We start from the raw sequence: 54,386 nt of genomic DNA, 5'->3' as shown, positions 1-54,386 counted from the left end.
AATCTCAGCCTCCATAGTGGATCTTGTGATCACAGTTTGTTTGGATGATCTCCAAGCAACAGCTGCACCACCCAACATGAATATGTATCCACTAGTTCCTTTTCGATTCACTGAATCAGTGATCCAACTAGCATCACTGTATCCTTCAAGTACAGTGGGAAATCTTGAGTAATGTAAACCATAATATATTGTACCTCTCAAGTATCTAAGTACTCTATCCAGTGCTTCCCAGTGACTAAGACTAGGGCAACTATTAAACCTACTGAGCTTTCCTATAGCATAAGAAATGTCAGGTCTACTTGTATTTGCAACATACATCAGTGTCCCAATAATTTGAGCATATTTCTCTTGGGCCACTGGATCACCTTTATTGCACTTCAAGTTCAAACCATGCTCATAAGGTGTACTCACCGGTTTACAGTTGTACTTATCAAATTTCTTCAATATTTTCTCAATATATTGTGATTGATCAAAAATTATACCATCAGGTATTCTGGTAATCCTGTTACCAAGAATTACCTCTGCCTGACCTAAATCTTTCATATCAAAATTATTAGACGAAAGTTTTGATATCAGTCACCATATTCATATCAGTACCAAAAATTAAAATATCATCAACATATAAACACAAGATAATACATGAATCATTTTCTAACTTTGAATATAAGCACTTATCTGATTCATTTGCTTTAAAGCCATAAGAAACAATTATTTTATCAAATTTCCTATGCCATTGTTTAGGAGCTTGTTTTAAACCATAGAGGGATTTGACTAACCTACAAACTTTTCTTTCCTGTCCTTGAGCCACATATCCCTCTGGCTGATCCATATAGATCTCTTCCTCTAAATCACCATGAAGGAAGGCAGTCTTGACATCCATTTGATGAATTATCAAATTATGGATTGAAGCCAGTGCAATTAAAGTACAAATTGTGGTTATCCTAGTCACAGGAGAATATGTATTAAAGTAGTCAATACCCTCTTTCTGAGAAAAGCCCTTAGCAACTAATCTTGCTTTATATTTTTCAATAGAACCATCAGGTCTTAATTTCTTCTTAAATATCCATTTACAACCTATAGCCTTACTACCAGGTGGTAAGTCAGTTAAAAACCATGTTTTATTAGTCATAAGTGAATTCATTTCACTATTAATAGCTTCCTTCCAAAACATAGAATCTAATGAGTTCATAGCATCTTTATAAGTTTTAGGATCATCTTCAACCATAAAAGTATAGAAATCAGATCCAAAATCTTTCTTTTTCCTAATTCTTTTCCCTTTACCAAGTTCATTAATATCATTAAGTTCATTTTCATTTTCATTATTAGGAATAATTAGAGAATTAGATGGCGAACTACAAGATGCATCATTAGATCTATTTATTACATGCTTTTCTATTTTATCCTTAAATGGAAAAATGTCTTCAAAGAAAGAAGCATCTTTAGATTCAATTATAGTATTCTTTTCTATGCCATTAATATCAGAACTAATGACTAAGAACCTATAAGTAACACTATTAAGAGAATAACCAAGAAACACAGCATCAAAAGTATTAGGTCCTAATTTTCTTTTCTTGATTAAAGGAATATTAACCTTAGCCAAACAACCCCAAACTTTTACAAAGTTTAGGTTAGGTTTTCTTCCTTTCCAAAGTTCATAAGGAGATTTATTAGAACCTTTAAATAGAACCCTATTAAGCAGGAAACATGCAGTAAGCATTGCTTCCCCCCACCAAACCTCAGGTAAACCTGAGTTGGCAAGCAAAGATCTTACCATATCTTGCAGAGTCCTATTTTTCCTTTCAGCCACTCCATTAGACTGAGGTGAATAGGGAGGTGTAACTTCATGTAGAATTTCATTAACTCTACAGAATTCATTTAAGTCATTAGAGGTGTATTCTCCTCCTCTGTCTGACCTGAGAATCTTTATTCTCTTGTCAAGTTGATTTTCTACTAAAGATTTATAAGTCTTAAACATCTCAAATGCTTCATCTTTAGATTTCATTAAATAAACTTGACAATACTTAGAATAATCATCTATGAAGGTAATGAAATACCTTCTACCCCCTTTAGTCAAAGTTTCATTTAGATCACATACATCTGAATGTATTAATTCTAATAAAGTTGAATTTCTATTTATTATTTTAAATGATTTTCTAGGTTGTTTAGATTGAACACAAATTTGGCACCTTTCCTTTTCATTTAATGAAACATTAGGTAATAAACCAGAGCTAATCATTTTTTTAATAGTATTATTATTCACATGTCCTAATCTAGCATGCCAAAGAGATGAAGAACATATTGAAAGCATAATTTTATTATTGTTATCAGAAGAAAAATCCAAAGATACATTATTTATTACATACAAGCCATCACACTCATAGCCTTTGCCTACAAATGTTCCATTCTTTGTTATAATCACTTTCTTAGATTGAAATAACAAAGAATAACCACTTCTATTTAGAAGAGATCCACTGATCAGATTCCTCCTTCCATCGGGCACATGGTACACATTAAATAGTGTAAGCACATTCCCAGACGTAAGCCTTAGAAGTACTTTTCCAGTTCCAAGCACTCGTGCCGAGGTGGAGTTCCCCATAGTTACTGTTAGGCCGCTCCGGACCTGATAAGTAGTAAAAAGGGTATGATCAGTACACATATGAACATTCGCACCTGTATCCACTAACCAATCGGTAGAGCAAATTGCCAAATTTAATTCTGGACTTAAAGTTACATACCGATCATCAGTACTAGTAGGACCAGTACTGGATAGCACCATGTTGGTTTGTGGATTTGCAGGTTGAGAAGGCGCATGTTCATAGTTCTGATACTTCTTCTTCTTCATCCGGCATACTCGAGCCATATGACCGAGTTTCCCACAATTGTAGCAAATCGGTTTCCGATCATTCTTATTGATATGGTGTTTTGGCTTCATAGGTTTTCTTTTGTTTCTAGGTCCACCCTTTTCAAATTTGGAGTTCTTGAACTTATGGGTCTTATTTTGGCTTTCTACAAAGTTCACCTTGGTTAGAAGCTCAGGATTCATGAGTTGCTCATTATCTTTCTCAAGGTGTTGTTCTTGGATCCTAATGGCAGACAATAGAGTTTTCATTGTCATATCCTCGGTTTTATGTTTCAGGGATAACCCAAAGTCTTTCCAAGAAGGTGGGAGCTTGTCAATGGTACAAGCAACTTGAAGGCTCTCAGTTATTCCCATTCCCCTTAAGCCTAATTCATGATAAATCACTGTTAACTCATGGGCTTGGTCAACTACGGGCTTGGTGTCAACCATCTTATAAGACAGGAATTGACTAGCAGCATACTTGTCCATTCCGGCATCTTGGATACCATATTTCTTATTAAGATCATCCCAAATCTCCTTGGAGGTTTTAAAAGTGCAGTAGACATCAAAAAGGGGATCAGTAAGATAGGACAGAATCCTTCCCCTACACAGGTAGTCTTTCTTCTTAAATTCCTCCAAGTTACAAGTTCTAGCTGGTTCATTCTCTTCCTCATTTGGAGGAGAGTCAAAGATTATGGAAAATAACCCAAGTGTGGTTAAGAAGATTTCCATCTTCTGTCTCCAACGCTTAAAGTTATTTCCATTAAATTTTTCAGGAGGAACCGGGTCACTTGCATTGGCCATTGGGGTAACTCTAAGTACTAGCCTATTATATGTAGGAAGAAAATCTACTTCAAGAATGTTGGGAATGTACTGTCCCAGAAAATTTTAAATCTATAATACTCTACTTCAATAAATAATAGGCAGAAATAGGCTTAGAGAAAATAAATAGAGAAAGTGGAAAAATGGAACCCGAGATGCTGAGGCGTGGTATGTTGGTCACTTTCCTTGAAGTAGATTTCGCCGCCTTACAGTGCACTAGGCTTGGATGGCGTTCTACTCCTGAGATACAACAGCCTCTCGCACTGTTCCTTCTGCCTCAATGATTTGTACGGATCAAAGAAGCTTTCGAACCCAGAATCAGTATGCAGCAAGCCCGTTGATTGAAAGAAAAATAGCAAACAGGGAGAATAGTAGTTTTCTGCTTTCAAATTATATATTTCTCCTGTCTAATCCGAAGAGGTCTATTTATAGACTTCTTCGGGACAGACGCGACCCAAAACCGATCCAACGGTCAAAATCGGTAAGAAGTTTGAAAAAACACTGGGAGTATGGCCAGCGGATGCGAGGTCGGTTGCGAAGAGGTGCTATCGAGGAAGCGACGTGGCTCCTCGTGCTAAGGGTGCGAAGCACGACTCATGCGCCTCTTGGCTCATCGCACCTGTTGTCCGACCTCGGCTCCTCTGGGCTCATTGCACCTGTGGTCCGACCTCAGCCTCGGCACCTCGGACGAGCACAGGCACAAGGTACCTCGGACGAGCAGGGCCTCAGTCTCTTGGACGACCTCAGCTCTGGGTCGCACAGGTGCAAGGAACCTCGGACGAGCAGGGCCGACGAGCAGAGGCACGAGCGCAAGGAAACTCGGACGAGCAGGGCACATGCGCAAAGAACCTCTGGTCGCGCAGGCACAAGGAACCTTGGACGAGCAGGGCCTGTGAGGCGCAAGTAACCTCGGACGAGCAGGGCCGAGCGAGCACAGGCTCGAGCGCAAAGACCGTCGGGTCGGACGAGCACAGGCACAGAACCGAGCCTTCACGTAAATAAATCCTCCATATGAGAGATTTAAAAAAGGAGGGAACAAAGATTCGAACCACCTACCTCAAGCACCTCAAGCGGGCACACCAACCATCCACACCACACTCCCTTCTTAACATATATACATAATATATATGTTTTAAGTATGAAAACTTTTAATTATTATTTAATAAAAATCTAACACATCTTATATTTGATTTAAGTTGAATAGGTTGTTTGCTTGTCGACATTTTTGCTTGTATGTTTTCATGTACTTGTATTTGCACATACACCTCTGTGAAATTGTCCTCTGTGCAGCCGTGCAGGTGATCTGTCATTTGAGCGTATTAACTTTACCTCAGCAATGCAATCCAAAGGTACGGGCTCCTTACTACAATACTACTACACATTTGTCGAAGCATGTGTATCCACGCCTCCACACATTATTTATGCTTGTGCTGAGATATACAATGTCTACACTTTCTTGAACCAGAGCACAATAATCATTTTTCTGCTATATAAGAATAGTCTCTAATGCTCTCTCTATTTGGAAGTAATCCCTTTCCTTCTTCTTTTATCAAAATATCTGTCACTTTTAGAGTATGATCATCAGATACCAGCTTTTGAAACATGACGCCAACCTGTAATTCGAATGGAGAAAGCATGTAAGACAAGCATAAATAATATATGGAACTGATAAAATTAGCATGTGAATTGCAGCAATCGAGCTGGCCCAAACGGGCTGGCCGGGCTCGGGATCGGGCCGGGCTCGGGATCGGGCTGGCCCAAACGAGCTGGCCCAAACGGGCCGGCCCAGGTTAGGGCCCAACTGGGCCGGCCCAAATGGGCTCGGGCCGGGCTCGGGCCTTGTTCCTTAAAAATTTTTCGGGCCCCGGCCCGGCCCGAAGCCCGGAAAAAAAAATTCGGGCCGGGCTTGGGTAGGGGTTTGGCCCGACCCGGCCCGGCCCACTTCCAGCCCTAGTCATATGGTTAGTTATCGTGTTGAGAGGGTAACCAATTTGGTTTGCAAGGTTATTTGAGCTAAAAAGGCATATGAAAGTGGCATTTTATAATGATCATCGAAGAAATGATGATAATTTGGAGTGGGTTTAATAAGTCAATTTTTGTGGGATCTAGTAAGGGGACTGCCATGTTCTCATGTTGAGGTAGTTTACATATGGTTTGGGAGAAATATTAAACATGGTTTACATTTTATCTATTTGCACAAACACCCTAACTATCTGTCTAACTTGTCTAAATTGCCTAACTTGGACTTAACATGCAAGATATTTTGTTAAAAGGTCACTCTTTCTAGGTGTCGCCCATTTACTTCAGTTTGAGATACACTTTTAGATGAATTACCTACATTTTCAAGATCTGTGCACTATTCTACATGCAAACCAAAAACTTACGTGATTTGCCATTTGCATGGCTCATAGGAATACTTGACCCTCCATATTGTGAATTTCATCTAGTTCTTACATACATTTGCTTGTTTATGGTATGACATACAAGTCCATGATTGATATCCCTAGGATAATAAAGATATAAGTTTGCCTTATTTTTGTACATAGTATTATAACGTAAATAACTTTTGAGCGTTTGTGTTGTTTCCTCCATTGCGAGATCCACGGTCTAACCTCCATATATTTTGTATACATAACCGTGTTTAGTAAAATAAATGTAAAATACGTTTAGTTAGTCAAAATGTACATTATTTTAAAACCGGAGTGCATTTATTGAATAGACAAAAAATTGCCAATGCTTCCTCTTACATAAATATAACTATTCGTGTTTCTCCTAATGTACACTTGCACACGTCTAACACGGTTAAAATTTACTCATTTTTGAAATGGTTTGGGCATGGTCTAAGTCTTGGCTTAAAAGAATAGCTTAAATCAAAAATAAAACAATGCATCTACCATGAATTATTCTAAAAGTTAAAAATCTGAGGTTAGATTGCAAACACAGGAGGGATCCGGGGTTAGGTTAATCATGTGAGTCAAAACATCACTGGCATGCTACAATCATACTGTCAAATTACATCTTCCACCACATGCACTACGTAACGGTGCACCACACCAATCACATGCACTAGTTTCTACGGATCTCATTCATTGTATTCTAATGTCAATGATCGGCCATGTGTGATTGGCGTGGTACACCAAGATGTAGGATATATTTTTTTCGTCCCATGATCTTTTTAAAATTTTGATAAACTGGATCCTCTCCGTCTTAATCCCGTCCCTTCCCTCCTCGTCAATGATGCTCTTCAATTATCATTGCTTATTAGGTATATGGAAAGTGTAATAGGTCCCCATTGAGTTCCTGCAAGACACTATACCCCATGATTTGGGTCGGAGGCTTGCCTTTGGCACGAAACGAGGATTTACTTTCCTCCATGCCAATCCACCATTAGATCATCCACTGATTGATTTGAGATTTGTGCTGGTTGATGAATGATGGGTTCGAAGCGCCTCTAGGATAGTCTTCTTTCGCGAGCCACTCAGGAAGTATCCTATGGTCTGGGGAGAGAGAGCTGCCCAGAGCACTTTGGGATATTTTGTTTTCTGATTCTATTAGGTGTATTCATATTCGTGGTGTATTGGGTATATTCGTATTCGTATTCTATTGGGTGCATTCATATTCGTGAGCCACTCAGGAGGTATCCCCACGATCTTTCCATTCAGTCTAAGTAGGCGGCGTGCGTGGTGACGAAATTTTCGCGTGTAGACTTGTTTCAACACCAGGAGTCCCGTGGCCCACTAAATCACATCCCTTCGTTTCTCATCTGACGGTTCAAGAGTTTCTTTTGATGTCAACTTCCACGGGAGCGTTGAATTTTGAGGGTTAACACGGTCGTCAGATAGCCCAAACCAATAGCCTCATCGAACGAACGATCGTGATTGAGGCTACCACTGAACATCCGCTACCCAATGCATAAAATATTCTACGCGAACCGCTTCATCTGCCGTCCATCCCTAAGCCAGTGACATCATCTAGCCGTCCGTAGTGCATCGACCGTTTTGTGCGGTCGTTTTATTTATGAATTCTTTTGAGGTGGAGACTGGAGAAACAGACTATCTGAAAATCTAGTTTGACCAGAAATACTGATGTCGTTAGATTCTAAATGGACGGAGAGGATTCGGTTGATGACAACTGGATCACCCGGCCTCGCGATCCTATTGGTCACTTCATCAAAAAAAAAATTCCTATTGGTCACCCAGGAGGAACCGGAACCTCCCGGTGTCCACCCGGTCACCGGAGGGCGGAACGGCGAATCCGCTGGGGGTTGAGTGGATCGCGAAACCGGCCGATCCCGGTAAACGGGATAGCTCGCGACTTTCACCAGCCTAAACTTGCCCAGTTGCCCTAAACGAGGTCGAAGGTGGACACGTAATTTCCCAAACTCGCCGCCGTATTTCTCCAATCGAAGCCCCCCGTTCTCTCTCCCACTTGCTTCTCCTCTCATTCATTCGTTTTTGTTTGCTGGGGGTTTTCTTGGATTTTCGGCGATCAGATCGGGATCGGAAGGGCCACCGATTGCCGGAGATCTTATCCGGCCGAATTTGTTGGCATTTTGAGTGATCCGTTTCGCGTCGGTGGTAAATTTTCGCCGGCAACGATGTTCCTTATAGACTGGTTCTACGGCGTCCTCGCCTCTTTGGGACTGTGGCAGAAAGAGGCCAAGATCTTGTTCCTGGGCCTTGATAATGCCGGAAAGACGACGCTTCTCCACATGCTCAAGGACGAGGTCCTCTGAAATTTTCTATATGTTATGTTATTTTTCTGATTTTTATTTCCTTTTTTGCATCCCGTGGTTTTTTTTTTAGCTCTTGCATATAATCAATTTTTAGATTATTTTCTTACTTTCTATTTTGAATTTCTTTTTCTTTTGAAATTTTCTTGAATGTTGGTATGATCAGAGACTGGTCCAGCATCAGCCGACCCAGTATCCGACATCAGAGGAACTGAGCATCGGGAAGATCAAGTTCAAGGCCTTCGATCTTGGGGGCCATCAGATCGCTCGCCGTGTCTGGAAGGATTACTATGCCAAGGTTTGATTTCTTCTTAAATTGATCTGCAGTATGTTTCTTTCTGGCTTATTCATGTTTTTTTGTGCTGCGATCCATGTTTTGATTTGTGTGAAGTTAGGGTTGTTATGTTTTGATTTCTGTGTTACTTGCTAAGATGATTCCTGTAGATTTGGTTTCTTTAATATTGGCTAAAAATAATCTTTCTCAGCACGAGTTCTTTGAGAATAATCAACGTCATTTTTTATTACTGTGAGTTTTGCCGATATAAATGACCTAATAAAAGGGGGACCTCTTTTCCTTTACTACTTTGACTGGTTGCTATAGGAAATTGTATATGAAGGATAGCAACTTGAAGCGTTTGAGGTTCTTTAGATTATCTTATTCTTCGCATAATTGATATATAAACGGGAAAATGTGCTGTTCTTTTTCTTTAGATTATGAATGCTTCACCTCTAGCGGATCTTTACTTTAGAGAGGTGGTTCGGCTGCCTAGAGTTTCCAAAACTATTATTGAGATCATGACATGGAATTTATGAGTCACTTCTGGAAGACATTATGGAAAATTGGGGATAATAATGCAGTTTAGCAGCATCTACCACTCCCAAATGGATGGCCAAACCAAATTGGTCAATAGAAGCCTTGGGATTTACTTAGATACCTTGTGCGAGACATGCTGACAATTTGGGAGTTGGCTTCTCGTGAAGTCGAGTTCGCCTATAATAGCTCGCATAACCATTCCATTGGTCGTAGTCCATTTGAGATCATGTATCGGAGGACACTAGATTGTGTGCTTGATCTGGTGGTACTTCTTAGTACCTGCCAGTTAATTGTGATGCAGAAAATTTGGTAGATCATACCAGAAACATCTATGTCCAAGTTTGGAAGCTGCTGGAGGAGCACCAAATATAAATAAGTTATTGATGCACATGGTCCAATCAAGTTTTCAAAGAAGGTGACCTTGTGATGGTCTAACTTTGAATGAGAGATTCCTGTCGGAATCTACAAGAAGCTAAAACAATGGAAGATTGGAGCTTGCAAAATTTATGTAAGGTCAACAACAATCCCTATCATATGGAACTTCCTGAGGGGTATGATGTCTCTGCTATTTTTAATGTTGCAAATCTTATTATGTATATGTGTGTGTGTATATATATTTAAATATATATTCGTGGAATGATCCATCAGCACTCAGATCATATCTTATATTCAATACTTGGTTAGATGGAAGAACAAGCCAGCGATCAAAGATTCTTGGATGTCAGAAGAGAGATGATGAAGCTCTCCCTTGCTTTGTTGGAAAAATACAAGGCTTTTCCAACTCGAGGGTGAGTTCTCTCCAACTTAGGGAGAATCATGCACACATCACGGACTTAGCTGACATGTACTTGAATCAATTTATGTCAAATGCTGATCACAGAAGCAAAGGGGTTCAATATTAGGTTTGGCCGTAAGTTAGTTCTAAAAGGCTGCTACAGATAAGAAAATAATCCTGAGTATCCAATTAAATAAGACCGGTATCAATAAAATATAGGGAAATTAGGAATGACTAACATCAAGTTGAGTCAGAGATTTTATCCAATCAACCAATGTCAAGATGAGTTAGAGATCTTATTGAATCAACCGACATCAAGATGAGTTAGAGATCTTATCAAGACGCATATTATAGAAAATATATTTATTTTAAGAGGCATATTATAGGAAATATTCTTATTTTTGCCTTATTTGCAAGAAACAAATGTAGGCAAGTTTTTTGTTGCTTCTTCCTCCTATTTTGCTACCCCACTGTTGGATAGATCTTCTTTCTCAAGGAGAAAGATCATTGTGTGTACTACATTCCTGTGTAACATCTGGTTTATGGTAAAAAGTTTGCAATTCTTGATTTCATACTTTGATTGGTAAAGCTGGCCAATATATATGGAGAAACACATCATCTAGCATTATCATCCATTTCGCACCTTTGGGGTGTCTAGTAAATGTTCTTTGGTGCTGTCTCTAACTTTGCCCTTCATAATCTCTCATGAGTATTTATTTCTGGCTACTTTTGATGCATTTATTTTATGCTTATGGACCTTGATGCCCAAATTGTTTTCCTTATTGCATAGTTGGTATTGGAAATTTTAAAGAATCATTGTTACAAGATCTACGAAATTTGATTGTAGCATGGGACTATGATGTGCAGTTCCATTTTATGCATTCATTGGAGAAATTTTTACTCATCTCCAGCTATTCTTATGGTGGATCCAAGGAAGTGTTTATTTGGAGGTTCTCTTGTTCCCTAGTGTTATGTGCCCCTTTATTAACTTCATATAGTTGCTAGATTTTGTACTTGATAGACTTTGAATTCCTTTGAGAAAATGACTTGGGGATTTTTTTTGTTCTCCATTATGCTAATATAGTGTTATCATTGGCATGTCTATCACATAGACAAATCTTGATGGAACTTGAACCAAAGAGAATCCTTTTGGATGTCATCCGTTGGTTTTAAATTTTAATATGCCCAAGCCTGATAGTCAATCTCTAGCTTCTTTAGTGCGTCTTTAAGAGATCTGGCAATAACCTGAAGTCCCTTGAGGCTTTTACACATGCAGGGGGAGGGGAGAGGGGAGGGAGGGGGGAGAAAGAGAGAGATAGAGAGATAGAGAGAGCTACTTTCGTCTGCTCTATTTCCATGGTTTAGTTGAAAAAAAAATATTTTAATTAAAATATTTTATTTTCAACTAAATTTTTATCTTTGATGAATATAAATAGTAATAATGACTAAAGTGATGTCTAATATATATTAATTAATAATTATTTAGTCACATTTAAAGCTTAATTGAGCCGAGCTCAAGCAAGGCAAGTCTAGTCCTAGCTCGCCTTGTTTACTAATTAAGTGAAGCAAATTTTGATCTGATCAAGAGGAGTGTTCATCAACAACTCACTCATTTGATAGCCTTGATTGCATCACATGGGTACTCCCTGGTTTGTCTACAAGCCTAAAGTTGACCCTGCGAAGATGAAGGCCTATTGCCACAATGAATCCCCTAATATCTCCAAAAGTAAAAAAAAATGTAAATTATGTGATCTCTGTCATTTGAAGATAAACGTCCATTTTGTCTTGTTACGTTGTCGCCTCCACTATTGAGTATTTTCATTCACTATATTAGAAAATATAATATGTACTTACACTGCTCACCTAAGGATATCTGCAGAAATGATATATCTGATTGTAGCAACTTTTATTTGAGATTCTACTGTATCTCTGGTTGTTGTAATTTATGAAAAACTGCTACCACCGAGCCAAATTTGAGGTTTGTTTGCAATGACATTGCAAGACTTGAGCACAATAACAAGCGACTTCAGTAGTAGGAAACATCTCTCGGGCATTGTACTCGCTTTGGACCAGCATGCAAGACATTGCAAGACTTGAGCACGGTTTTTATGTTGATGGTGGTTATTCCATCGGCTGTTGCATTTTACTTGTATTTTTGGCTTGGTGTTGATTCTCAAGTGCTGCAGGTTGAGTTCTTTCATTTGCATGTCTAAAAGGGGTTGCCGGTGCTTTATGTTGTTGGCAGGTGGATGCGGTGGTTTACCTAGTGGATGCCTTTGACAAGGAAAGATTTGCGGAGTCGAAGAAGGAGCTGGATGCCCTCCTCTCGGATGATTCCCTGGCGAATGTGCCATTCCTTGTATTGGGTAACAAAATTGATATTCCCTATGCAGCATCTGAGGAGGAGCTTCGCTACCACCTGGGACTCAGTAATTTCACTACCGGTAAGGGCAAGGTGAATCTTGTAGACTCTAATGTCCGCCCCCTTGAGGTCTTTATGTGCAGCATCGTCCGTAAGATGGGCTATGGCGAGGGCTTCAAGTGGCTCTCCCAGTACATCAAGTAGGCACAGAGAACGAAATCTGACGACATTCTGCTGTGATTTTAATTAGGTTTTTCTTGAATCTATGTCCCTCTTTAGCCTTTCTACCTTCCATTGGGTTGTTGAAGGAACGAACCAGCAGTCATGACGGTATATTTACATGGATTATGATAACAGTGTAAAGTGGAATATAATGTTGTCTGCCAATGATTCTTTTTTTTTATTCTTAAAAGAATTACAGTTTGGGCTCCTTGGACTTGTTTCATGCTGACCCCCTCGAGTTCAGACGTTTGTAATTGGATTCTTCAAGTTAGTCAATTGATTCCATGCCACCTTTCCATCCATCTCGTTAACTAACTACACTACGATAGTAGGAGGCTCGCATGATGGGCAAATCATTTTGCTAGTCTCTAATGTACGCCTATCTGTCTCCATGACTTTGCGCTAGGGGTTCTACTTGCTGCTGCATCATCGACTCCTACGCAGCCGACATTCCCATGACCATGGTGGACGTGGCTGAGTTGTGAATGGATGCTAAATAATCATGGACGGGGTATTAATTTTTTTTCCTATCAAGAAAGAGGGGCCAACGAATTGCATCGGCAAAAACAGCCGTGCTATTAAGCACTACAGATTTTGAGCGCTGCCAGGGAAAGGAAGAAAGATTCGGTGTGCCAAGTTGATTACAAAATCTCGATTCCTTGCAGAATCCAGTGACCTTCAACGTCCAACGATGTGACATTGTTTTCCTCCCTAAAAGAATCCCATTGACTGATAATAAATTGTACTTAGGTGCAAGTATCTATGTGTGGTGTGCACTCGCTTGCTAGTGATGAAATTTCATCAACTAAATAAAAGAGCAAGGATGAGCGAAACCCAACGCTAAAAATTTACATCGAGGTGCGGTTGTTACAAAACTATATCATCCTGGGGAAGCTCTACCCGATCTGTTCATGTCAATAATCCCAACTAATTGGGAGGAAAAAGAATGAATCCAATTTATGCTATCGACCTAAAAACTACGAGTACTGAGGAATAATATGCATGCCAAGTTTGAAGTAGGCGCATCAGATCAAAATTATTCCTGTTTTTTTATTTCAAAAGAAAGATCTTCCTAATTGCCTGCATGCAAACCCTCCTGACTATACTATCCTGGGCAAGCTCTTCCTGATCTGTATATCCATACCTCTTTTTGTGCCAACAAAACAGAATTATGTAAACAAGCCCAACTAATTGGGAGGAAAAAGAATGAATCCAATTTATGCTATCTGCCTAAAAATTACAAGAAGAATAATTTACATGCCAAGTTTGAAGTAGGTGCATGAGATCAAAATTATTCCTGTTTTTTCCTTTCAAAAAAAATATCTTCCTAATTGCCTGCATGTATACCCTCCTGATCTCAGCGACACACTGCCTGATCTATCCACTCATCCTTTCAAAGCATAAAAACAAGCTAATGCAACTTTTCGGACCTTTCATTTAGCGACACCCCTGAACTGATCATTTATAAATTGCTATATATTCTTTCCACTAAAACCGCCCGCTTCTGCCATCTCATGAACCCCAACAAAATTAACAGTACAACATGCAAGACCAAGAGTCTCCACTGATTATGTAAAAAGAGTCACAACATCTCTTCTATATCCCCTAACTATTAACATCCTTGGCACATTTTCAACCAGCAGATCCATATACTCCATGTAGAAGTATGCTGGATGGTCCAAAGGTGGAGGCGGGAGGCTTACAAGCACCACAGCAGCCATCCGTGAGTATCTTAGTATGGTTGAATTTAACTTGAGAGTCGTGTAAAGAAACTTATCCACCTGTTGCTCGTTCACCACTACGGGCTTCCCATCTGCCATCAGGGGATTCCCTTCTCTCCTCGCTGTTTCCTTCATCTCTGCAAGATATGCAGCAATCCGCCGCTGTGCACTTGTGAATGCCTCCAGAGAGTCATCCTGCTGGGGCCCACTCTCAACATGTGCCTCCCATGACTTCATTGTTACAACAATTACCTCAGCCTGCATCCGGAGATCATACAGGAACTTCTTCACATCAGCCTTCAGTTCTTCAGCTTCCACGTCTTCTTCAGCAATGCAGAAAACTTGTATCTTACAACTCTCAAAACTCTCTTTTGTCAGCAGCAGTTGGGACAGAAGAAGCATCAGGCCTCCATCCCTCACAATCCAATACAGGTCAATAGTTCCATACTGTTTTTGGTACTCACCTGGCCATTCATCAAGTCCCTTGACAATTACAACTGCCTTGTTGGCAATGATGCAGTCATTGATAATGCTGACAAATGTGGATGGAATCTGGGTGAGGTTCTCACGACGCCAGATCTCTGGATATCGCATGACAACAATATTAGGCTTGAGGTTCCCCAGACCCATAGTCTGGACAATACCACGAAAACCATCAGACATATCGGGCGCCACAATGATCTCAGCAACACCCTCACAATGCTTGTAGTCAATGTAAGCGCTAAGCTGACGGCAGGCTGTCTTGGCATCCTCAGCCAATTCATGATAGTCACCATCAATGGTTGAGACAAATATTGACATACCACGGCCTTTCTTCTTCATGCAATTGGCAAAGTCAGCAAGCTTTGGATGACACGGTACATTCTCTGGCAGCTTTCCCCATGGCCGGCACAAGATGAGGGGAATAGGATACCAATTTTTAGGATGTACTTGGTTTGCTGCAAGAGGAAAGAGAAGACAATGCAAAAAGTAGATGATGAACTTGAAGAGTACAGAGAATAACATGATTTGTTTGTATTATGCATCACTGCTACAATCACAGACAGGTATCAATAGCAGTTTGATGCTGGTCATCTAAATGAATTAGCATCATAATAACTGGGGGCTATTGAGACATTCAGTAGTGACACATCCACTTAGTCACATGATACAGTTCCCGAATCCCGACGGGGCCTTAGACCGGAATAGGAGATGAGCTTTAATGGATAAGCCTGCCCACGGAGCTCTATCTCCCCACCATAGGACCAAAAAAAGAAAACTAGTGCCTTGCGGTGGCCTCTCACTTCATGGCTCAAAGTGAGACTAAAAGGATGAAAAGGGTTGGGGCACAAAATCCAGGATGGCTGAGAAGAAGGCGGCATATCTGCAGTTATACAGAACCATGGATCAGCTAATTAAAGCAAAGACACCATATTTTGCTGCACTGCCTCCTATCCATGGTTTTAGTTTCTATGGATTTTCTGTTCGGCTGATTTGGGTATCTTAAACTAGTGCTTGGAATGTCCAAACTGCTACAGATAAGACAAAGATGGATGAATTGTTGGTGCATGTGGGGAAGGATGGCAGTGATCATCATTCTCAGATGCACTCTTTCTCTGTGTCAAAAAGGGGAGAGACCAAATCTTCCAGAAGACCAGCATATTTATGATAATTTATTTAGCTAAGATTTTTTATTACTAGTTTTATTTTTTCATGACTTTTTATAATTATATTGGCTGATAAACATGGTACCACTTTGGGTAATCAACTTCTTTTGTTCATCCTAACACATCAGATAGAGGAGAGAATAAGACAATAGGAATATATTTTAAGAGGCGTACCAATTTAAGTGCATTAAGTGCTGTTACTGGAGGCTTCAACAACCTCATCTAGGGAGTCTACAAATATAGTGATATAAACCTAATAATCTTACCTCAAAAAGAAAAGACTAATAATCTAATGCATGGTACCTCCAAATTGCTATACCAAGAGGTTCCATTTTGATAGAAAAGTGCTAGGAATTTGAGATACTCTATTAAGCTATATAAAAGTCTAACGGGAAAGACCAACTGTACATTCTAAGCTTGCTAAATGCGAAGGTAACAACAATATTTAATAGGAACAATATTGACCATCCATACATTGATATGATAACCTTCTGCCATTTTATGATCGATCAAAAGTGGAAAACTTTTGCAGATTAAAAAAGAAAAACAGAACAATTTCTCACATGCCAATTGCTCATAGTTCCTTTCTTGTGACAGACATTATGGAAGAGGAAAAAAAAAAGGGAATTGCAAAGAGATATGGGGGTCGAAAAGGGTAGAGAGAAAGGAAACATTATGATTTGGTGTAATCAAGGTCCGCCGTACTGACCGTACCGATGTATCGGTGGGCCCCGGTACCGGTTCGGATCGGTACTAAACTGGTACCACTAGTTCGGCTTGGTTCATGCATCCAAAAGCTCCAAAAAAATTTGAACCCGGTACAGGCCGGCACCCGTTTTTAACACCGAACCGAACCGGTCAGAGTCAGTACCGGTTCGATATGGGCTGAACCGGCCGATACAGGCCCGTTCAACATTCCTTGGGTGTAACCTATTCAGATAACTGGTTGAAGAGAGAATCATAGAAAGTATGTTTTGTTCTTTTACTTTGAGATATGGTAGAAATTGGTTTTCTTTTGCTGCTTAAATTTTAGGTGAGCAGTAGCCAATCCCCTATACATGGCAATCTAGGAAGCACATATGCTTCAAATCATATACCGTGTTTGCTTTGGATGTGTATGATTCTCAAAATATATGTCCAATACTTGTGTAACGTATCCTATTTTTAAAACTTAAAAAATACTCCATATATTTTCCAAGTACACCTAATATCACCAAATATGAGGAAGAGGGCTCCCTTTAAAATACTTCAGATATTTCCCAAGTACACCTAATATCACCAAATATGAGGGAGAGTTCTCTATTTTTTTTTAGTGTTAACCTTTTAACAGTGGATAGATAATTCTGTTGACATAGGAGCGGTAAACCAACCAAGTTGGGTCAGCCCATTGTGAATTAACCATTTCAGAATATGGCATATACTTAAGTCAATAAGTCAATCTAATCAGATATAAGTTATTAATTATTGGTGGTTATAAGCTTTAATTGTGTGTTCATAAATGTGGATGTCTTTTGAAGTTTCTAGGCTCTAATAAACATAGTTCATGCATCATATCTTTTATAGTTGATAGATGTATTTTTATTTTATTTGTCTAATAGAAAGTTGGAAGCATTAACATATTAGGATATGTAATGTTATTTTGTGTCTACATAAGTATATATATATGTGTGTGTGTGTGTGTGTGTGTGTGTGTGTGTGTGTGTGTGTGTGTGTGTGTGTGGCAGTAAATGAATGCATAGTATGAATTTGGTAATTTGAATGAGAACTTAGCCTTGGAGGATTCCCAGTGGGTGAGGAGTGTTTATTCGGTTCCACTTGTGCTACCTCCTTGTTTCAACTTGGCATTTGATCCCCCTACTTCTAGTGTTATTTGTAGTCTATGATCTTAAAATTAAAAGGTAGAGTATGGACTGGGGTCTATAGATTTGATGACTAAAATGATGAGCTTGTAAAGGTTGATGCTATTGTCTAACAAATGGACTACGCTATTTTGGTAACCTACTATACTATATGGATGCTTTTTTACATACATACATACGTGCCATACGAGTGTGTATAATTGACATATCCCAGCCATATCGTATCCGACTTTTTTCACGGTTTGACAGCAACACATCTGTATCATGCTATGTCTATAGTCCCCACTTCACACGACCATAGGAAGCTAGGGTGTGGCTTCCTAGCTTTCCTCTAGTTCGCTTAAAAAGTTTGTCATGGTATTTACAATTTGTAGGAATCATAAGGCCTTGTTCTCCTTGAGTTTCCCATTTTCTGATCCAATCTTTTCTCATCAATTCTTGATGCTTCCAGTAAACTTATGCTTCCGATGCTTCCTCCTATGCTAAAACGGGCATCCAAACACATTGAATCTACAAATGTCTATTATGTAAAACACTCAGAGGATCATCATGATTAAACTATAAACTTAAGCTGTTTCCTAATGGTAATAGCACTATCGACTTTTTTATTATGTTCCCATACCTGCAACTTCATGCATCTCCTTTCCTTAACCCACGAGAATCTGTGTAACTAGACATTTCTCTTGAATTAGAAGTACCCAAAATTTTGCATTATACAGCTGTGCAACCATGCATATTTGACATGATAGTCAGAAAAGACCTAATGAACCTTCTATGCTGCAATATTGTACAATAAATTTTAAGCTCATTATACATGCTTAGTTTTATTGTAGTTTCTTCTTGATCTCTACCTGTATATTCATCACATATATTTAAAGATGTTATGATACTATAAGAATGTCACAGTGCATTTTGGTCTTTGATGGTTGCAGAGCCAGTTATAATTTATATTCTCATGCATAATGTTGAATGTACATACCTCCTAAAGATCGAAGGCTTCGCAAGGCCAATTGGAAATATGCGCTCTTGAACCCATCTCCCCAATCTCCAGCCTTTCCTTTTAAGCTGACGTAGTAATAAATAAGGCTGGCAAGAGCCAGAGACACCACAGTGAAAAACCAGGAGATTAAAAACATGATCACTGCAACAAACATGAGTTTTCATCAGAAAGCAAGTTTGGCAGATAATTTGGAAGTCCCCAAAAAAAATCTAAAGATAACAGCTTTTTGTTATTGATGACAATCAAGCAAGGCAAAAGTCCAAAGATATGGAACCCAAACCAGAAAAAAAGACAGCATATTAACTCAACATATGAATCTCACTATACCGAGCCAAACAAAAAGCATGCAAATTTTAAATAACTCTGAATTTGAAAGTAGAATGTCAATTGAGAATTATATCTCATAGCTCATAATATAGGTGTTTCTGAATGTTTTCAATTTACATTCCTCAAATAAGTCCTGAAAAAACTTACAATGTTAAAAATAAGAATGAGAAGTTTGGCAGCATACCGATACAAAGCAGAGCACCAAGAAGTGAGAGACTCCAGTGGTGAAACTTCCATCGAGGACGCCAGCTAGGAGCATCGAGAAGGTCCAGAAGGAAACAAGATAAATTCACACCGGCATAACATAGAAGGAAAAACATAGTGACAGTTGGTGTAATTAGATCCAGATTCCCGATCACAACACATCCTATACAGATGAAGGCTGTAAACAAAGTTGCCAAATGAGGCTCACCACCTTCTTTGACCCTAAAATACTTAAGAACAGGAAGAATGTCATCATTTGCTATTGCTGCAAGCAACCGTGGAGCCCCTGTCAAACTCTGAAGTGCTGCACCTAAAGTAGAGAGAATGATCCCGACATAAATGATTGCTGGAACAGGCCAAGCAACTTCAGCAGTGAGGAGCCTGAATAATGATTCTGATTGTTATGAGTTTGAAACAACAAAACATCAATGCATAACTCACTTTATGAGTCTCTGAATATTTTCCTACCCAAAAGCCTGGATTTAAATTCTATAAAAAGCATCTGAGGACATTAATTTGGCATACAGGTGCAAGTTTGGAGTGCACAAACCACTTACTCTAGAGCCAGGCAGCAATCCTATGGAAGACATATAGGACTTTTCAAAACCATAGACTTTGGCAAAAGAGTAAATTTTGTATCATTATACACCGCTAGATCCCCAAAACAATATGATACAGGTACTAAGAAATAACCAGAGATAAGTTCTTCAATTTGCATTCAAAGCAGCCACCAGCGAATCATGATATATAAAAGTAGATAACTTATTATAGATAAATTTATTCCAGTTCTCTTCAAGTTACAAAGCAAGTAATAATGACTTCCGACCATCAAGATGAGTTCTTCCTAACAGTATTTCTTAGACAAGTAACAACTCAAGCAAGAAATAGCCATAACAAGAAAAGTTTCCCACTTGGTGTGGAGAAAACTATAATACTCAAATACTCCACCTTTTAGGTTTTTAGAAATGTCGGCATTTTTGGATGCCTAGACACAACATGATATGGCTGGAGCCTGGAATTGTCTAAGAAGTTTGACCTATAAGCCTCTTCTTCGTGGTTAATATTTTATGGCTTGGGAGTTTCGTGTGTGTGTGTGTGTGTGTGAGAGAGAGAGAGAGAGAGAGGTAAGAATGATTTTGAGAGTATTCATTCCAAGAGCTTTTTAACGAGAATCATCAATAGCTCTCATGAAATGAAAATCTACATTGCTGACCACAATTTACATAAACTAGCTAGGAGTGAAAAATCATGCATCTTTATGGTCTTTTACCTGTACATCAAATGGATACAGCATGGACAATTTCAACAGAATCATATAATGCTTTGATTTTTTCAATGCTCTAGAAGCATCCACATCAGTTGAACTTTGGTTTGCATATGTTTTAAAATCAATGGTTTGAAATCAAGGTCCGGCGTACCGGTGGCGGCCCGGACCGGTACGAATCGGTCCCGTGCCGGTCCCGTACCGGTCCGAACCGGTCACGTACCGGCCCGAACCGGTCACGTACCGGCCCGAACCGGTCACGTACCGGCCCATACCGGTCTGAACGGGTCCCGTACCGGTTCTCCAACAATAAACCACCGGTACCAAATTCCACGCTGATCCGGTATCAGTCCCAGGGCGGACCGGTACATACCGGCCCATACCGGCCGGTACGGCAGACCATGTTTGAAATACTTAGAAATTTTTAAAACAGTCTCCAGTAAGGCTTAGCTCATTATCTATATCACTATTGTTCATTTTGTGCCAAGTTAATGCATAGGTAATAGACCTCCAAAACAGGTGGCCGTTGGCTAGTAATCAATTGAGATGATGACCATGGGGAGCATTTCATTTTCAAGGTTTTCATTGGGAAGTATTTAGGCCAAATATTCCCAAAAGCATTGCATTCTTATGTGTCTGTGTGTCTCTGTGTCTGTCCCAATGCCTTGATTTTGAGATGCGGCCGCATCCAGCAATTGGGGACATTTAAAATTGGCACCATGCCAAGCATCCAAATAATGCTTGGAGAAAAGCTCACTAGCTCTTCCCAAAATTCATGTTTAGGGTTTACATAGAGCAGGGTAACCCCAAGTATGAAAACCAAAAATTCTGATATGATTATGTACTCAATATGTCAGCAATCCAACCAGCTTGTACAGTCCGTGATTGCACAAACCAACCATACACAATCAGGCCAAGACAATTAATTTTCCATGTCATGGATGTAAAATGGCCACATACCTCCTGCCTTGCCGATGGCATACTAAGAACCTCATAAAACATTTTCATTTTTATACCTTAATTGACTTCCTGGATGTAGAACATCTGGTTGGCAAGTCATTTAAGAAATGATCCAACAATTGCATGATAGGAATAGATGAGCTAGAGTTGTGGCATTTGCGAACTGAGTTATCCAAGTATATTAAACCACTGAACTATAAAGACAGCATTTTCTTTTTGATGCAAAAAGACAGCATTTTCAAAAATGAGAACTTAAGAGGACGAATGCTTGTACAGAAGATGCAGATACCTGTTTGTCAAGAGCTCTTCTCTGGTAGCTAGAGCTCCAAATAGTAGCACTGATATGAGATATAAAAAAGAGGTTGTGAGAGTCGCAGCTAATGTTCCAACAGGTATAGATCGCTGTGTATCTTTCAATGATGCAGACCTATTTGAACCTGCCATAATTCCTGTTACGGCCGGAAAAAATAGACCTACCAAAGCACTGAAAAGTTAAACTGTCAGAACTCAGAGAGCAATTTAGTTCCATCTGTGTATTAGGATACTATTTTGTTGTTGATATTAATGCACCCTGAACAAAAAACTTCAGTTAAATTATAACTGAACTTAATCTGAAGGACATTGATCTATGTGTTATTAAAGCACAACTCAAGCAATGATGAACATACCTTTTACCTTTCAATCAATTTTTATAATAAGAATAAGAGTTTAGAATATTAAAAGTTAAGTGGTTTATTAGGTGTCATCTATTAAAAGAATACATTTTTCATTAAATATAATATCTCCACCCCAATATTTTCAGCTATTTATATCCATCTAACTTGTTTGGGCAGTTGCACAAAACATCTTGTTTTCAGATAAGAATGGATTTTCATCATTGCAATATTAAGATCATAAAAGAGTTAGAATTAACAAATCTATTGGTGGATATAGTCGAACGCTGATCTCATATTTTTAACATGTAATTTTATCTCGATATTGTTATGTATGTCAGACTTTAAATCAATGCCTGTTTTAACCTTGATTCTCATCTTGATTTTGACTTCAAAAACCAATCAACACTGAAGAAATGATCTCCATTCCAACCCGATTTAGTATTGCAATCTCCTTCTTAGATTGTGATAGTAGTCCAATATTCAATTTCATCTTTAACAATATCCAAATAAATATCCTTCCATGCCTTGGAACAAGTCTATCTCATTTCTATTCAAGATTGCTAATGAACTAGGCTTGAGGCCTGTCAAGCCGGCCCACCCCTATCATGGCTTGGGCCAAACTAGACACAGGAAGCCTGTACTTGGTTTAAGACTTGATTGATAAATGCTGATTGGACCCTATCCTATCTCGAACACATTGCTAAAGCCAAAACCTAAAACTAGTTTGCTTCAAGCTCAAAGCTGGATGGCCGAGTTTTTTAGTCTGACACAATATGATCATAGATATCACCGAAAATGCCCTAAAAGTGCATTGTCTTGCTCTGGATTAACACTTGCAAGTGGATCCCTACTTAATACATCAGCGATAATGCATATAGAAGGTGACGGATTTACATGTATGGTATACACATTGCAATTTTATAAAGCACAGCAACTCCAAATTTTCCTTTTAATTAACTTTAAGTAATTTATAATGATATAATGTATTATACAGTTCCAATCACATTTTTGGATGGGGCTAATTGACTTTCAGACAAACGTTAACATGACCCGGTTGAGAGCTAGAGCCTGTAAAACTCAATTTAGACCAAAGTGAGACCTGGAATGACAATCCTTGAGCTAAGCATAGTCATAAACACCCTTCTCCTTGTCCTATATTGATTTTAATTTTGATCCTAATTACAGTTACCAAACCCTAATTCCTTCCTATAAAATAGCAACATAAGAAAGAACAAAATTTAAATGCTTAAAACATAGGTTTTTGAGTCCTAATGTAACCTTTGCAGAAAAAGGTAGGGAGGGCAGAGATGCAAAGATGAATCAACATAGAAGGGCATGAAAGTTTGGGGTTTTGCACACAGCACAGAAGGTCACAAATATGACATTACAAATAATACCACTTAAAACAACAAAAGACTTACTTAAAATCCCAAAAAGTAGATCCATTTTGATCAGGTACCCCAGCATTGGTGGTCCGCTGGTAATCAGAACTCCAATTGTCTTTGAATGTGTTTGTACTTAATCCTGTGATGCCACCTGCGTCAAAAATTGCATGGAATAATAATCAGAAGCAGCTTATTATATAATATGAGATGAGGAAAGCATTTGAAATCTGCAGAAGGAAACCTAGCATACAGATAGGGAATCTGGAGGGAAGAACTCACTTGAAGCATTACTCCTTGGAGCTACAAAGATTCCAATAAATATGCAGAAGATTGAAAATAGGACAGGTATTAAGAAAGCAGGTGCCACCTTATTGATTATCTTCACACCACCAAACACAATAAAACATAAAAGAATGGTCACAATAACCCCATAAAGTTGGAGGTCATGTAAGCTTGGAGTGGATACTGTTGTTGGTGTGCCAGTTGTGGCAGTTGTACCATTTATAGATGTAATATTAGGAACTATTGTTACGCTCTCTGCATTATGAAAACCACAAGATGTTATAATTAAACAAAATTTGGATCACTTAATAGGACAGAAACAGACAAAGGGGAACTAGTTCAAGAAGCAACATTTACAAATCATGAAGACAAATGCCAATGCCATAAAAGACATACATCTTGCAAGATTCACGATGAAATGATAATGCTGCACTGTAATACATTAAGAAATCGACCATGAAGGAAAGGCTTAAAAACCAAGCTATTGACAAAGGTGACATATCTCCAGTAATAAATGACCATGAATAAAGTGAAACCAAACTGAAAAATTTCAGATTTCAATAAAAAAATTAAATTCTAAATACAAAGATTAGACAATAAGTTCAATTGCAATAAAAGAGACGTATTTAACAACTGAGATCTAAATATCTTCTGTTAAGAAAATATACAGTCATAAAGATCAACAACATTCAAATAATTAACTAACTTTTGGTTGCAAAGGAAACAAAACATAGCACTGAGACTAGATAACAAGATACAGCTACCGGAACCAATGCATCAATCCCCATGGATCATAAGCTTTGTAATTATAGCCAACTCACAGAAGTCAGGAAGGACAGCTTCGTAACTTGATTGTTAGTTGCTTTACATTTGTATGAAACAGTAATAATAATAATAATTAGAAGAAGCAAAGCTTAGATTACCAGATCCTGGACACAATTTTCCTATAGACGGAGTGCCCCTTGCCTCGCCTTTTCTAGTCTCTCCTTCTTGCTTGCTTCCCTAGCTCTTGTCCTAGTGACTCTTAGAATATGGAGGTACTTCTGCTAGTGAAAGAGCCCATATGTTCTCCATGTGTGGGTATAATGAAACAGATGTTGTTTCAAATGCCTCAGATTCCCAAAAGGACCAAACAAAAGGCCATCTTGCTAGAATTTCACATATTAGAGTAATAAAGTTCTGAGAAAACTAGATCAAACTTCGTTGCAGCCCTTTGCTAGCAACAACTAACATCAGGACCAAACAATACCTATCCAACCCTTTAAAATCTCATCCTCAAGAAAGATAACAAATTTGGGAAATAGCCAATTCTTTTCATGGGCATGTTATGAATCAAATTCTATAGCAATCTCGTAATTATCCATGAAAGTAGAAAACATGCAATAACACTCACTCAATTTAAAGGAAAATGATCTGTACAAGAAGAAAGTCATAAATCCATATGTGTACCCACAGAGCTTGTACATTATGAACAAAGAAAACAGAAGTCCCCCCACTTCACCAAAACTACTCTAAAAAGTCCATTATGGAGAACCTAAAATTCAAACCTCTCATTCCATTATAGTTATCCCATTCATTATCCTTCCCTTATGTACTAGCTGTTTTATCCCCATAAAGTCTTAAACCAGGTGGGCTTGCGGTCACACTAAACCTTATTGCAATCCCATGATAAAAAATGTACTTTGAAACCATTAACAGCCATTTTGAGCCAAAAACTTATTGAGAGTTGCTAGGTTTCGGCAGCAGGAGGCTAAAGTTGATTTATGTGCCGTGCATTGCTAATGCATGCAGACGTCTGATCTCATTCTGCTACCTCTCAGAATCATCTATATCTTGTAAGAAAGAAATAAAGTATCACATATCATGTACGTCCTGGGGAAGAAACTTAAATTTGTGATATAGATTATAGGTTTGGCATGTGCTAGCAGATGACATATATAAGGCTATTAAAAGATGAAACTAGCCAACTAAGATAAGCTACTAAATAGTTTATACCAATGTTTTCCTTTTCAAATTTGAATCAATAATAACTGCTTTATACTAGTAAGTCGATATACTCTAAGCAAAATAGTGTTATACAAATCTATGGAAATCATGCTTCATGTATCGCAGTTAGATACGAGATGATTATTGATTAATACGGTTTCTGTAGTTTCAAGTAGTTTGTAATCCTAAATGGCATCACACAGCCATGTTTTCATAGAACTAAGCTCAAAATTCATGTAAAATTTTTAAAATGTCTGCTTGTCAATTAAAATTTGAATCATTTGAATGGTCTTCCAAATAGACTCCAGGCTCTTAGAATGGCTCCTAGATGACCTGGAGAACTAGCCCGTATTGTTTTCTGCAGCAGAGCTTCTTCAATTTTTTAAGAATGAACATGATTTAACTGATTTTATTTCAAAGAAGACCTAGATGAACAATTCATAAAATTATGATGAATGTTGATGATTTTGCACCATCGTCATGCACTAGTTGAGTCCTCAAATCCTTAGAAACATGCAGAAAAATTCAATATGGAAGAGCAGCAGCACAGTACGGCTATTTCTCACAATCAAGCAAGAGTATGGTCCGCGCCTCCCCATCGCCCCGCGCACCCCCCCCCCCCCCCAACCCAAAAACAAAACATAAAAAAAAAAAAAGTCATGGTACAAGCCTGTACCCCTGTGTTAAAGCAATATCCATATGTTTCGCACTAATTCAAAGTTCATATTGATTATCAAAGTGAACCAAAACACACCAATAATGAATATGAAACTAATTTACACTAATTCAGGCTAATATGTAGTGACAAGTTGAGCTGATGACAGTAGTATTGTTGTACCTTTGATTACTCATTAGAAGATAAGTAATGTAGGCATTTTGTGATTTAGTATCTTAATCCTTGCTAGGTTTCTTGCAAAGATTCTACAAAATCAAGACTTACTGTGATGAGTCTATTAAGTGATACAGGACTCCGTTGGTGCTTTGTGGCTTAACTCGAGAACATAAATTACATTTTCGATTAGATTTTTTGCTTCTATTGCCAAGAACATGTCACATCTACTGATCACAAACGTCATCATTTGGTAGTGGCCTTGTATTGCTTACATACGAAGAATGGTTTTTCTTCTTAGATTCCTCTGAAAAAAGTGCAAATGCTTCTCATTATTGGCCTTTTACTTCCTTAGCAAGTTGAGCTATCCATGGTCTCAAACATGCTTCTCAAGCCTGGTTTCCATAGCTCAATCATGCTATCATTGCAGTTAGTCTTATGCAGAGCAAGCATAAGCATGCTATGTCTGACCACTCGTCCATCCACAGTCAACACTACCTCTTTATGACAGCATGATTATTGCTAGGGAAAAGACTATTCAGTTTATAAAGGATCATCTTGGAGGTCGAAGTCAATTATTCTCAGGCTCACCTCCTTTCTCATTAGAAACATATTACAATATCAAGTCCAATTATCAGCTAACAAATGCTTAGACTAATGCTACACCCACTAAGCTTTGTGTGGAGGCTCTAGGCCTAATACTAGCGAGCCTCTGCTTAGAATCCTAGCAGATATCATCAGCTTGTTGGAAGCATTGTGACAGTGGGAAAAAGAAGAAGGGATCATTTGATCGATGAGGTTATTCTTCGAAAATCAACACACGAATAGAAGAAAATTGGAATGAAGAATCCTTCACTTGGTAAAAGAAATTCACTTGAAAAGAATTTTATTAATATATCAAAAGGCTGCTCTTACAATGCGTTATGTGCATATTTATGTCATGATACCCTAACCCTATTTCAGGCATTTGACCTGATACTGAACCATACTCGAAATAGGACTCAACAATAAGACAACATACTAAAATTATTCTATTGCAAATATGAAAACTAGCTAAAATTTGATACTATCCTTAATGAAAAATTTATAAAAAAATCTACCCAAAATATTTGCTTATTGCAGTGTTCGCTGGCGAATCCGCTAGTTCTTTCGGCGCTTGGCATGGCCTAGATGGTCATAGTACTTATTGGTTGCACCCTGTGCTGCATCACATTGGCTATTCATTTTTTTTCTCATCCAAAGTGTGATTCATGTGATAGACATTTTATTCTGTACAATAATATGTTTATTATGATGCAATCCTTCACAAGTTCATGCCTATTTTGATAAAATTATCGACACTGAATTTTTGGTCTATTATTGGCACTTTTTTCCTTCCTCAAGGACCATAATCTCTTCGAGAATAAAGAAGAAAACAACATCATTTCTAAACAAATGTTTTAGGCCCTGTTTAGGATTGTTGTTGGTAGTAAAGGTTTTAGAGCTTTTGGAAGTAGAACTTTTGGGAAGAACTTTGGGAAGTAGAGCTTTTATAAAAAGCATTGTTGTTTGGTAACTATATTTTTAAAGTCTTTTGGAACTTTAACAGGTGTTTGGTAACCAAGATGAGAAATTGCTTGTGGTATGATAAAAAGACAATAAAGGACATAATGTATAGTAGAGTATAATACAATGTAAAATTACATACTAAAATATTATTAAGACGTAACATAATGTAATATAACATTGTAATATATTGCAATATAATAACATATGATACAATATAATATAGTAATTTATTATTATATTATTATAATAATATAATGTAATATAATAATGTATAATACAATATAACATATTTATAGTATAATAATATGATATAATATAACATAATATAATATAACATAGATAACGTCAATTAATAATTATAATACAATATTCTAATATAAAGTATTAAAATTATTATTATGACATATTAATATATTATTACATAGTGTTATATTTTTAAGGTATTTGTTTGTGAGCATTTTTGTCGCCACAAAAAATTATTAAAGCCAAAACAACTTCCTAACATCTGGGAAGAAGCTCCATTTTGGAGCATCTCCCAAATAGACCTTTTCAACTTTTTGGCAAAGCCAAAATAGTTTCTAGATTTTTTACCAAATACCACTATACCGTTCAAAAGTGCTTTTGGAGGATCAGAAAATGCTTTCTAGCTCCCCAAAAGCTTTGCCAAATGGGACCTTGGTCACGCGCCATGCCCTAGCTAACAATTTTGTCAAGGTAATTAGGTTTGGTGCTATATGTACCATCAAAGAGAGTGTACAGTATGTGATTGTAATTATGTATATAGACAATATAGACATATAAATATGGGCTACTGCCCATAGTGGACTATACTGCATGCTTCATTCTTTCCTATGTCTTCAAGCACCACATTAGAACTATATTGATTTAACTAGCAAATAAATAAATACAATTATAGTCCAAAAAATTACTAAAGAACAGAAAATTCAAGTAATTGATCGAGATACTCATTTTTTGAATTTTTCTGACAAATACAAACAAATGTAAGGAAGCAAATCAAAAAATTATATGTTTGGTGTTACCAAATAGAAGCAACTACGTAGAGCACTTCAAAGAGTACTAACTTCACAATGCACCATTTGTAACTAAAAGACCTCACTGCATCTATCCCATGTTTACCTTTGAAAAATCCAGCAGCAGGGATAGCATCTAAGAAGGTTTCAACAGCTCCCAAGACATACCTGAAAATATTAATGGTCAAATAAGGGACTAGAAAAGGCATAAAAACAATGTTCACAGATCATGATCAAAAATAGGTTTTTGTTAACTTTCAAAATAATATGTTATGCTTTTCCAAAATATTCGTCACAGAATTATTATCTCTAGACGATTGATGTGGACTAAAACTCTCATCACTATACTTTTCAACTATAAGTCAAATCTAGCATACTTTATTATAATAGTCTTTAGTCTTTACACTCACTATTCATTTCTAGCACTCCTCTACATCATAGAGCCCCATTCAATAAATTAACAATCAAGTCACTCAAACCAAGACAAACGTAATGTTAAAGTGACAATTGAAGTAGTTAGATTTGGAAAAGTTGACACTTTGTGCACCCGGACAACATAACCATAATTAGAGATCTAATCCATTGGCATGACCCGTCATGATGGAATCATCTTAACAACTTGGGACATGATACTCTAACAGGAAGTGTCCCCTTCAGAATTTATACCATGACAACATTTAATATCCAGACATGGAAAGACTTAAAACAAGACTGCCGCTATAGACATTCCCGAGGAACTAATTTTGATGATGTCAGAACATTGGAAGACTCATGCTGTGACCCAGATGATCAAACTAATAATTTATGTATATAATGGTTGACTTGCAATTTTACCTACTATGTTGTGTTTCAATGTGTTAAAATACAGTGGCAAGGAAAGATATATAAGCTTATTAAGCAATTTCTTCCAATTTAGACAAATTCTAATATCCTTACAATACAGAACATACTCAAGAAATAAGATACATAATTATCACATCTAAAAAAATTGTACATTCATCGCCTTGAACATGCATGTTAGTGTTAATAAGGACTAGCAATTAGCAAAACTTGATAGACGATCTTAACCATCTAGCTTCTAAGCTAACAGCAAACAACATTATGTTAATGATACTAAGCAGATATAACAGCCAAACCACATAAGATGCCTCATGAAAGATAAGACAGCACACACAGACTTACAACTCTAGTTACTACTGCAATCTACCAGGAAAAAAAAGAGTGATGAAGAATCATTGATGTTGACAAGTTCCCATAATTCAAGTAATTACAAATATATAGAATTTATTTTTCTTCAACTTGCTATTATGAATTGTCAAATAACACGATAAACACTTCTTTACTTCGAATCACAAGCGCATGTATGTAATGCTAATATACTCTCAAGAGGATATTGAGACGGTCGTCTTGCCTTCAAATTCAATGATATTTCATCCAAATTCAAAATCTAAACTGTTGAACATGATCTGCACTAAAAAAAAAGCCTCCAAACCAAAATTCAGATACTTTGGTGGTCTCTAACCTATACATCAAGTCAGTACAACACAATAAACGACATCAACTACACTAGTATAGTAAAATACAGTATAGGGCACATAAATTGAAAATCTACTTTACATATCATGATCTACACATCTTAAGACATGGGTAAATGTAAATTCGCTAAGTTTTAATGATTAGATCATAGTAAAATATAGTATCATGCTACTAAACCATCCATTTTGACATATACTTAATGATTAGGTTAGAGACCACTAGAAAACATAAATTTTGGTTTCTAGGTATATTATATATAGTATCATGTTATTAAAACCAAATCACTGGAATTTGAATTGCCTGTCATTGATTTAGAAGGCAAGAGGACCATCTCATCCATCCTCTCGGGAGTATATTAGCATTACTCATCTCTCTCTCTCTCTCTCTCTCTCTCTCTCTCTCCTCCCTCCCCCTCCCTCCCTCCCCCCTCCCCCCCCAACACACATATATAGATATACAGGCAAGACAAGCCAAAATACCTAATTTTCACAAAGGTTACCCAATTTATTAGAAAGTCCTCTAAAAATTGCCACTGTCCCTTTAGATTTATAAATTACCTAATGCTTTTAAACCAAGATGGAAGTTGTGAGACGACTAGAACAGTGCTTGCATAAATAGAGGAGTAGCCCCAGATGAGAATGAATTTTCAAGACAAATAGAGCAACAATAGTTGGATCTTTCAAGATGGTAACATGGCAATTCATATGGTTATCCAAGGAGTGCAACTAGAAAGCCATGTACTTATCAATCATTTATCCTTGATATGAATATGTGCAAAACTATTGCTTGATGAAGTGTCTAGAGGTTTGCCTTTCACTTCTTTCAAGAAGAAGAAGAAGAAGAAAGAATCTACAGACGGGTTCGTGCTGATTTGGACTACCACCTTTTGCTTCAGCTAAATTCTCTTTCAACAAATCAACTTTGGTCCATCCACTTTCAATCAAAAATTGCTAACACAAGCGCTATTATGATAGAGAACGACCACTTTGCTGACACATATATGACTCCTCCAAGCAAAGATCGCCGAACCGGTACCGGTAGGCGTACCGGTCGGCCACCGGACTGGTTCGGTACCGGTTTGGACCAGCCAAAAAGGCCATAGCGCGCGAGCGGCGCCTATGGCAGATCGAACCAGACTCGGTGCGGGTTCACACCGAATTCTGGCCGAACCAGACGGAACTGGTCTTTCTGTCTGGTTCGCTCTTGTACCGGCCGAGTCCAATTCGGCCCCTCTGTCTGGTTTGCTCTTGTACTGGCCGGAACCGTTTTCTATGCCCGAACCCACCCGGTCAGAGACCGGACTAAACCGGTTCGGCATTTCTTGCTCCTAAGTCCCAACTTCCAAGATAATCAAATGCAAAACTCAGCATATTGACCTCATTCGCAAAAATAATTTTCAATATTTGCCAAAATTTTCACGTATAACCAACTCCGACTAGTTTGGGATTAAGGCTTATGTTGATTTGAGTTGAGTATCAGAATTTTCAAATACTGCATTTTAAGAACTTGTCAAGATAATAAAATTACCGAGCAAATAGAAACATCAGGTAATGCAGCTTCTCCCTGAAAAGGCAAGGAATGCATTCACTATTCTTTAGTAACAATACTCTGTTAGATAGTAGCAGTTTTTTTCATGTACCGAAAACAAGAAAAACAAGCACCAATAGCTTATAAAGTTGTTATGTTGAACCACTTCCCTGTGGCACTGAAACCTTTCAATGGTTAATTCTTTCTTAAACAACCACATAGAATGGAACAAACAGTTTCACACAAAAAGATCCATATGCCTTCCATAAGCCACAGCCGCCCACCCCCCTCCCCCCCCCCCCCAAAAAAAAAAAACTATAATAAAGTTGCTTTAATTGGGTTTAACTCTAAAAGGATATTTTGGCCTACAGATATAAAGTCCACAAAGAGAACATTATAAACTTCAGAAGTTCAGATATCTCGCCCAAAGATATGAAGCATGCAAAGAGTATATTAAAAATTCCACCACACATAGCAAACATATCCCTTCAGGAATCAAAATTAATGCAAACTTACAGAGCTCCAGCAACAGCATTCCCAAGGAAAAAGCACAATCCAATACTAACTCCAACTTCTGGACCAAGGGCTCTACCAATGAGATAATATGGTCCACCACCCTGGAAGTTCATAGTCCATACAATATGGAACAATCTGGTCATCCAACATTTCTATTGATATATTGGCTTAAAAGCAATATAATTTATGTAAGAAATCAAGGAAATTGTAAACATAGAAGGATATATTTTAGTCGGTCAAAAAATAATAATTGTACAAGCATGAAACCCTTATAAACATTAACTAGAAGAAAGTTTGCCAATCCCACCAACTAGCATTTTTTATGAGACATCTCTACATGACAGCCAAACATAATCCAACAACTATTAAGATGTTTATCCATTCCAAGTCTCAACACCCTTTTACAAATCACAAAGTTCTTAATACCTAGTCCAATAATCATTATTTCAGACTTATCTTTGCATTTTATGCCAAATGATTTTATGTACATGTTACTTGAGGCAGGCTAACATTGTAAGGTTTCAGATGCCAATGATCAATCTCAAGATAGTTAAAATGCGAAGAATTATATGGCCATAGTGGCCTCCTTTATGTGTTGATGGGTAAGTTGGGATTTGATCCCATTACACCAGTAATGCAGACACCCTACTAAACCGAGAAAAAAGAATGAACCTAATTTGGTATTTTTATGTACAAAAATAGTTAAATTTTATCATGCATATTGCGTAATTAAGAACACAATAATCATCTGTCTCCCACTAAGTCAGCTATGCATCATAAGTTATGCCTATTACCCTAGAAATCATATAAACTTCAAAAAGCCAAAGATGCAGTTATCTACACCAGAGGTTCCAACTACTCATTCAATAATTTAGAAGGCAATGCAAGAGATAACCATAACCAACGAGTCCTTTCCTGTCTATTCAGGAAATCAATTTACATAACAGTAAAGGCAGTGGTATGCACCTTCATTGCCCCATTAGTTGCAATTGCACTTAATGATATTCCGGTTAAAAATGTGCAAAGGCCACAAAGTGAAACCAGCAAAAGCGAATCACCTATACCTGCCATACCCACGATCCTACAAAATAAGTTGATCAGTACTAGTTCATGCATTACAAAACAAGGCAAGGTGAAATAAACATAAAATCTACAGTACCTCAACTATATAAAATTATAAATGCATAACCATAATAGAACAAGTTCATGTAATTAACCAGCACAAACAACATGATTAGGGATGTTCTAGAAGGTATTCCATATAAACCTATATAGAAAAAGGAGCTGTAATTTGGGTGGGGGGGCTCTTGCATGCTACAAAACAAATAGATAATTTAACAAGGCAATAGTAAAGGATGAAAAAACGATCAAGACTTGAGAAGATTATGGAGAACAGCTCCGATGCTCAAGAGGGTGAATTGGTAACAGTATATAGCCAGTGCTGAAGATGCACTTTCTTGTTTAGTGGCATTATCAAACAGCCAGTGAATAAGACCTAAGATGTATGCCCAAATAATGTTAATATATTGATAAATTATGGAACAAGAGGTCTAGGATGCAAGTATTGCACAATCTGTAACATTAAAAATGTCATGTGGATTATGCATGCGTTATGAACTTTTGTTCAAGCAAGTCTACAACTAGGCTTAAAATTGTTGCTCTTGGGTTGTTTTTCCCGAAAAAGAATGGCAAAGTCCAAGCAGCTTCCTCAAGAAAATGAAACAAGAGGTACTATTGTTCCTTGTATAAATTGCAAATATAGTTTTACCACCTCTCTACAAATATGCCATGTATCAAATTGACATGTTGAATATTTCTCTTTAATCATAACCCACTTTAATGTCATGCACATTGATTTTTGTATGCTGAGACACACTAAGTTGTTTTATGAAGGGTAATAAAACATAATGGCATTATTGGATATGGTATGTTGTACCAGTCGGGTACCGATCGGTACCGGGCATACCGTACCCGTACCGATGGGTACCGGTATCGGCACGCCAATGTCGGTATACCTGGCGTACCGCATACCGTACCGTACCGATACTCGGTACGCCAATACTAGTGCGGCACCGGTACGGAGTTCGGTACCGGTACGGCGAACCTTGATTGGAACCTTATAGCATGTAAATGGTAAACACATTCTATAGCCAAATAGCAAACTTGAAAACCTTATATCCTATGCTTTAGAGGCCTTACTTGAACATTTTGATTTCATAACTACTGAAGCCACCCAGTATTCCTCGAATTTTATATAGAGATATATTTTCTCCATCACTACAGGACAGCAATTTCTGAGGCAACAAATACCATTTCCATGCTGGGAATAAGATGGTAAAAATTGTGTAGTATCCCATGCCAAAAGATCTCCAATCTTAGCAATAACCTTCTACCTAGGGTAACAAACCTACCAAGAAAGTTCCTCAGAAACTCAAAGCCACACCGCTTTCTAAGTGCTTAATTTAAGAGTTTTTAAAATGTCAGCTTCCCGAACACACACCATTACCTGCTCCTGCACCCACTCCTGATTCTGGCAAGACTACACCTAGTAGATCATCAAACAATATGAAATTGCATGCCTACAATCTCCTTCACATTCTTAAGCAGAACTTTATATAGTATTCTCTGTTAAAAGTATAGGTTACAAAGTTAAGATCAAAAGATCATTAAAAACTTACTAATATGTATATAGCTTAACATTTCCACTACACAAGATCTTGGACAATAGACTGGAAACAAACAGGTATAAATTTTATTTCTTCTATTAGTTATTTAAAGAATAATCTGTGTGTTGACATGGACAATTCAAAAAGGCAGTACAAATTTCTATACCAAGAAAAGCGGATATAGTAGATGATTCCCAAGATGTTTTGCAGGCATGGCACAAATACACCCATCATAGTTCCCAGTTTCGGACCAGTTTGCTGCAAGACAAATCAAAGCTTATTTACTCAAGGAAATAATTTATTATTTACATTGTGCATAAGAAACAAGGACATGGACAAAAAAATATTTACACAAGAACATTGCTTGGAAAAGTCACACATATTTACACACATAAAAGAAGACATGCATATTGTATGGCAAGGTTTATTTGGTTCTATGTTTGTGGTATACGCTATGAGCCTGCCTGTAGAAAGTTTCTGGCAATTCTAGCTTGAGGTTGCTAGCACTAAAAGAATGACAAAGATTTTTCAAAGTGAGATAAAATTATTGTCAAACAAAGAGGGTCGGACATGGCCAATTAGACATAATATTGCAAGAGGTTCGCTGTACTGGTGCGTACAGTCGCGTACCGGGCATACTACATGCCAGTAGCGAACCGAGTTTCAATACACCAAACCAACCCTCGTACCGAGCGTACCAACACTGTATCAGCATGGTACCAATATTTGGATCCAATACCAAAATTGTGAACCAAGATTGCAACCATTAGCCATTTTGGTCAAATAGGGAGCTGAGACTAAATATACACAAGTACATTAATATACACATTGCAATTGCTCCTGTCTGCTTATATAATATATACAGAACGAAGTAGGCACCACATTCGTTTCTCAACACATAAAATAAGTCCTCCCATTATGATCCTCGGATACGATGTTTGACCACTATATTTCCCAGATCAAATTCACTTATTATTGCCAGTGTCCAGCATATGGGATGTACATGCAAGGAGTCTTGAGAGAGTCTGATTGGATACACACATTTTACACATTTTTCAAGCATGGTATTTAAGAAAAACAGAGATAGACATAGTTTATCTATTTTTGGGTGCAATATTTAAGAAAACGCAGCATTAAATAATCATCCAGCACATATTGGATTTAAATGGGAAGACTTCAGAGTCCAGCACATGCTGGACAGCCATTCAACAAAAACTGCCACAAAACTCTCCTCAGATCTCCAGCATGTTCACAGACTCAGCAGTTGGCTCAGGGAGACCTTCTACGATTCAATAGCATGCATAACAGAAAGATTTCTATTTTCTTTTCCTAATAAGATGGACGCATGCATAATATGCAACCTTTTTATCTGTATTTAATTAAAGGAAGAACAAGTTTAGTACTCATAGCAAGATGATGGAGTGAACCAAAAATACCTTGGGTCGTCCGAGAGTAATCGCCACATCCTCACCATCTCTAGGACTAGAAGGTGCTGGAATTTGTTCCCCTGTCATACTGTAATGACTTAACTGATTAAAACATTGACATAAATTACTTCACACCAATGCTTACATTTAAACCAACAAAGATATATGTCTGAGCAGATGGACATGACTTGCATGTTTTACCAACAGATAAAAAGTAAGCTATCACACTTCAGGGATTTACCAGAAAAGAAAAAAAAAATATAATATAAAGCAGATGCCTAGTACCTCTTAAGTCCCAAAATATTGACAAGAGAATCAAAACCAAACAGCTCTAGTTTTGATTCGTTTTGAGATCCATTGGACGCACCATGACTATCAGAAGACTCCCCTCTTGTACTGGGGTCCATGTTTACCTGAGAGCGCAAATTGAGTTTCCTACCAAAAGGGGGAAAAACACAAATTAGTATCATATAGGTGTAGTAATAGCAATACAGATGAGAACAATGGCAATTAGCAATACAGACCAGAAATTTAAGTGACTTCTATGAGTAATTTGAATGTTACTAATAACAAGGAAATGTGCACCCTAGACTACATTCACTGAAACATTCAATCCATACTGGTAAGTATACCAAAACAACACATACTTAACTAACATGCATATTGGGGGAAAAGGACAAGCCAATATATTGATAGAATTTCTGTTTTGTGGCTCTTATGTAGTCTAACGAGAGAAGAAATTGTTTAAACGATACAATAGTGCAATTACTCCATTCTAGATGAAAAAATGCCAAAATTTACACTTACAATTGGTCATAGCCCCTCTCATGCATAATATGCGGAATAAAAAGTATCAGCATATATGATTATACAATGCAAACTATACAAAAACAATATCTCCAACAAACCACCTCCTAAACATGTGAAAAGTCAGAAAGTGCAACATGTGAAAAGGCAGAAGGTGCATCATATAGTGAGTGGATGGTAGCATACAAGATTCGTCGTCTCGATACCAGACTCCATACTGGTGTCACACTAGCACAGTGTCGGTACGGTATGGAGTTTTTTTTTTTGGCATACCAAATGTTAGTATGCCACCCATACCCGATACTAGTACCGAATCGATATGATATGATGCGCCCTATACCGCCCGGTTCAAGCCGGTACGGCGTACCTTACTAGCATGTGTCTTAATGCTGAAAGGCCACAAGCTATCTAGGATAGCTAACTAGGAGCAAGAAACAAAGGATGCAAGTTTAAACAACAAACAAAGTGACAAACAACTCCAGTATGCATCATCTACTCCTGAGAACTAGATAATCTGTCATTCAGATGGCATTCTAGTTATTACAGAAAAGAATGGCAATATAAATACGATGATCAGAGAGGAGCAATAAAATGATACTGTAAGCCATAGATGGTACTTATTTTATAGTGCTAAAGCAGGAGATTATATCATTTTTCTGAAATATATTGCTAAATATATGCAGGTGAGAAGACTCTATTTTTATGAGATTAAAGAAGGAGATTATGTTGCTAAACTATATGATGGTGAAATGACCCTCATCAAGCAGTGTTGTTTGGGCACATGAGACAGCCACCAATAGTCCAGAAGTATCTGAGATATAATCATCCTAAGAAACACAGGACACATATAAGTTATCCATGTGTGTAATAATACGTGTGTGTGTGTGTGTGTCTATATAATATAATAAGAAACTAGTTGGACCATTCTGCAATCTTATAAAAGGAATAACATGTTTGTTAAACGTAATATCAGACTTGACAACTTTGATAGCAAAGTGTGAAAAGCAAACATGTGGAGGTGAAGATTTAGAAAGATGGAGTGCCAAGGAATGTTACATGTCCAAGCGCCTAACATGTCAAGAAACCTGAGATTTAGAGGTTCCATATGAGATATTGTTAAGTCTTTGATTTCAGCAATACCCTCAACCTATTTAAATTTCATGACAAAAACTTGCTGGCTTCTGCTTAATATTGCTCCATAGCTGCATTAGAAAAGAAACAAAGCACTCAAAGTGTCCAATCAAATCAAAAAAAGTACAAGGGCATCTTGGTGCATGAGGCTCCCGCCATTGCGCAATCTAGAAAGGGTCAGATATATGCAGCCTTAGCCTCACATGCAGAGAGGTTGTTTCTATGTTTCAAATCTATGACACCCAAGACACGGTAGAGCAACCTTATGATTGCATGAAGGCCCAATCACAAAAAAACTACATATCAAAATAATTTTACGTCCTAGCATTGAAATGAATTCTTTCTCTTAAAACAAATAAGTAACTATCATTGGATTAGATAGTATTTTTCACCAATATAAACCCAGTCTTCAATAATACTATTTTCTCTCACATGAACAACTAGATAGTCGACTACAATTGTTCAATGGAACATTGGACAAAGATTAAAAGTAAAAGCATTACCATGAGTTTATTGGTATAGTCAGTATGTGCTAGCCCAAAAATATGCTTAAGTCCCTTCTTATATCAGCAAAGACAAGGCAAATAAACTCGCTTCTTATGCCTTTGCATAAAACATGTTTGCCATATGAAGCAAATAGGTAACCTTTTTTTTCGCTTACGTTGATTTCTGAACATCCTGTTGAACAGATCTCATTTTTCCTTCCTTCTCAGACAATCAGTGAATGGTGCTGCACTTGTAATGGGCAACAACACTAAGCAGACCCTTCTAAAGAATAAGGATGAATTGGTCAAGTGGAACAAATAGAAATAGCATTTGGAAAGTACAAATAATGTAAATGATCGTAGTCTTGATGGTGAGAACCATGTTATTTGCACCTACATCCCTGACTATTCATCTATGTTTCTAGATAGTTTTATTATCGAGGAAAAACCAAGTTTGGCCAATTTAAGGAAGACAAAAGCAAACCATAAAGTCACTGCGCAATTTGGGTTGCCTCGATAAATTATATTTCTAAGATCTGCATGCTTTGATAAGGAATCTTCTAATAAGGACTCGTTTGGTTCACGAAAAAAGAAGGGGGGAAAGTATGGTCAACGGAAAAACAAAAAAATGTCTCTTGTTTGGTTCAAGTTTTCAAAGGAGAGAGACGGAAAAGTAACATTCTCATAAGAATAGGATTTTCATATTTTATGGAAAAGAAAAATCTATGGAGGACATGGAAAAGCTACTTTCCCACCAGTTGGAAATTGGGATCCCTTTTTTTCCAAAAGTACCCTTAAGCCATCAAAATCCGTGGGTAAGGACTTTTCCTTTATTAAGGGTATAATACATATTTCATACAACTTTTTCGGGAGAGTAAATGCTCAACCTAACATAAGCATACCAAATGAGTCCTAAATATACAACATTCCTAGACCAAACAATTAAACCCTCCTCCTGTGATCAATAACAGTTGACCTGCTTTTGTCTTGATCAACTGAACATGGCACACCGCAATATGTGAAGGAGCATTAGTGCTCTACGAGGAATTCTTTTTGTCACACTGTACTATGGGAGAAAGAAGCCAAAAATCAGAACAACCCACTGAGATAATTCAAGATTATTGTGACGAAATTTTACATAGTCATGCCTTGAGGAGTTTAGGTGATAATTTTTTTAAAATTAATTAGAAAACTAATAGAAAATAAAACCCAGGAAGCTCTAAACCTGTTATTCTTCAGCATTCTACATCAGCAGAGAGATGTACACTGTATTAGAACAGAAATAGCACTGACAACCCTCAACCACATGGATTGGCACCATCTACATAATCATCAATGGGTATTGATAATCCCTTAGTTGCAAGTTCGAAACCTTTAAAATGGGAGTCTTAACTTTTTAAATTTTTGGATATAGATATGAAAGACTAGAAGGTCAAAGGATCGATACCAGTCACTCAGTAAGGACTAGCAAGGCACCCTGGTGATACAAGCATGTTTCCAGAAAAGATCAGTACCGTGAATTTTCATGAGGTCATGTTATAAGTAATGCGGGTGGGTTTTGTAAAAAATTAACGAACTGCAGAGGAACTCTCCTCCATCATATAGTGATTTGGCCTGATATACTAATATCCTTATTATATGCCACTTCTTCTTTAAGCAGTCTACAGTGAACAAGCACACAGACTATATGATGGGAAAAAGCTCCAACAACAGCCTCTAATGAATGACACAGAAACTACTATTGGAATTTGGCAGGAGATTGAAACCTTATAATTTAAAAGAAGTATGTCAAATGTATGTGAATCAAACATCTTGGATGCAGAGAACTTACTTCAGTGGGATCTCTGGCGGTATAGGCTCTATGGAAGACATCTGAAGCACAGCTTGATCATGGGTGACAACTGGTGTATATCGCCGCCCACTTTGTGAATGTGTTTCCTGATTTGCACTTTCCATTTCCCCATTCTCCATGATCAAGTTTTTGTATGGCTAGATAGGAACTATATTACAAGTAACTGAGCAAATCAGAACTAATAAATGACTTTCCAAAGTACAAACTTCATTGTCGCATCACATAAATAGTGAAGATGAAGACCACATACTAATTTATTAGAAAGAAATCCAACTCTTGGATATTAAGCAACAAGAGGGCATGAAATTTTACATAAAAAACCCAAACTGAATAAACTTGTCAATAGAATTGGAAGGAAAACAATGAGGTGCAGACATAAAGACCAGCAAAAATAAAAACTAATGAATGCCTCATTAAAAGCATGTGCATAAGAGGGTTAGGAAAGAAAAATGGGTAAAGCACTGAGCAGGAAAAAGAAATGCAGTCAATTATAAATAAAGATCAAATTCCTGTAACAAAAAATAAAGATCATGTCATAATTATGAACAGTAAAACATTGTCATAATTAAACCTTAGCTTAAAACAATCTCTCAAGCAACCCAGATAAAAATCTTTACACGCATATAAGACGATCATCATAACAAATGCCACTGGTTAAAGGGAAATACACCATATGCAGACTACCAAAAACATTAAAACTAAAACATAAAATCTACTTATATGTCAAAACCCCAAAAATGGAACCATATATAGCCAAAGTTGTCTTCTGAAAACAAGATAACAATAGTATACATACAAATCATGGAACATACAAATCATGGAACATACAAATCATGGAACATACACATCATGGAACATACAAATGACAACAAAAAACAAAGAGCGATAACTGGAAAGAAACTAAAGGATATCAATTCTCAACATAAATGGACAAAATTCCTGCAGCAACACTTGTATATAAATGCAAATTAAACAGACACCACATCACAAGTTCAATGGGTAACAAGAAAATCCCAGATCTTCTCCTACAACAATAGGCAAGCTGAAATTTCATGTCATCACTCTAGCCTAACCAAAGAATATTGCAGCAGATATCTGTATCCATATACCGAATTCCTTCAATCACAAATTCCCTTACAGCAAGATATGCTCAAAAATCTTCAGTTTAACACCAGAAAGATCTAAGAAACAACCCACCGAGCCATAATATCTCTATAGAATCAACACCACGCACCTATATAAATTTAAGTTCATGAATCAGAGTACGATCTATACTGAACTTCAAATCTAATTAACGCAGAGGATCTATGCTGAATTGCAAATCCAATTAACGCAGATGATCATAACTACACAGAAATTTCTAAAATCCCATCAGAAACCAAGTCACAAAATCATCGAAACTAACATTCAAAACAGGGAGAGATGTACTCCTTGGTCTCAGTGAAAAACTTCAAAAAATCACATGTTAAAGATTCTCTTCTCAGGGACTCGCCAAAGAATAGATCGAACTAAATCCCTGCAGAACGACAGAAGTGAACACTAAAAGATCGAATGACCCACATCAAAAACCCTCGATCCGATTATATAAACCCCAGAGAGATCGAAGACACCCGCTTGGAGCCCAGATCAAGATCTAAAGACAGAGAAGAAGATGAAAGGGCAAGAAAGAATTCATTCCCGGAAACCCTAATCTTAGAAGCGAGCTTCTTGGGGCTCCATAAGAGTAGAAAGAGTTGGAGATCCAGCCCACACCTTTAGAGAAGCGAGGGCCGCGGGGCCTACGGCGGCGTTCGGACGGATCCAGTCGATGAGAGCGGTGGATATAGAGTAGATTCCGACGAGATCGCGGTCGAATGCTGCGTCCTCGATGTCAGCGCACCGGCGGAAGAAGGGGAGAAAGAGAAAGAGAGGCAAAGACGAAGAAAGAGAAGAACGGTAAACGGGCAGGGTGATGTAGGTGAGGTACACACGGGACCGTGTCCTGAGACCGGTCTCACCCGCTGGATGGACGCCACGTATCCCAACCTCAGGTGGGGCCCTCGTATCGTTTGGCCACGGTTTAGATATTCTGGAGAATGACTGCGGATCAGGCGAAATACCCGCTTGGAAACAAGATTTTCAGGTGAATATTTATGCGGGATTTTAGATCTGCGATCTAGCTTTGTTTGGGAATTGGGAGGCATCTTTAACTGCCCGACGAGGCTCCGCGAGTCCGCATAAAAATTCGTTTGCCAGCGTCGGTGCCTGCAAGGCGGAGTCGGTGAGGCACCGAAGTCTGAGATTGGGAAGAAGCATTCCCGCCGTGTGCTATCCCAGATATCACCATCTTATAAGCGCTTCATCAGTGTAGTTGCAGTTTGAAACATTTTGTGCAAAGGCCAGCTTATCTTTGGCCAATATTCGTACAAAGATTAGCAACTGCTAAGCAATTGAAGATTAACTTAATTGTTTGCCAATTGGGTTTAAACTGCTATTCTGGACTTGCATTCAAGGAAAATTTTTTAATGGTTCCCTAAGAGTATTTTTGCATGCTTGGTATTGGTTTTGAAAAATTAAGATGTTCAGAAAAATGAATTTCTTTTCAGCTGTTTGAATGATGAGAAACCAAATAGCGTAAACATGAGCTTCCGAAGTTTAAAAATCTTTTTTTAGATTTTCTTTTCTTTTCTTTTTTTTCTGGCACTTGTCAAAATAATCAAACATACTCTAATGGATGAGCACATTATATATGGATTTTTTTGGAGATACATTTATAGATTCTTACTTTTGATATACATTTAGTCTCTGCATCGCGAAAACTTCAAACCATAAGCCTCTTACTTTTTAATTTTAGATCTACCAAGAAAGTTTAGCATAACTTTCATTCATAACACCGTAGTTTGAAATTATAAGACTATACGGGAAGCCTCGTTAGTGGTAAAATATTGCAAGAATTTAGAACTAGATATCTAGGGAAAATTTTTAAAGTACACTATGGCCAATTAAACATATATCATGAAAAGGATCAGTATAAAGCCAAATGCGTGTGAAAGGATTTGAAGACACCTAAGAAGACAAATAGGTTACTCATGCCTTTTCAGTAGTACAACTTCTTTCCCTTGATATATAAGATGTCTCGAAACTTCTTAAGACATTTATGATCACCTTTTCTGAAAACATTCATCACATAGCTTCTCACAATTAGAGAATTTGAGGCCTCTTCCAAGTACTTCCATATCCCTCGTTCTACGAGACTCCTATTCCAACAATGTGGGTTATGAGGATAATTATTCATAGTCCTTTTTACTCAAGAGTTTCCATTGACTTGGGAAGGATCATGTACTTGCTATAGCCAAGCTTCCAAATAGGACCAAAATGTAAACCATGGTATCATCACCTGGTTTATTGATGGTTAGTTCCTCTCCTTGTCATAATACATGACATATATGTTAGGTAATAGCCCTTTTCTTCACTTCCCGTATGTACCTTCTTTTTCACCTCACTCCATCTTCATTGCATGCATCCGTAATGAAAATTTCTAATCTTTAGATGAATGCACTGTGGTTGCTCGTGCTCTTAGGATGAAAGAAACAAAAGAAATGCACTCACCAGAAATAAAGATGTATTATGCCTCTTGCATGCAACTAAAGTAGATGTTAATCTAGTATATGCAAAAATCTCATAGTTAAGCTAACCCTAAAGCTTCTTGCTTCAAGCGCTTCCATATTTTACCTTAGATCATTTTAGTAATATATAGCAACCAAAAATTAGAATCAGAATTGAAATGAATTTAAATGGAAATCAAAATGACCATATCCCAACATGTTTGGTTCATGACGAGAATCAAAATCAGAATCAGAACAAGAATCGAACTTATTTAACCTATTTAAAATATGCTTAATATGTTTCTAACCTATTTAACCCAATATGCTCAATCTACTTTATCTATTTAATTATATAGATCGAATCAAATTATCTATTTAATTAAAAAATTAAATTTAAATTTAAAATTTTATTTTTTTTAAATAAATAGATTGAATCTGAAGCGGTGAATTTTGGTCCAACCAGCATCCAACCCGATCCCAACCTCCAAGTAATATTAGAGTTTGGCTGACCGTCGGTCTCTCCACTCAAGAAGATACGGAAAAAGGCAAAGTCAAATCGCGTCCGTCCTCGGTCGTCAGCAGAGCGAAGGTTCATCTCGTCCGCGGTCTTACCACCAACTTTTCCTCCTCTCGCCACGCGCCGATCTCACCGGATTTTTCCTCTCTTTCCTCCCCACCACAATAAATACTTTCCCCTCGTCTCCAAACTCCCAACCCAAGCTCTCATCGTCACAGTTAAAGATTAGAGTTTTTCCTTGAGAAGAAAGCCTGAGAGTAGAGACTACTAGCGCATCGTCTTCGACGATATCCATGGGCAACCACGGCTCATGCATCCGGCGGAGCACCAGACCGCGCACGGCCAAGGTGGTGGACGCCGAGGGGAATCTCCGGCGAGTCGAGATTCCCGCCGGCGTGGCGGATCTGATGCTGGAGGCCCCCGGTCACGTGGTGGCGCATGCAGAGGAGGTGGTGAGGACGCGACGGGTGTCCGGTTTGCGGGCCGAGGAGGAGCTGCGGCCCGAGGAGGTGTACCTGCTGCTGCCGGTGGACCGGATCGGGTCCAGGATCTCCGACCAGCAGATCGCGATCGCGATCGGCGCCGTCGAAGGTGGGAGGAGGTGGAGGAGGAAGGGGAAGAAGGGGAAGCAGGGATGTGGGTATGGGAGCCGGGTATTCCCGGCGGTAGCCGGTGAAGACGCGGAGAGGGGAGGGGAGGAGAACGGGTTGTCTAAGGAGGGGAAGGTTGCCGGTTTTCCTGGTCAACGGATTGGTGGTCACCGGCAGTGGAGGCCGGTGCTTGACACCATCCACGAATCCAATTAGGGTTTGTTTTGGTTTCTCATGTTTACACCGTCACACCATCAGATGCACCAAGAGCATGGATATTTCATGAAAGGCTAGCTCCCATCATGTTCAATGTTTCAGAACCTGAGAGCTCCATTAGATTATCAATCCAACTGTCGATCCAAAAGTATATGTTTTGATCGGATATATCCAAAATCTGCAAATTCCACAAATCTATGCAACCCGTTGACCTAAGTTGGTCAATCGCATGGCTCATTTGGATTAGCTATTTAAAAAACACTAAAATGTGAAAAATAAAATGTATATTATTATTTTATCTTTTAGGATTAGAGTTTGATTTCAGCCATGTCAAGAGCTTACCATCTAAGTCCAAATTCTTTCATTATTTTTGCCACTATATATTAGTTGCATGACATGTTTAGTAAAAGATATCAGTGAACATTCTTTATATTGCAAGCATAGGTTGTAAAATATTATAATTTTTTGTAAGACAGATATTTCATATATAATAAAGTTATACATTTATATACTTTAAAAATATATCTATATTATGTAAATATTTATTTATTGTAATATCATAGGTCAATGGATTGAACATGGTTAATACAACCTTAAATCACAATCTCATGGCTTGGAGAGAAAAACAGAACAACAACTAAACAAGTTTCAGAAAATTAGTATAACCTTCTACTCATACTAAAAAAGAAAAGAAATATATTAGATCTACCAACATATGCAAATAACTGCGCAATTAAAATTATGTACAAATTCTAATATCTAATTGAGATGTTCAAGTTAACATTTACCATGTCAAATGTTAACATCAAATGCAAAATTTTGTAATGCACGCAAACTCATTACAAGTTTTAACCTATGAAAAAAGAGTGATCATGTGTGACATGCTTGATTGTTGTTCTTTAATATTCTTGAAAAAGATCCCTTGTTTTAGGAGCATCATCCTTGCATAGACATTCATATTCTTCTGTACAATCATTGAATTGATGGTAGAACTTTGAATCTGTCAAAAAATTGGGAGGAATTGGTCCATAAAGTTAGCTCGTGGACTGTAATTAATGCATGCATACTTATATTTTAAGTATGCTTTGTCGTATATTAAAAGACTATTTTCTAGTCCTCCTACTACAATCCCTTTTTCCATTTTTATTCCTAGCTAAAAACAACACATGTAGCCTTGGCTTTTGAAAACCAATTAAAATGCTATAGTTAACCAATGATCAAAATACTGGTTAGTCGAGTTAATATATCCAAGGGACAGCTAAAAATGCTCATCAGAAAGTTTACAAAAATACAACTGGAGTTCTAATAATTAAAGCTAATTAATTAGTTTCAGCTCCATGCAATTTCAATTATCAATTCTTTATGAGCTTATTCATTAGTTTTGGCACGTAATTGATGGTTTGCCCCACCTACATACATTAAAACAATTGTCTATCTCTTTGCAAAGCTAACCCAAATTTCTTCTATAAAATTACATCAAAGGGGCTAGACATCCAATGGCGACATGACAATCCATTTCCTCACGATATTACGCATACGAAGAGTCTACAACATTAAAGAAGCCGTCAAACTTGCGTTCTCTAAAATCCCTCGCTAGATTTTAATATTCTAAAACTGTAGCAACTGTGTGACTGACAGCTTCTCGCGATCCTACCCACCACTAAAGCTCTACTTGCTTCTTCTTGGCACCTCCTTCTCCATGAGTGATGCAAGATACGCTGCATATTAGTATCATTTTATTACTATATTGGTACGTCTAATACAGAGATTCATTCGGCATACTAAGTGCCGGTATGTCCTCCGTACTGCATATTAATATTGAACCAGTACGGTAAAATACCCTTTGTACCATCTGGTTTTGTATGGTATAGCATACCATGAAGTGATACATTTTGGATGCCAAAAACATGCATCCAAATGATAGCATTCACATCCAACACCCAAGCTTCTTTCGAGAAATTCTTTTCTGATTGGAATAGAACAGTGACATTTATTTTCTATCTCAACAATTTAATGGGAATTGATTGCTATAGTATTGTTCTCTAAATAGAATTGATATGCAAAGTCTTCCCCCATACTCGACTTGGTTAGATCCACCATGATGGAAGAATCATCGGCACACCGGACTCAACAATCAGACGAACAGGATCATCCAGAAACAATGAAGAAGCTAAAGGAATCCATCAAGTGGAATTCATGCACAGTAGCACGTCGTTCTCATGCCACCTGGACAAATTTCCAAAGGCAAAATGGACACGACAAACTGCGGTCCGCTCCCGCTCCACGGCCTCTGAGCACGCTCTGGGACTCGCGGGTCAGATACGGGATCCGTGTGGAAACCGATCGCCGACTGCGTTTTTTTAGCAATGGACGGGTCTGCAGTCCAACAGCAAACATCGCATCAGCCATTGTCCAGACGACACGTACCTCACTTGACACGACCACGACATCGTGGGCCAATCTTGGCATCCGTCCCTCTCACGAGTCCACCGCGTCCACAGCTAAAAGGAGGAGCAGTTCAGCGAACCGCTTCCCCTACCTCACCAAGTTAAAAATCCGACCAACTTAAAAAAAAAAAAAAGGCAGCGGTTCAGGCTGTGAGTCACGGACCCAGCAGCCAATTCATTCAACCAGAAGCTGCCACGTAAAAAAAAGACCACAACTTGGCAGCATCTAATTGGATGAATTCAGTGTTCGTTGAGTGGTCGGCATACCTAGACTAAACCCACACGCTCGTTCAACGCACATCCTTGATCACTTCAAATTTGAACTCCCGGCGGTGCCCGCACGCTCCTAACCACCGCTCCCTCCTCATATTCCCCCTTGCCCCCTCCATTGCACCACCTTGGCTTACCTTCCGCTCGTCCTCCCATGGGAAACTTCGTTTCCTGCCAGGCACCGGATGGCGGCGGCGGCGGCGGCGGCGGTGGCGGCGGTGGCGGGAAGGTCGTGCTCTCCGACGGCACGGTCCAGGAGTTCGATCGCCCGATCTCTGTGGCGGAGCTCATGCTCGAGCACCCGAGGCAGTTTGTGGTTGACATGCAGTCGCTCTCTGCCGGCGCCACCAGGATGGCACCGTTGCCGGCCGACCACACGCTGGACCCCGATAAGGCCTACCTCATGCTCCCCATGACACGCGGGAGGCTGCCGGCCGACGAGGCCCGAAGGATCCTGTCGCTGGCTCGATCGGTGCTGCGGTCACGATCTCCGCCATCTTTGGCTAAGAGCCTTAGCCTAGTTCTTGGCATTTGCATGGCAGGTGTTGCTGCGAAAGAAAAGGAGGAGATGGCCGAGGGAAACGATGATGACCAATTGATGGAGAGAGAGGAGAACGTTGGAGGGGCCGAATGGTCGCCGGAGGTCTTCGGGGCTGAGCCGGAGTTTCTGATCAGCAGCCAGTTTTCAACCAAGGGGTGGAAGCCAAGTCTACGTACCATAGAGGAGAAGGCCTTGGTGAGGAAGGTGTCTCACTGGTTGTTCTGAAGGCACCACCGAGTTGACCCGGCCCGTTAGCCACGTTTATATGGTTCATAGGGTTATGTACGTAGAATGAAGAAATATACCTGTTCTGAGAGTACTTTGAGCGATGTATAGAGCAAAGAAATGGTCTCTGCTTATTATGCCTGTTTCGATGCTCATATCACGACCTTTCTAAGCTATAAAAATTAGGAGTCAGTGTTTGCGGCTTGAGATAAGCCTATTAGTTGATAATTTCTGTGCAGGTGCTATATTACAATTAAATGACATCCATATTGGTAAAATAGTAACAATGAAGGTACAAACTATGCAGGTGATATATCTATTATGTCCTGCCGCATGGGCTAAATTGCATTGTATTTTCTCACTGTACAATGGAGCAAATCTGAACGCATGGAGAACCTCAGCAGATCAACCGGAATCTAATCTTAATTCCAAGTTCTTGTGCTTTTTTTTTTTTATCCTTTTTAGCAAACTTGATTTCAGTAGTTGATGGATATGGAAGAAAACTCATGCGCCTGAAAGAAATTTCTTCCAAGAGAACTCTTCTGAAGCCATAAGGGTTTGCTCATGTCAAATTCTCTACAGAATGGCTCGATGGGCTAAGCAGAGTATAAGTGGCAGACGGTAAATAAGCCGAACAGAGTAATAAATGCCTCGAATGTCCAAAAATTTCTTTCATACAAAGATATCAGCAGCTAGCAATAAGCCATACAAACTCGTGAATAAGAGAGGACTTGGAGAGGAGGAATAATAGCAGGACATTGGCATCGAAATCCCCCTAAATCTTTCCAGGAAATCAGTAAGGCAAATCAGGAAAAGATTAATAGTAGCTACCCGATGATATCTGACAAGAAGGAACCAAGAAACAAAGTTCAGCTGCCAAATGTTTGAGCTTGAAACAGTGTTGCCCACTATTCCTAGATTTCTATAAGTTTATTTGACATTTATAGCAGCGTGCAAATGAATTACCAAATAAATTCATACACTGGCTTCCAAGTTCCCTTCAATATCAAAACATAAACTTCTTGATTCAGGTTTCAGGATACAAGTTTGCATTCATTCACATGCAACAATATTGATGTAAGGTTGACTACTAGAGTTGCAGGCCGAGTATTTGGATGCAGGTTGAGAGGGTGAGCCTAAATCAAGACATTTAATGGAGTGGAACTCAAGAGAAGTGGTTGTCTAGCAGCTACCACTCCCTAAAATATAGAAAGAATAGTAGCACTATATATCCATAATATAGGAGTAGGTAAAAGAATGGTAACTCTCATATATATCAATAATAGCCAATCTACCACAAACTAGCAAGAATAAGTGTCAAAACTGAATAGAAACACCTATCCTAGTAGCAACTTCCAAGTAATAGATTATATACCTTAGAGGAGGACTTCTTAATTAGTTATCGCCCTTCTCTGAGTGAACAATATTTCAGTAGTCAAATTCCTTAAAAGTTCAAGACAGTAGAAACCACTACTTCTCTATCCTTTCTGATTTGAACTAGTGGCACGCTCTTGCATTTGTCCAGCCGAGGCCCCTCCCATCTAAAAAAGGGACCAACAGGAGCAGACATAATTGTGGCCCAAGAATCTAACTTTGCTTGCACTTTTACCACTGTATATGTTATTATATAAGTATTCCTTTGCATCTTAGATTGCTCCAAATAAGTATTAAAAAACTCTTCTAATAATAAGACTAGGTCAAGTATTTTGGTTGCTCTTTAGTCTCCAATAAGGTTCGGCATGCCCAAACCACTATGTGGGCCAGACCCAATTTCAACGTATGATTACATGCACAAGCATGAGCATGTTCAGAGAGATTCCTAGACCAAGACCATGGCTATATTCAGGATGATGTAGCTTGTTGTATTAGCAAAAGACCCATGTGATGCACTTGAACACATTATAATTCTTACTGGAAGAACCCATTTGAATGAAAATTAGGCATGTTGACTGGTGAAATTTTAGTTTTCAGCAATTCAAGTGGACCTATCACACTTAACCCACCCTCAAGTGTGTGAATTGTGGCTCTTTCCAATGATGCCACCCCTTTGCTTAGCAAGCAAAGGTTATTGGTTCAACCCTTAGATGGTTCATCTCCAATTATCTAAGGATTCTAAGCCTCGAAAATTGTAATGGCTAGTGGATCTCCCTCCCCACTCTCTCTCTCTCAGTTTAAATATGTTTGTTAAGCCCCATTAAGTGAGACCCTATCAAAACAAATTGGATAGAAAGATGTATTGAGTTTGGAAATGATATGGAAGAAATCCTATGCATTTTACAACACAATTTATTTCAAACATGGATTTATGCTTAGTTCAAAAAAATTATGGTGAGCACTCTAGATACCTTAATTTGACAAGTTCCTTTCTTTTCATCATGGGAGCAAACATCCATGTCTGGTTTGTCTAAAGTTCAGTAATAACTGTTACAAAGATAAATGTAAACAAACATAGTCAAGACCTTCCCAAACTCTAGATACTATTCCATCATTATCCTTATTAATCATCATATAATATTAAATGTTTATAGCTAAGTTTGCAAATGGCTCAGGTTGCCTTGTAAACCAATCTAGTCCTAACTCGATTGGACCTGATCCAAGCCACGAATCAGGATAGGGTCAAAATTTGGACTCATTAAAAACCAGGTTGAGTGTGGGTTTTGTAATTTATAACGAGACTCGGCCAGAAAAAAAGAAACCGAGACTACGGGCCTTGCTAAAAATAAAACCTTTGGACATGCATACAACATTTTCTGTGCAAAATTGCAAGGATTGTACTCATTGGATTATCAACAGGTTGGGGCTGGACTTTAAAGCGCGTGCAGTTAGATAGCATTTGCATGGACTTCATTAGGCCGAAACCACCGTCTTGCGGCATCTTCCATTAACTTCTCTCCATGCAAATCTGTTCACAGAGCACAAAAATCATCAGAACCAGCACAAGTCAGCCAAATAATGCGGATGTCCGCAATTAAAATCACTCTTGCAAGTTGGAAGAATTATGCAAATGGACAACAAGAAAACATGAAAAGAGCGACACAATATAATTTAACATCAAAAACGCCTTTGAAGAACGAAGTTCCAATATATCAGTAATTCTTTACTAACTAAAAGGAGCACAATATCACTGATTATAAGCTAATAAGAGTTCTATAACAGAACCCCATGACGTAAAACAACGGCTTTTCGCACCATGACAGCCGAAAGAATTTCACGGGAACGGGCTAGAAGAGGCTAACAATCTCCACGTATCGACCCAAAAGCCGTAGCAAACACACGATGCCCTAAACCCCAAATCTCGAAACTCTTGACACAGAATCCTCTCGAAATCCGTACCTGCTGCTGTCTGGAATCCGTGGATCTCCGCTCGGGACCGAATCCCCGGATAAACCCTATATTGGGAGGGAGAGAAGGGAAATCGCAACGATTGAGGGGGCGGGGGAGGAAAGAAGAGTTCGGACGTGGCCCCACCTACAGAAAGAGATTCCGACAGAAAGAGCCGGAAAAGGCTGCGCACGAAGGGGGCTGAATCCGTACAGTCAGCCCGCCGAAAAAGCCTCGCGGTCCCGCCGATGGTTTCCCGCGCACCAGTGCAGCCCACCCGCTCGCCCACTAGGCAAAGAAGCCAATCCCATGTCTCCTCCTTCTTGAGAGTCAAAATCTTTTTTTTCATAACATCCTCTTAAATACCAAGGCCCTAGGCCTCTTCATATGAAATAGGTTCTAGCTCATCACCAATAATAGGAACATAGCAATAAGTCATAGAAGAATAATTTCAATCTCCATATCTATCAACTAGTTTCATCTTCCTCTTGCTTCCCTACAAGGTATTTTCTTTAAGTAACTTAATATCTTCTTCTTCTCTAACTATTTAGTTTTTTCTGTAGAATATATTAATGTATATATGAATTTTCTATGGACTTTTGTGAGTATGTAAAGTAGGCAAAGATGAATAAGGCTCCAGCTGTTGAGCTAAAAAAGATTGAGCCGGAGAAGAGAAAAAAGGTTCCCCGGTTTTTGTGGCAGAAACATCCTTATTAGATGCACGGTCCTCATCAGCAGTTGATCTAAAATCATTAATAGGGAAATGAGACCTATTAGAAGACCACCAAGAAGAGCTCTCATCAAAAATATGTTTGGAGATGTAATTCTTCATTATCTCAGAATTAATTCATCTCCAACCTTTTCTAGCCTTATCATAACCAAGAAAAATGCATTTGACAAACTTCTTATCTAGCTTACTAGAGAATGCATCATAATCATGCCCAAAACAAACACATCCAAATGTGCCCTATTAAGAATATATACTACGGTCTGCATGCAATTTATCCAAAATTCATGCCTCACATTCTTTGCATGAATTATATTGCGAATAGTCTCAAATAGATGTCCATTTTTTTCTCTACCACACTATTCTGTTCAAAAATATATGAACAAGTAAACTGCCTACGTATATCACAACTAATTAAATAGTTAGAGAATTCCTTTTAAACATATTCACCACCACTATCGATTCTTAAGCAGCCGATTTTTAATTTAAAGAGATTTGCAACCAAACTTCAAAAATGATAAAATTTCTCAAATACTTTTGATTTTTTTAATAAAATAAATTCAGGTATACCTAGAGAAATCATCAATAAAAGTAAGTGCATACCTCGAACCAATAAAAGATGGAGTAGTTATTTTCTTAGTGAGATCTAAATGCATCAACTATAGTGTCCAAGAAGATCTTCTTTGGCTCTTTTTAAAAGGTAGCTTGCGCACTTTTCATACCAGTCCTTGTATTCA

At 38.3% G+C, this 54,386-nt stretch overlaps 4 protein-coding genes across 5 annotated transcripts; 3 read left to right on the top strand and 1 right to left on the bottom strand.

Annotated features, from left to right (window-relative positions):
- The first annotated feature begins 8,002 nt into the window (after positions 1-8,002).
- Positions 8,003-12,795, top strand: LOC103700957 (GTP-binding protein SAR1A). The gene is made up of 3 exons (XM_008782861.4): positions 8,003-8,387; positions 8,560-8,691; positions 12,228-12,795. The coding sequence occupies exons 1-3, from the start codon at positions 8,259-8,261 to the stop codon at positions 12,546-12,548; spliced, it is 582 nt and encodes a 193-aa protein (XP_008781083.1). The 5' UTR covers positions 8,003-8,258; the 3' UTR covers positions 12,549-12,795.
- A 798-nt stretch (positions 12,796-13,593) lies between these two features.
- LOC103700956 (cation-chloride cotransporter 1-like) lies at positions 13,594-43,143 on the bottom strand. 2 transcript variants are annotated; one of them, XM_008782859.3, is made up of 15 exons: positions 42,964-43,143; positions 41,191-41,359; positions 37,222-37,371; positions 36,946-37,024; positions 35,676-35,767; positions 33,810-33,924; positions 32,844-32,944; positions 32,328-32,363; positions 29,371-29,432; positions 23,868-24,125; positions 23,625-23,739; positions 21,837-22,031; positions 19,304-19,704; positions 18,772-18,933; positions 13,594-15,225 (listed from the first exon to the last, which is right to left on the bottom strand). In XM_008782859.3, exons 2-15 carry the CDS (start codon positions 41,328-41,330, stop codon positions 14,135-14,137), a joined length of 2,997 nt encoding a protein of 998 aa, XP_008781081.1. In that variant the 5' UTR covers positions 41,331-41,359; positions 42,964-43,143; the 3' UTR covers positions 13,594-14,134. The 2 variants fall into 2 exon arrangements, with proteins under 2 accessions (XP_008781081.1, XP_008781082.1); XM_008782860.4 differs by lacking the exon at positions 32,328-32,363 and having other exon boundaries at positions 14,135-15,225.
- Positions 43,144-45,529: 2,386 nt separating this feature from the next.
- Positions 45,530-46,827, top strand: LOC103700955. The gene has a single exon (XM_008782858.4). It carries the CDS (start codon positions 45,606-45,608, stop codon positions 46,116-46,118), a length of 513 nt encoding a protein of 170 aa, XP_008781080.2. The 5' UTR covers positions 45,530-45,605; the 3' UTR covers positions 46,119-46,827.
- A 2,162-nt stretch (positions 46,828-48,989) lies between these two features.
- LOC103701130 lies at positions 48,990-49,601 on the top strand. Its single transcript, XM_008783104.4, has one exon. It carries the CDS (start codon positions 48,990-48,992, stop codon positions 49,599-49,601), a length of 612 nt encoding a protein of 203 aa, XP_008781326.2.
- The last annotated feature ends 4,785 nt before the right edge of the window (positions 49,602-54,386 follow it).

This window comes from Phoenix dactylifera, chromosome 3, assembly GCF_009389715.1.
Source record: "Phoenix dactylifera cultivar Barhee BC4 chromosome 3, palm_55x_up_171113_PBpolish2nd_filt_p, whole genome shotgun sequence".
In the NCBI taxonomy this organism is placed as follows: domain Eukaryota; kingdom Viridiplantae; phylum Streptophyta; class Magnoliopsida; order Arecales; family Arecaceae; genus Phoenix; species Phoenix dactylifera.
The sequence above is the reverse complement of the archived record's forward strand: the minus strand, read 5'-3'. Positions and strand labels throughout refer to the sequence as shown.

Coding starts and splice junctions, on each gene's coding strand:
- LOC103700955 (XM_008782858.4), top strand. CDS start 45,606: ATGGGCAACCACGGCTCATGCATCCGGCGGAGCACCAGACCGCGCACG.
- LOC103700957 (XM_008782861.4), top strand. CDS start 8,259: ATGTTCCTTATAGACTGGTTCTACGGCGTCCTCGCCTCTTTGGGACTG. Junction 8,388..8,559: donor TCCACATGCTCAAGGACGAG/GTCCTCTGAAAT, acceptor TGGTATGATCAG/AGACTGGTCCAGCATCAGCC. Junction 8,692..12,227: donor GGAAGGATTACTATGCCAAG/GTTTGATTTCTT, acceptor TGTTGTTGGCAG/GTGGATGCGGTGGTTTACCT.
- LOC103701130 (XM_008783104.4), top strand. CDS start 48,990: ATGGGAAACTTCGTTTCCTGCCAGGCACCGGATGGCGGCGGCGGCGGC.
- LOC103700956 (XM_008782859.3), bottom strand. CDS start 41,330: ATGGAGAATGGGGAAATGGAAAGTGCAAATCAGGAAACACATTCACAA. Junction 32,364..32,843: donor AATGCTGTTGCTGGAGCTCT/GTAAGTTTGCAT, acceptor TTGCCTTTTCAG/GGAGAAGCTGCATTACCTGA. Junction 24,126..29,370: donor TGCTGCTGGATTTTTCAAAG/GTAAACATGGGA, acceptor TTCATAATGCAG/AGAGCGTAACAATAGTTCCT.